Genomic DNA, 71568 nt, shown 5'->3' with positions numbered 1-71568 from the left:
TGACCATTTGATACAATTACTTACATAACTTGGAAGGGCAAGAATTTAAAAGTTCACTATTTTTTGGGCTCAAAAGAGAAAAACGCAAAAAAGAATTTGTTCTACTTTTTCTTTTGCTCACTTAAAAAAAAATTAAAAATAAAATAAAATAAAATAAAAAAGATATTAAATTATTTTTATGAAATTATGTAAACACTTATATTCTAAATTAAAATTTAAGTTTTTTTTTTTTCCCGAAATTAAATATTAAGTTCAAACTATCAAACTATTAAAATTGACTGGACTAGTCCAAAAAAAAATCCAAAATATAAATATAAATTTAAAACCGTGGTGGCATTTCCGTTATTTCCCTTGACGAGGAAGGGTTGTTAAACAACTCGGAACAATTGTTTATAACTTCCAATCGAAGTGAAAATGAAGTAAATTCAAATTCTCTCTCTCTCTCTGTCACAACACACACACAAACACAGACACAAACACCGACACGCACTTTTCTCTCTCTCTCAAAATAAATACTGCACTCTCTCTTTCTCCCTCTCCACAAAATAAAATTCTTTGGCTCATTGTCCCCCTTGTCGGCACGCCTCCTCTCCCTCTCTCTCCTCACATTCTGGTTTCTCTCTCTACTTTCTCTCAGTAGAAGAAGGGCTAGGGTTTGTGTGTGAGAGAGAGATGGGACAACAGTCGCTAATCTACAGCTTCGTGGCCAGAGGAACGGTGATTCTCGCTGAATACACGGAATTCAGCGGCAATTTCACCAGCATTGCTCATCAGTGCCTCCAGAAACTCCCTGCCACCGACAACAAGTTCACCTACAACTGCGATGGACACACCTTCAACTACTTCGTCGATGACGGCTTCAGTGAGTCCCTCCTCCGAAGATCAATTCATTCCTTTTTCATTTGCTCCAATCTATTTATCAATCGTAACTGTTTAGTAGCTCGATATGTTTGTTCCTGTGATTTACTTATGTTTTACCTTATTATTGTGTGCATCATTTGGTTACCTCTAACTTGGAAATGTGATGGAATGAAGTTTTAGATTCTAGTTTTGGTACTGTATAGTGAGTGCCGGCCTTGTGCCATTGGCACAAAGAAAAGGTTGCTCCATTGTGATTAGGAGGTCATGGGGTCGAAACTTCGAATGAGATCTCTAGATCCCGCAATGTGGGTGCCCGGGCTAGTCCCTTTTAGTACCGGGTAGCACTGAGGGTTTTGGTACTATGCTGACAGCATTTTCCAGTGTTTGGCTTCTTGTAAAATCTTTCACACAAGCCTTTAGGAAAACGATAATAGCTTAGGAAATTGGGGTATGACTTATGGATTTTTCTGTGTCTTGAAATTGCACTAAAAAAAATAATAATAAATAAACAGAAAGAAAAATACTTTAAGGACAGTCATGTCTATAGATGTAAGAACGTAAATACACAAACATGGTACTCTATGCATCTGTACACACATATACAAAGTTATATGTATATGTATATATAAGGTTGTCTATATATACTTTGTAAGTATTATTGTATATACTATATAGTCAGATTCATACTTGTTTCTGTGTCAATCCATATGTAAACTAATAGAAAATGTTTCTATTCTCATTTAAATACTTGCTTATATAAATGTGCACAATGCAATTTCTAAGAATTGGTAACTTATTTAACAAAACTTTACCAAACACCAGAAAATAAGCAAACAAAAAAAAAATCTTTTCATATAAAATATTTTCCAATTGTAAAACATTTTATGTTTCTTTCAGTACAACTTAATTCCTTTTTCTAGTTTTATGTACAATCGAAACGGTAGTGGTTTTCTTGCCTTTTTGTTTTGTTTTTAAATAATTTTTGGAGTGCCAATTCCTTGGATCGGTCCTGAGTAATTTTCTTGTATTTTCTGCTTCTAAATTTTGCATGATTAGTTCTCTAGATTACATTTTTGAGTTAGATGCTCAAATTTGATTCATATCAATGTGAATCTCTGATTAATTCTTCTGCTTATTGTAGCTTGTGCAAAAGATAGCAAGCATTTGTTAGTTGATTTGTTTTCTACTTCTTTTGAGATTGATAGGAGTCCAGGAGATGGCCAAAGAGAGTAATCAGAGCTTACTCTCTAAAAATAATATTTTAAACATTTTGTCAGTATGTTGTTTCAGGTATAGATATGGATATTTGAATTGTTGGTCTCATATTTTTGGTTAGCATGTAACTATGTTAGTTAATATTTTGAAAGTAGTCTTTGTGTGTGTGTGCATAAACATGGTTCCTTACATAATATCGATCTAGAATCTATTGTTTAAATATATAGCTATCAAATTTGTGGACAAATATCTTGATGATTTTAATGCAAAAGCCTGGTACAAGTTATCCAGGGGATATTTCCTGTTATAAGTTGTTCAATCAGTTAACGTGCATTTTATGTCCAGTATGGTGGTTGATATTTTGAGATTCTTTTTTGTTTGTTTGTTTGTTTGTTTGTTTGTTTAAGCTTCATTAGTTTTTTCGTGTTATATTTCTTAATACATGAATTGTTGCATGTTGCATTCGTGAGTTTTTATATGTAAGCTTCATTAGTTTTTTTCGTGTTATATTTCTTAATACATGAATTGTTGCATGTTGCATTTGTGAGTTTTTATATGTAAGCTTCATTAGTTTTTTTCGTGTTATATTTCTTAATACATGAATTGTTGCATGTTGCATTCGTGAGTTTTTATATGTATATGCTAATTTATTAGCTTTAGGAGTGGTGGTTGTGGAATCTTAATATGTAGTTGGCCATAAGGGGTCTTTTGGAGTTTGCTTATTTTGTTGTGGCCTAATTGTTCTTGAGCACACTTTTCGATTGACTTGGTTTACTCTTCGATTGGCTTGGTTCTTCAGTAGTTTTAGTTATTTTTTCCCCGATTGCATATCTTATTCATTTGCCTGATATCTGTTTTAACTGGGTGCAGTATTCTAGTTTAATCTCCTCCTCAAATCATAGGGTTTGATAATCTTCCTACTATAATGATAAAACAAGAACCTAATGTAATATTGCTATTTTTATTGATTTAGTCGAAGTTAATTTCTATTTTTTTTCAATTAATAAGCAGGCTGATGGCTTGAATAAGGATTTCACAATTAGGGATCATGTTTTTTGCTCAAGCCTCGTGATAAATATAAATTTTGTAGCTGTTTTACGGTTACCTCAGGCGATTTAGATGCATCATTCTCCATTTTGGATACATCTCAATTTTATTGTTGATCTGTGTTGTTATCTAGCCTAAAGATCAGTTCACAGGTGATTTAGCTGTTTATTTTTGATACCAGGATTGTGCAATATGAAGGTTTTAGGCAAATTTATAATCACTGCTCCTTGTACAGTTTTGAATTTTGTATCTATGAAAAAAAAATTAGGCTTTTGATACTAGTCTCAATTCTAATGTCAGAATCTCATGCTTCAAACGCTAAGTGAATAGAATGCTTTTTATGATACAATGTTTCTGACTCTTTAATTCAAAGGAAAGATTCAGTGCAATCCTGTCAAGTAGATTGACTCATGATGGAGTGCGTTCCAAATCTGATAAAATTGTGTCTCCATTAAATGATGGCATCTAGTTGGATTATATGTATGTGTAAATCACGTTTGTTTATATATATTTGTAAAGAGGTTTAAGAGTTTTGACACACACACACACACATCCATCCGATGATAGTTAATCGTTACACATTGTTTGGTTAGAGCAGAGAGGAGAGAAGAATAATTCTAAAAAGATCTTCCCCTTTTCACAAATGGTTCATTGAAGGAGGACCCAAAAACAGAAAAAAGGAAGAAGAAGAAAGGAAATTGGGTGGCTGGGGAGAGGATATCTCTATCCTGTCACACAGAAACTCTCACTTCAAAAGTGAGGTGATTGGGATTGGATAGAAGAATAACTTTTAGCATGGGGTAGAAGTAAAAAAAAGAACTCGAGTGAGCCCTTTTAATTCCCTTCTTTTCCTTCACATATTTCTAATGGCTTTATTATTTTTTCTTAATAAGGAACCTAACAAAATTTCTGCCTTTTGGCAATGGAAGTTCAACCCATTTGTCACCACTTTGTCCCACTCCTAATGGTACTGGTTTTTCGAGGGTTTGAATTCGGGTAGGGGTGCATTCAGGTTTGAAGTTGAAACCTAACCGCAGTAAAGGACAACCTGTTGGTTAGGTTTTTAGAGAAGCAGTAACCACAACTTTCATTTGAAAAATTAGTAAAAGAACAACATCGAAGTCCTGATGCTTTTGGTATGGTAAAGAAGGTGAAAATTTTGTTCTGGTGTTTCACCGAAACAACAGGAACTATGAATTGGGTTCATATGATTTGATGCTTTGGGTGCTTGGTTAATCACTTCATTTTGTTCTTTAGGACGATTTAGATAATCTTCTTTTTGGTCATTTTTGTAATTCTTATTTCTTTTCTTGAACTAGTTCATCTTTGAATGTTGCAGCTTATTGTATTGTTGCGGTGGAATCTGCTGGCAGACAGATTCCAATGGTGTTTCTAGAGCGAATTAAGGAGGATTTTACCAATAAATATGGTGGAGGAAAAGCTGCAACAGCTGTTGCTAATAGTTTGAACAAGGAGTTTGGGTAATTTCTCTGTCCATTCCCCACTATACATATTGCTTTTGGTGCATTTTGACGTAAGTCTGTTTTTTGTTTGGTTGAAATGTGTTAATAATATAGGCCTAAGCTGAAGGACCAAATGCAGTACTGTGTGGATCATCCGGAAGAGATTAGCAAGCTAGCAAAAGTGAAGGCTCAGGTTTCAGAAGTCAAAGGAGTGATGATGGAAAATATTGAGAAGGTAAGTCGAAACTATTATTTTTTGGTTGTCATATGCAATAACTAATCTAAGATCTTCTCTTGTGCCTCTTCTGTGTGAAGGTCTAGTTATTAGTGTACTTTACAGGATCATAAGAAATGTTAGATTTGTAAATGTTGTGTGGTGGTTTGGTATTAAGAAAGTTCTAACTTTGTAGGTTCTCGATCGTGGAGAGAAGATTGAGCTTCTTGTTGATAAAACAGATACTCTTCACTCTCAGGTGAGTTGCTGCAAATACCTATATTTTTTTAAGGCTGAAAATTGACCAGTGTCTCTTACATTTAGAGGATTGACAGATGAACATTAACTGGGACACGCACCTTATTGCATAAAGTGGCTGTTTCAAGACTCAAACTCATATCCCCATGCTTGCTAGCTCAGTAGCTCGAATTGTGCCATTTTCCCTAAGCAATGACCCGTAGTAATGTGTTAAAATTATGGAACTTCATTTGCCTTGTATCTTGTGTCATCATTAATGTAGTTATGTATTGATATGCATGCAGGCACAAGATTTCAGGTCACAGGGAACCCAAATGAGGAGGAAGATGTGGTTACAAAACATGAAGATAAAGCTGATAGTTCTTGGTATCCTCATTGCTTTGATTCTAATCATAATTTTATCGGTTTGTGGTGGCTCCAAATGTAATAACTAGTGTGTGATCCTAGCACATGCTTGCTTAGGATGGTTGAGAGCACATTGTTCCTTTCAGTCTAGTATTTTTTGCTTACTTGTTTGCTATGATTTTTTTATGTTTTTTTTTAAATCCGGGGACACATTTTGCCCTAGTGCTGTTCTCTGTTTTGTTGGTCTATACCTGTATAGTTTGTAATCTGGATTCCATCAATATTGGTATAAAAAAAGGTGGTATTGTTATGCTTCTTTTTCTTCTCTTTTGCTAGGAGGGTGTTTTTTCAAATGTTTTTTTAATTGAATTGGAATGGGAATAAGTGATTTTAGATTGTTCATCGTAGTGTAACTAGTGATTACTATATCAGCCTACTAGCTATATATATATATATATATATATATATATATATATATATATTCCGTAAAAATAAAAAACTATCGATCTTCAAATAATGTAGTCTTTTCTTATTAAAAGACTTGCAATGCATTCTTATTAAAATCTTTGATGAGGTTTGATGTAAATGGTTCTTTCAAGTTAAGTCTTTGATTTTGTCGTGAAATTGATTGGTCATGGAACGCTGCAATGAAATATTCAATAAAATAGAACATTCAGAAATTGGCTTCTACAGTTGGCCAAGTAAGAGCAACAGAATTGACTAGCTTGCCATTGATTCCATGATGAGAAAAACAAAAACTATTTCACGACCAAAAGATAACAAAAGCCAACAATTTTCACACTTTGAAATCAGACTATGCACATAATAACTGCTGGGATAACGCAATCGTTTAGCTAAAAGCAAAAAAGCACATCGACCTCCAGTTATGCCTGGTCGCCGCCACCCCTTGGCTGGTTGCCCATCCGTCCGCGGCCACGCCCACGTCCACGCTCGCGTCCGTAATCTCTGGCCTCTCCACCTCTGCCTCTTTCATATCTTGCGCCAAACTCGCGTCCATAATCTCTGGGCTCTCCACCTCTGCCTCTTTCATATCCACCACCAGGCTCACGTCCATAATCCCTGGCCTCTCCACCTCTGCCTCTTTCGTATCTAGCACCAGGCTCGCGTCCGTAATCTCTGGCCTCTCCACCTCTGCCTCTTTCGTATCTTGCACCAGGCTCGCCTCCGTAATCTCTGGCCTCTCCACCTCTGCCTCTTTCGTATCTTGCACCTGTTGAGAGAGAGAGAGAAGGAAAAAAAACAAGTGCTCAAAATGATCAAACTAAATAACAATCTAAACATGTATGCATGTGTGGAGGAACTAGCAATAATTAAGAATCGAATTATTTATTTTCGTGGCATATAAAGCAGGGATGTATGAGTTTGAGCCCTTTACATTAATATGTGTGCGTGCTAACGCACACCTCCATCAATTATTACCTACCAAAACACACATTTAAACAGAAGTGTAACCAAGAATCATCCTGAAATATGAGATTCCCAGTGCCAGTGTCACATAAGAAATTATGCACACAAATAACTGGAGAAAGCATACGAACCACGATAGCCCCAACCTCTGCCACGAGTGCCACCTCGGCCCCAATTTGAATACGGACCATTTTCTATCAGCAGAAGAAATGTAGCAAAAAATCAGGAATAATAATCAGGTAAAAATAAAATTACTAGATGATTTGCATGAAAAAAGTAGAGCTTAAAACTAATACCTTGATAGCTTCCATATCCACCCATACTCCGAGCATTTTCTATCAAAAAGAGGAATGCAGCAAAAATCAGGAATAAACATTGTAGTCATACAACACATTTGAAACAAGATTAATTGTTAATTTGCATGAAAAAAAAACAAAAAAAAAAATGCTTAATACTTATTACCATGGTAGTTTCCATAACCTCCACTATTCCGAACATCGTCTATCAGAGAAGAAGTGTAGCAAAAATCAGGGAAAATATTTGAATTTTGAAGTCATATGTTGATGATTTGCATAAGGAAAAAGTTAATGCTTACAACTTGTACCTTGATAGTTTCCATAACCACCCCTACTCTGAATATTGTCTATCAGAGAAGGAACATAGCAAAAATCAGGGAGAAAATTTGAAGTCGTATGCATTAAAAATAAAATTACTTGAACAAAAATCAGGGAAAAGATTTGTATTTTGAAGTCATATGTTGAAGATTTGCATTAAGAAAAAGTTAATGCTTACAACTTGTACCTTGATAGTTTCCATAACCACCCCTACTCTGAACATTGTCTAATAGAGAAGGGACATAGCAAAAATCAGGGAGAAAATTTTAAGTAATATGCATAAAAAATAAAAATTACTTGATAGTTTGAATTACATAATTAATGTTTAAAATTAATACCTTGATAGTTTCTATATCCACCTCTACTCGAACCCCAACCTCTCCCTCTACCACGGCCTCGTCCTCTCCCATACGAATCTAATAATCCGATGTACAATGTGTTAATATAAATAATAATGACATTTTAAAAGTAGCTTCCATTTTGAATCCTTGTTGCTGACATCACCTTCATTAGCAGCATTATTAGGTGCATGTGCTTGTCTAGGTTGTTGATGCTGATAATCATTCTGTGGCTTTGTTTGCTCCACAAAAGCTGGAGCTTGATACCTGTGCAGAAAATTCAGAAGCAGAAAGAACATGACAAAATGAGTTACAACAACAACAACTTGGCAATAAAATGTTAAAACACACTTTAGCATAACAGATCTATAACCATGAAACAGGCCAAGGGTTATCTATATTCCTGCAAGGCCAATAACAGGATAGCAAGTAGATGATTAGCAAAAAGCAGCAGTTTAAGCAGAAATTTCAGAATTTCTGAGCAGGGTTCAATTCTTGCTATCCTTACAGCCACCTAGTCACAATTTAGATGACCTAAAATTTACCCTGGAGAATTCTGGCTTAGCTCTTTAGTTGACAAGGTAATTGAAATCGCTGAGACATGGCGAGTCATCTCCACACTGCATCAGACATTAATTTCCAAGTATCAGAAGTATTGCTTCAGTGTACATTTATTTGGAAGTGGTAAAGAAGCTTAGAAACTTACGGCAAAAGACCCTCTTCAATGGGTTCCCACACATCAGTTATGCTAACTGAACTGATGGCTGTATCTTGATGCAACCGGGGGAGTCTCCTCTATTAGAATAATAGCACTTTTACTTTTGCATATGAACTGCTAAAAAAAATTGGGATGAAAGAAAGTGAAGATTGTCAATAAAGAAGATGAGCCAACCTTTATAATCTCTGCAATGGCTACTGTCTTGTTTATTGCCTGTCCCATTGCTTTCAAGACAATCTCTTTCCCACGGTTCTCCTGAATGAAGGACCATAATTTAACATGATATATAATAATAGCATATAATTCCATATACCAGAAACAAAAACAACATTTGAATAAACTCTATTATGCCTTACTCTCACTGCTAAACGAAATAGATCAGGCAATACAGCTAATGCAAAAGTGGAAAAAGAAAATCTAGAGCCCTGATTCCTTCAAGTAACAGACTCAAAATTGTCCCAGGCTCCTATACTATAGACCATGCCAGTTTGCCAGGAAATATATCACCAGTTTGACCTCAATTTCCGAGAAACATTACACAAATAAACTCAACACAGAAAATAAAATCTCCATCATAGCTAATTCAATTTTGATGAACCCGGGCCAGTGCGCAATGCCAATATTCTGCTGTTCAAATATGTTCAAACTTCCAACTGAAAAGAATATACAAAAACAAGTAATAAGATCTATCCCACCACAAAGGTTTCGGAACCAAACTGCAATTTTACTAGAGCAGAATCCAAAATCCCAGACTACAATTGATTTTATTGATGAACGTTAGGCTGTGAATATATCAAAGAAAATGAAGTTTGCCCGATAAAACGGCCAAATCAATCATCACTTGCTAATCCCAATCCACCTTGGCACCACAAGAAGTTATGAGACACTTATGGAGCTCCAATCTCAAACCAGATGAAGTTTCTAGCACAACGGCAGATTGCATTTTAATTTTTAATGTCGTTGCTTAAAATGAAACCTAAAACAGAGCAGTTTCACAGAAAATTATGCTATAAATGGAGCTGCTTGAACTTCACAGAGTTTGGGGCCCATAAAGGTCTAATCAGTTCCTCCAGCCAAGTCCGAGCAATTGGCAACTCAAGATGGTTTGTTTTGCTGTGCAAATTGCAAATCCGCCATTCAACCTTACAAACTCAATCAAATATAGGTGTAGCAACTGTTGCAGCATTGATAAACCAAGGAACAGGATTTAAACAAATTAAGTGCTATCTCAACTCTCAAGTGATTGTGTCTCAAGCAGTCAAGCTTGATAATGAACAAGTCAATCCAAATTCAGTTGGCTATCCTTAAAGTGTATAGCTTAAACTTGACTCTATTTCATGCTGTCCATTAGTAGCCTTTTCCTACCTTGGTTCGATTAAGTTTAGACAAGCTTGAGGTCCACTAACAGGAGATCATCCTGGTACTTTATTTAGCACTCGTTTCCTCCAGTCTTCCTTCCATCACCCCGCATAAGCAGGGACCGGAACTGGGTACATCTCATAATACTGAATCAACTATAAGGTTCTCTTCCGCCTTTATGATTCTAGAGACACGTAAAAAGGATTAAAATAATATGCCTTGTAACCTTCATTCTGATGGTGAAAGAAACCCATAGGTGATATTATTGGTGCTTACCTGATGCCACAATTTTAAAAAGTTAAATTAATTTAGATGCTTGAATCTTTCAGTTTATATTACTATGTATTTAATCTGCCATTAAAAATAATCTCCACTCAAGAAAACCTAGCAATTAATGCATCCCAGCAACTTCTTTAAACAATCATTTAAAAGACCAAATCAAAAGCTTCAAGGATGAGATCAATGAACTTGGAACTTTACTAGGGTTGGCAGGTGATCAAATGATTTAACAATATAAAAAAGACGTGTTCAGCTGTGAAATGATAACATGTTGAGACCATGAGGGTACGGCAATTTAGGCATTAAAAGAGGACTTGTATTAATATAGGAGAGAGGGGGGATTTTATATGTATAAATTTACATATTCAGGCTTATCGTGCTTCCAATCAAGCCCCAGCAGCCATAAGCTTGATGGGACTTGCTCCGAGCCTAGTGAACCCAAGTTCTATCCAACATGAACAATTATGATTCAGCCCCAAAAGAACCTAAGGTCAGTCGGCAGCCATTGCTTTAAGGGAAAATTATTGATAAATCCTACTTTTTCCTTTTAAAGACAAATAAGTCCCATCAAATTTTAATAAGGCGAGTAACTCCTAATTTTGATCGATGTTTCTTTATTAGTTCTAAATCTTTCAAATTTTTTAATTTACCCATTGTATTTCTGAATATAATTCTTCTAATTTTGGTTTTCAGTTCATCAATATTTTTTGTTCAAAATTTAAATTTATTTTTTAATATTCCTTTAAGTTTTAAGTTTCCTTCACAAGCACACTCATACTCCAATTTCCACTTGATACTTCATCGGCTTATTTGGTTTCAGACTTTGAGGACCAATTATGTCATTTTCATTTTAGAAAAACAACTGGAATAGGAAAGTAGTTTTGGGAAGTGTGCATAGCATTGCCCCTCCTTTTAATGCTCTCCATAAATGCTAAAATTTAGAACAACAACCATTCATGAAAAAATTAAATTAGAAAGCACATCCGTGCAAAGGGTATATATGACACCGCAAAATGCATTTTTATCATATTCTACTACCTCACAAAACTTCCACATATGCATATATGAAACATTGAAACCATAGAGCAATCAATATATTGGCAAATGCATCTCTTGAAAGACCAATATAGATGACGTGCAAAGTACAAAACAATAATGGGTAAAAAGAAATAAATCAGATGCCCAATCAAAAAAATAAAAAATAAAAAATGTAAATTGACTGGTGCCAAATGTGGCCACTGCAAGATTACTATAAGAAATGTAACACTTGAATGAAGCAAACAAAGAATATAATAGAAGAAAAGAAACTCGGGACTGGATCAACCCATAAACCCCTCAGTAATTCTATAACCACCACAAAGAACAACCATGTAATTTTATATAATGTAATTCATGACAAAATTAAATTAGAAAGCACATCTGTGCGAAGGGTAAATATGACACCGCAAAATGCATTTTATTATATTCTACTACCTCACAAAACTTCCACATATGCATATATGAAACATTGAAACCATAGAACAATCAATTTATTGGCAAATGCATCTCTTGAAAGACCAATATAGATGACGTGCAAAGTACAAAACAATAATGGCTAACAAGAACTAAATCAGATGCCCAATCAAAAAAATAAAAAATAAAAATGTAAATTGACTGGTGCCAAATGTGGCCACTGCAAGATTACTATAAGAAATGTAACACTTGAATGAAGCAAATAAAGAATTTAATAGAAGAAAAGAAACTCGGGACTGGATCAACCCATAAACCCCTCAGTAATTCTATAACCACCACAAAGAACAACCATGTAATTTAATATAATGTAAGTAAAAGGTACAGAATTCATAAAATATTTTTTTCTCCTCCCAATAAAATATTTCAAAGATGAACCTAAAATTATCATACATATGGGGTACAAAAAATCAACTTACCGAAGTGGGGAAATAGGGTGACTTACAGCCATAAATTAATTTCTATAAAGAACCATACAACCGCATGAAATAGAAACTTAACTACAGCCCAGAAACCAAGCAGAATACAGTAGGTCAATATATAGATGAAATTGCGATAGTATCAATCGGATAAGAAATAAATAGGTTGCCAAGGTAACAGAATCATCCAAGGATTCCAAACATTGAAAGAACCCTAGCAAAGCCCATGAAACAAAAATACGAACACAAACACTACCAAACAGAGTTCAACGTGAAAAACTTACATTACTAATTGAAGGAATTTCATACAATCGTGTTTTCAGATAATGAAAATCAAAGAAGAGAAAAACAACTTCAAACCCTAAAATCAAACCAAAACAAATACAGTATAATCAACTCAAACACCAGCATATATACATTTTTCATACAACAATCACCAAATCAAGGAATCCTCGAGTAAACAAGAACAATACAATCAATATATGCAAAGATTAAGCGAACATTTCGATGAAAAAGTACCTGAAGAAGACTAGTTGCATAGCTAACATAGTTCCTGACCAAACCTTGTGCGGTGATTCTGATCTCATTCTCGTTTCTTGCTAATACGGGCTTCGGTTTCTCGACTTTCTGGTATCTATCCATGGGTTTGGATTTTAGAGAGAGAGAGAGAATAAAATGAGGAGGAATAGGAAGATAGTGGAGAGAGAAAAACCCTAAAACCCTTTTTTCGCAGAGAGAGAAAAGGCTAAAACCTCAGCAAAATGTTATCGCCATATTGAGCTACTCTACTTTTTTTCCCGGGCTGTGAAGCCGTTTCTACAAAGGAATATTTGAGGAGAGAGAGGTCCACGCTCCAATAAAGTGCGTGAAATTGGACGATTTGTGTGCCGGGCAATAATATAATATAATCTTTATTATTTTTAGGATAAATTGCACCGCACTCCTAAGGTTTAGGTCAACGTCACTCAGCGGATGATCAACGTACTTGTTTACATTGACACTCCCAAGTTTCAAAAGTTTACATACACACCCCCTCTACCAAAGAAAATGACCATTTAAACATTTGACTTGGTCAACAAATAGTAAATTACTAATATAACCTTGAAAACTAAGTTTTGAAGGACCAAAATAACCTTCAATTTTCAATCTCTCTCTAACCATGTACCTTCTGTCACTACACCACCCACCATCGTTGCCCCCTTCATCCCATACCCTCTCTGTCACTATACACCACCCACCATAGCCAAGACAAACCCACCACAACCATCGCCATAGCTGCACCCACACACACCACCAAGCTGAACCCAAGACGAACCCATTCTCGCTCAAGGTAGGACTCGCCCAAATGCTTCGCGGCAGAGCAAATTGTCTAAGTCACCAACTCCAACCATGCCAAGATCATCGAATCTGTCGCCGCCACAACACCTTAACGTCACTAAGCAGCACCCCGACGCTATCGATTTTGGCAACTAGATTGAGTGAATCAGTCGTGACGGTGGCTCATCCAATGGCAACGGCTTCTCTTTAACGCGTTGGCGGTGTGTGGTTGTGGCACTGTGTGGTTGTGGCAGTGGGTGTGGCATTATGGGTGTGAATTGTTTGATGTTGCAGCGGTGGTTGTAGCAGTGTGTGGCGATCTATGGGTGTGGCAGGGTGTGGCAGTCTGTGGGTGTGGCAGTGTGTGGTGGTGGTGGGTGTGAGGGATTACAGGGTTAGGGTTAGGGTCAGGGTTATTTTTATCAATTAACAGATTCAGGGGTAAATATAACTTTTGAAATCTCAGGGGGTGTCAATGTAAACTAGTGCATTATCCACTTTGTAACATTGACCCAAATCTCAGGGTGTGTGAGTATAATTTACCCTTATTTTTATATTAATCTTGTTATACATAGTATGTTTTAAAATTGAATTAGAATTCCAAACATTTTAAAAATAAAATTAAAATTGCATAATATGTGAAGTTATGGAACACTTTTTTACATTCACATGAAGTCAAACTTTTCAAATTTTAAATGGGTGATTGTGGACATGAATAAACATGGTACATTATTTTGAATTATCTAATGTGTTCTTTTACATTATTATTATTATTATTTTTTTTATCTGAACAAAGATACAGGGAGGGCAGAAGCCCAAACAAAACAAACCACAAAACAGTAGCCTGGAAGAGGAGGAAGATCCTTCTCAATAGCATAGAGGAGCCATTCAGGCCAAATGTCCCATGACAAATCCGAAGAGTGAGAGCGAAGGGAAGACTTGCATATAGCATGAGCCACACCATTGCAAGAGCAAGGAGCCCAACACAGCGAGCAATCCACCAAAGAACCCATCAGAAAATGAATATCTTCCATCACAGTCAAAAGAGAAGAAGACAAAGGGGAAAGAGACACCACTGACAAACAATCACCTTCAATGTCCACATGCTGATACCCCCAGTCGCGCAAAAGAGAGAGGCCCTCCCTAAGGATAATGGCTTCAACCATTTCAGCAGAGCCAATGAAAACCTTAAAAATAGAAGCAATCTTAATAGGGTAGCCAGAGGAATCACAGAGGATAAAGCCCCCTCCACCCTCACCACAACCAGATGAAAATGAAGCATCACAGTTCAGTTTCAGACGCCCCACAATAGGAGGTAACCACTGAGAAGGAGCATGCGAGCGAGGAAGCGACGGAGGGGAAAGCAAAACCTGTTGAGACACAACCTCGACAAACTCTTGAAAAGAAGAAATGGCCTTTCGAACCACCTCTAAAACATCACGCTGAATATGCTTAAAATGAAGGTTATTCCTAGCCTTCCAAATATGCCAACAAATAAAGCTCCCCAGACCACACAAATCATGAAAAATGTGGCAATGTTTCCAACGAGTCACAAGAGAATCCCAAATAAGGGACCAAGGCCTGTTTTTCGAATCTGGTAAAACAACTCGAAGAGGAGAAGCTTTCCACACTAAGCAAGAAAATGGGCAAGTGAAAATAAGGTGAGAAACAGATTCCTAAAAAAGGCCACATCTGGGACAAGTTGAGTTAGCCACCACATTACGACAATAAAGCTTAGAAAGGGTAGGGATCCGTTCATGACAACATTGCCAAAGGAAGAAAAGAAATTTATGTGGAGCTTTGATTTTCCAAATGGCATTCCACAGGGACAACTTCACTTGAGAGTGACTGGAAGAGGGGAGGTGAGAGCTGTTAACCTCGTGTAGAAACCGGGCCAACCTATAAGCCGACTTAACAGAAAAATGTCCATCCGATGAGGGGACCAGAACTGACGATCTGGACTACCTGACAAATTACATTATTTTGAATTATCTAAAAAAAAATGATTGGTTGATGTAGGTTCGTGCCACTCTTGTTCTCTTCAATAGAATTTGTGTGCAATTACGTACTAGTTTTGTTCACTTAGGTACAATTTGCAATTAGGTACTACTTTTGTGTTATCAGTACCATTTTTTGTGCATATTATTACGAAATAATGCATTTAAAAGTAAAAAGGGCATATTTAATTCAAAATATTTTTTTTTTGAGTAATTTTGAAGAACTCATATATTTGAAATTTGACAAGTTTGACTTCATGTGACTAAAAAAAGAGTCTCTAACTTCATGTACTTGTGAATTTTTCCAAAAATAAAATTGTTTTCATATAAAAATTACTGTTCCCTAAAATAAGGCTTTTTTTTCTTCGTCAATCAAATAAAATTTTGAAAACTATTCTTAGAAAAAGTAAGAGCATTTTGTTTTTAGTCACAAGGAACAATTGTAAAAAACTCTAAAACAGAAAACCGTTTTTAAAATAATTACAAAAGACATCTCTGAATTATTTTAACTCAACTTTAAATTTCAAATTAATTATTGTTTAAAAAAAATAAATAAATAAATAAAAAATGACCTCCTAATTGTCCATTTAGGTTATATTATATGGCATCAACTGCTATTTATCTTATAAAATGAATTCAAATTTATTTAGATTTTCATTTTCTTATCTTTTCAAAATAAAATTAGACATCAGATAAAAATTTAATGTTTTAATATATTAAGAAACAAGACCTAAGTATTAAATGAAATTGGCATTTGTAAAATAAGAAAACAAAAAGAGTCATTAGGAACTCAATTTTGTACAGGCGATAAACTATCATACTCTGACTAAAATCTACTTTTAACATTGAATTTGTATTATATATTACAATGGATGTATAGATATTATCGTTCTGATCATATTATTAGCTTCTTGGAAAATTTTAAGAGGGCAAGTTTAACAACCTTTCAATTTCTTAATGTTGTGAAAATTCATTTTAAGCTTTTATAAAATTAATATGAATTTCTTTTTGATTTTCTGAATCACTTGTGAGCTTTGCATTTTTATATATGATATAAAAAAAATATACTACTAATAGAATGTGAAATTTTGAAATATGATCAAACTATTTGCAAGCCTTTGTTTGATCTTATAATATTGTGGAAAGATTCAAACTCTCCACAGACAGAAATTATTAGATGATTCAGTACCATCGGTCTTCCTTGGTTAATTATCAATTCATATAAATTTTATGTTAGTTGTATTTAGGGATGGCAATTTGATTTGCCCCCGCGGTTAGCCGTCCCACCCCGCCCCGTTTTTGACGGTTTTGGGGGACCGTTTAGCTTAGAATGGTTTGATGTAATAAAAACCCATGTGAATTTGGTGTGGGAACGCCCTGTCCCGTATAGATAGACATATTATTTACGTACCCTTATTTCATTAATATTAAGGACCATATATAACAATATTAAAGTAACAAATGAATTTAATTAGAAGGAAAGTTACAATGGTGAAGAATTGAAGATGAGGGAAAAAAAAAAAGAGCAAATTTATTTTAACAATAAATAAATTATAGTCTTAAACGGGGCGAGTTGATAAAAATGTTAAACGGTTGTGTGAATGGGGTGGAAAGTCCCCCTGTTTTTGCAATTTTGAACGAAGATGGGGACAAAATTTTTAAACGATTGCGGGAGCGGATACACCAGTCCAAACTCGCCCCTATTGCCATCCTTAGTTATATTTAGTTTTTTATTTACATGTCAATCAGTGATGAGACCATATAATAATTTCTTAAAAACGTATGCTATAACGTCCTGTCAATTTGTATGGAGATTTCGTTACACAGTCGTGAATTCTGTACGGCGTACGGAGAGGAGTTCTAGATTTGTGTAACGAAATGTGAAATATTGCAGCAAGAAGTGGAACATTATAGTCTTCGAATTTTGTAAAAGCTATTAGATTGTAGAATATTTTAGAAATGTGGAGAGTTTAGAAGAGGTAAATATGTAAGATACTTAAATACGTAATATCATAATTTTAGTTTTGGGTTATATATAGAGTGAGAGTTTAATTTAATTTTAGTTTTGGGTAAGCATTTTTCAAACTTGTAATGTTTGAAGTTGTTATGCATGTGTTAGTAATTAAATTCTATTTTGATTTAGTTTAGTTGATACCATTGATCTCAATGATATGCACAAGTGAATAAAAAAGTAAAGTGAAGTAAAATAAAAAATGATGAATAACATAAACGCTTAGATTCCTGGTTAATGATATAATATTTTTGAAATCTATGATAGATAGTGAAAATTTCAAACAATTTTTTCTTTTTTTGTATAAAATATTTTCCATAAACCAAGCACCTAATTTTTTATTTTTTTTTCCTTTAAAATATTTTTAAGATTGAAACCAAACCAGAAATAAGATGAAAAGTATCCTTTTACATGTAAAAAGTTTTTTTTTGTCATATTTTACCTCGAAAAGAAGAGAACCTAAAAAAAACTACCAACAAAGTGTCAAAAAGTTTCTTCTACTAAACAAGATTTGAGTTAATTAAAAAAAAAACAACAACAACTACAACAACCACCACCACCGTAGAACATCGTCACCAGGACTGGTCCTAGTACGCAGGATGCCAAGAGAGGTGGATGCATAGAGAGACCTAGAACTAGCCAAAACTTGGCATTGCTTTGCAGAGAGTGAACTCCAAAAAAAAAACACACACTCAAATACATGCACTAAGATTGTGGTCCATCAAATATTACATTGACAAATATCGTTCTTTTTTCCCAAACACTGAAGTGATTATATCAATTCTACACAAGAATGCACTTAAAAGCCCAAGCAAATAAGAGAACTACCATCTTTTACATTACAGTGTTCACTCAAATCAATAATAGTAAAAAGCACGCCTGAAGCAACGGAATATAAAGATACGTTTTGTCAAATATCACACGGACTACTAATCTTACAGTGAGAAATTTACATAGGGATGAAGTAAGGTTCTCTTACATCAGTGAAGATATAAAAATGTTCTCATTATCATTAGAAGTAATAGACTCATAAAAATTTATAGAAACCAAGGTTCACCTCTCTACACGTCTTTATATAATAACTGGAATTTCGGTATTCTCTCAGGAGGCAGGGGGCAACTCACTATCAGCTTGCCTTTCATGGCCCCTCTAAATATTGTCTGCAAAAAAGCGAAGTAACTTTTACCGATCTGTGTAACATAGCACATATCAAGAATAATGTTTGTTAAACAAGGAAAATAACACCCATCAAAAGATAAGCGAAAGAAATTGATTAAGATGGTTTCGTCACATTCAGTGATGGCCAATAATTGCAGCACTAAGGGAAAATAAAATGGTTCACATTAAAGGTAGTGGCCGAGTAGCAGAAAATCAAAATTAACATGAGTTCAAATCAGCAAGGAAATATTTAGTAATGAAACAGGATTCATGTAGCCAATTTCAAGTAGTGGGAATAAACTTTCTATGTTGACTGGCATCTTTTCCACCTCCTGACTTAGTGCAGCATCACCGATCCCATCAAGTCCATTCATATATTTCCTTACACAAATATTCCTCGTACATATTACATTTTTTTCACAATACAAATAGAAGCCACAAGAATTTTTTTGCATTCTGAAGTTGTATAAAATTTGGCAAATTTTGCTACAATTGGGTAACAAAATTTAGTAAATGGTGACTATCCAATGCCAAGATCAATGATCTATATCAGGAACAACAAACCTCTACGACATCAACGAAATCTTGCTTTCTGTAAAATGCACCCACCCACTTCGTATGATCTGCACTCCTGAATAACAAGGTGATTGACAGAAAAATGTGAACTTGCAGTTCCTCACAAAATATCTATATACGAGTATATAAATGAAATAAAGTTCGAATAAAAAACTTCCATGTTTGACATTTATAAAAAATACAACAAATTCGGCAAAAAGGAGAGTCAGACCTGATCTTTTGCAGTATGTGATTTAAGGTTCCAAAACTCAATTAGAAGACAATGTTAGAAGATAGAAAACTCATGCGAAGATGTGGAGATTGAAAGCTATCATAAAGATGCGTTCAATTTTTTTGCACTCTCAGTATTAGTTCAGTATAGGTAGGATACTAGGATGTACATATAGAAATTGAGGTCAAGAAAGATTTTCATTTTGGATTCTGTTTAGAGGTCACATTAATTTCTATCTAGTTCCCATGAATTTCTCATATAGATTTAGTTTCTCGTAAGGTTGCTCTATTGTGACCTAGAGGTCACATATTCGAAAAAAGAAAACATCTTCTCCGCATGCGGAGGTAAGGTTGTATAAATTAAACCCTCTCCAGACTCCGCAATGGCAGAAGCCTCGTCCACTAGGTTTGCCCTTTTATATTCTCATAAAATTAGTTGCTATAAACTCAACTAAAAATTAGTGTGAACAAGTTTATGGAAAGAAATGTCAAGCGGATCTCAACTGTTATAATCTATGAACATTGTTGCTTTTCCTTTCATTAGTCACTATGGTAGCACATTCATCTCTGTTAGTTAGGTATAAAGGCAAGAAAATGTTCCCAATTGTGCCATATTCTAAATCTCAAATTCTGGTGAAATACATACAAAAGCCCAGGCTAGCTCTGTGGCCTTTATGATTCAAAGCCTCATATTTTCAGTAAATTAAGATATAACAAACAATCAAAAAATAATATTCTTTAAAATTTATAGATTAAAATAAAACGCATACAAAAACAAAACATCATCAGATGGCAGCTTCATTTTTGGGTCAAATGAGAATAACTAGACTCTTACCACAACTCTTCCGGTACTAACAAATTCAAATTCATAGCAATATTGAACAATTTAATGTTGATTGAAGAAAACACAATAACAAATTATTAAAAGAAGAAAATAATAACAGTCATTAGTGACAAGAAACAGTACCCTGAATCCATCTTCATGTGATGAGCATTGAAGAAAAACGCTGTTGATGGTATCAAAGTGATGTCAAAATACTTGACATAAACTTGAATCTCCTCCGAATCAATGTCGACTAACGCTACAGTTGCAAACTTGGACACCTCCCTTGCTGATTTAGAAAGCTACATTTAAAGAGAAGATTATTACAACACTATTAAGCTTGAACTGTGTGAAAAATTATTTTATATTAAGAGCAATTAAAACAAAACAATAATCAAATTTCTGTGCATTGAAACGAACTTGGACACGTTCAATTGGGCGTTTAATCAAATATTAGGAGTGCTTATCAAGATGAAAGTAACAAAATTGATGTTCTTCGAACAATTGAAGATCATTCCATTGATTTCAATTAGATTTTCACAATTTTAATCAAAGAAAATAAAATAAACATTCATTACTAGAGAATTTAAGATCTCTGAAAAAGTTTGAGAGAGAGAGAGGGGGGGAAGCGTACGATGTCATCGAGTTGGAGGCAGACGGCGTCGGAGGGTCTGCCGAAGCGGAGGACAAGGACTTTGTCGATGGTGTCTCTGATGATCGAATCCACTTCTTGCTTCTTCGTCAGTGTCGTCAATAGATAGCTCATCTTCTCTCTCTCTTCCCCTTCCCCTGGTGGTGGAGGAATCACAGAACGTTTCCGTTCTCTTCTCCTCTTCGGCGACTAATTTGTGAATTTTATCCTCCTTTTTAATTTTCAATTTTTACTTTTTATTTATTTATTTTAGGAAAAATAAAATGTAATTATTTCAAGGGCAAAAATAAATTAAATAATGGTTCTAGTATTTTCCCTATTAAAATGATCATATATTTTTTTATTGAAAATGATGAATGATCCTATATTTTTTTTAAAATAAATAATAATACCTTAAAATAACCATACTATATTTATATATACAATTCAATTTCAAAATCATGTAAAATGATAAAAGTTTGACAAAAAATGTGAATGAATTTTGGCTTGTGGCAGCTGACATTCTTAACATTTGTCGGATCACTTTTGCCTATTTTTACCGATCTTTTTACCAAATTTGGTGTCGTTGCTGCATTACTTGACGGAGTAGATGGGTTCAAGTAACCAATAAGCTCTCTATCTTCAATGCGGATTCCATTCCTCTTATCCAGGTTTTGACAATTAGATGTTCATTCTTTTTGAAAATGTAAATGCCATTTATTGTTGTTCTTCAAAATGTTTTAACAGCTATCAAACTTAAATTTGGTATTATTTTGATGAGCAAACAACTCTTTGGCTACTATCATCTAAAAAAATAAAAATAAATAATTATTAAAAGACAAATATTTAAAATATTTGTTACTTAAATTTAATATAGTAAATAACTTGCCTTGTACTCATTGTCTTGCTCACTGATGATTCCTTTCAATCTGGATCATGCATCCAGAAAAGTTAATAATCATTTTGTTGCATGAAGGACCAACGATTCAAGCAGACATTACTAACTCTTTTAAGTATATCAGCACCACTAATGTGTAGCTCAAAACTTTCACGAATTCAGCTCCATAACGCTGTCTTTTGTTGGTTTGAACCAATGACCGTATCAAAGCTAATGGTCATCCATGCATAACATAAAGCCTCATCTTCAGCCGTGGATCAATTGGGAAGCCGACTAACCTTTTGCTTACTGGGAGGTTGAGAGTTACTAGATTGTGACACTTCAGTAAAAATATTGAAAACTAAAAAAGGTTGATGAGACGGAAATTGAGATTCTTATCCAACAAATTGTAAAAAGTGATCAAAATTATCATTTGATTGGTTGAATTGGGAGTTATAGTTATAATATGGTAGTGGAGGATCCATAGAATTGAACTTGAATAAAAATACATATCTAAAAGATTGAGAAAATGACTTAGTAGTTGTAGTTGTAGTTGTAGGTTGAGGAGTAGAGAAAATAAATGGGTTGGATATGAGTTGAATGATAATAGGGGTTGAAGTATTTATAGGGGAAAAATGAAAGGTTTTTTTTCAATATATATATATATATATATATATATATATATATATAATTATTTTTTTAAAAAAAATTCAAAAAATATGTTTTTGTGTCAATATAATCGTTAAAACGGCTATAATGTCAGTAGGAATATGAAGGGAAAAAAAAAATCATTTTTCTCCATTTTTTAAAACTTTATTTTGCCCAAAAAAGCCTTTCAGACACTGTTTGTGTCAGCCAAACGGTGCCTTAACGACTCTTTGGATCAATTATGTTGAGAGAGAAAAAAAAAGGCCAAAAAATGTAAATAAACTGATATTTGGAAGAAAAAAAATTTACAGTCAAACACGCCCTTAAATTTATTATGAACTACAATATTGCTAGGCCATAAAAGTTAAAAAACAAAAAAATGGGCGGGCCTACACAAGACAGCCGCAATCACTAACTGGGCTGCCCTTTTTGGCAACCCATTTCACAACCCAAAAAATGGGACCCATATTTTGGAGACTCCGTTGAGCTGACCCAATTACTAGAGAATGCTCAAAATCTCTAAAACGAGCATGTTAGAATTGCTCTAAGCATTCTATTTCATTTAATTCATGCACACCAAATGTAATAACATAATATAGTATAAGAGGATTGATGCTAAATTTATTTATTTCAATTTTCTTTTCCTTTTCCGAACACTTGATGTTTTGTCTTATAAAGCCTTCAACCATGGAATTTTTTATTTTTTTTAAGGGAAAGAAAGTCGCAGCTTGGGAATAAATTAACAAAAAAGGAACAATTACACACCCATAAATTAACAAAAAAGGTTGGGTCATAACCAACCTTTAGTCTTGTCATAACCAACTTATAGGTGTGAAATGGGTGTCACAACAATGACACTGTTCAATCCACTCAGTATTCAGTATATGCAAGTAGAAGCCAAACACACTTAACTCTCACCCTCAATTCCCATCCCGTGTTTGTTAATTAAATTTTTAACCAGCATCAAGCAATAATACTTGATACATCATTTATCACCAAATCGGTGTTTTAAATTTGGAATAGGAAGAATTTTAGTACAAAATTTGAACTAAATTTTTTCCAATTTTAAATTTGAGCTGCCGATTCAATACTCCGAAACATAGCATAATATAGATTTAAGGACCACATTATGAATAAAAGAAAAATATAAAAAGTTCAATCCAAATAAATATGGAAAGCAATTTTAATCTGAATGCTTTCCCCAAAGCCTAGTTGTTCTACAAACAGTTCTCTATTATATTGCCCATAACTGTTTTCATGTCTTGCCTTCAGAAAATATAAATAAATATAGGGCACAACAGAGAGTTAATGATATCTAAATTTAAGTAAAAACAATACTACTTTAATTGGAACAATCTCAAATAGACATATAACATAATATCGAAATAGCATTTCCATCCTCGAAAACCATAACCTATCTAAAGTTAGAAGGCAGAAATTTCATTAGAATTGAGATTGTAATCAGCCCTTTTGACAGGATAAACAAAGGCAGCAAGAAGAGCCCTTCTCCTCCATGCTTATTCTGGATCAGGGGAACCACCCGGGACAAGCTGCATTAAGCACAAAATGTTAGAACGGTAAACCAGTTGAATGCCTTTGACTGCTACTTAAGGCATGTCGAAAACAGCTTCAAGCATATAGCTCGAAGTGTTGGTTAAACTCTATCCATGGAACTTGCATGGTGTTTGAGCTACAGAAGAATGATATAGGAATTGCAATCTGTCAACTTCTTGAACAGATCTAAAAGCCACAAGCACAATAAATTGTTAACAATTAATTTCATTAAGACTTGGTCGTTTGGAAGAGATTGTTTCTCAAATTTTTTGGCCTTGCCAAAAGAAAGAGGGGTACGATGTTAGTCTAAACCGAAAGCTTATAAGCTGCTCTTGGTCAGGACACTAAATACAACTAAAGGCTTCAATAAATTCAGATTACTATGAAAAGCAGTTATATTTTTACTTACAATGGCAATGTTGTTCCCATTAAGCAAAATCTGATCGAGCTTTGTTATTCGTCGCCCTTCAGCAGTGATTTCACTGGAAAATAGAAGCATAAAGAAAACAGTATAGGAGTCAGAACAGGAAACCTTTCAACACAAACAGTTTCACAGGAACAAAGAGAACACATTGTGCTGTAGAGATTGCAAGGTTTGTGCAAATGGAAATTACATGCACACATGAGCAAACGAAGAGTTCTAAAAAATGTCTTTGAAGAGCAGATATTTGTTCCATGTTTCTAGCAGATCAATTATATGTTCGATCATCTACATGGAATTGGAACAAAATCCTGATGGTTGGACAATAAAATTTAACTTTTCAATACCAGTTGAGGAGGCCCAGGACGACATGGGCCGGATCTGACTGGCAAGCACTACATCCGGTCCGTACAGCTGGGTCAGCCCATAAAAAGACACTGCCATATGGGCCGAACGCAAATAAGCCCATCAAAGGCGACCAGGACTTATGGAGGAACAGGCCCAGATCCAACAATCAGTAAATATCTTGTAAATATCTTGTAAATATCTATAAATAAGGGAAGGAATAAAAAAGAGGGAGGATCTTTTTGGGTTGAAGTGTAAGAATTCTAGAGAAAGAAGGAGGGAATGAATTTCTTGCATCTTCAATTGGCGCCGTCTGTGGGAATCGTATGGAGGTTTGGATGATCAATGAGGAATATCGAGTGGATTCAGACCAATTCGGTTGATCGAGACTCGATCTTTGGGATTTGGATCCAGATCTGAGCGATTGTGACCTACTCTGGAGGAATTACAATTCTTGAAGCTTTGGCAGAAGTGGCTTCAGATCTACGCAACAACGAGTTGTTCGATTGTGGCAGGATCTGACGGATTTAGAGTTCAGACAATTCAGATCTCGTAAACAGTGAGCATAATTCGGAGAATTCGAAGCCAGATCTGAAAAATTCCCACTCACGAAGCTCGGATCTACTCGCGAACTTGAGATTAATGCCTTTACTCCGTTCAGGAATAATGATAGGTGAAAGCTCCAATCCGATGGAGGCTGTCCAGCAAACAAAGCTTGAGGAGTTGATGAACTTGATTGAAGCTCTCAAAAAAGAGAATGCAGAATTGAAAGCTGGAATGCAACATCGGCAAATACCTGCGGTTTCGCATCCACTTCCGGTCGGTGAAGGAGGTGTTCAATCTAATATCGCGCGTCAAGGCGAGCACGACGAGAACAATCAGTCAGCTCACCATCGTGATGAAAGGATGATGGACAATTTGCCGCCAAATGTTCGTCGAATTGAGGATCACGAAGGATCGACTCACGTTGATCCGCGACATGAGCAGATTAGACGGAATGAAGCCATAACCTTCGATCCGCATCGGGAAAGGTTCGACCGAGAGGAAGTGATAGAGATTGATCGCCGTCGAGTAGCGTCGCCTTGGCAAAGAGAGGTCATGGAGGAACGGTCGTTCGATCCGTCTTACCGGCCCTCCATGGCTACTATCACTCATCGCGGATCGGAGGGCAGAACCGTAACTCACAGAGCTACCGCTGGACTCCAGAGAGAGAATGAAGCTCTCCGATCCGCAGCTCGGACGGTTGATTCACCATTCACCGACGAGATCTTGAATGCCCCGCATCCAAGGAAGTTTGCTATGCCAGTCTTTATTCTGTTTGACGGAACAACCGATCCGATCGATCATGTGTACCATATCCAGTTGAAAATGGCCCTGAATACGGAAAACGACTCTTTAATGTGCAAATGTTTCCCTACAAGCCTAGCCGGACCGGCGCTCAGCTGGTTCAAAAACTTGCCTAGGAGCTCCATTGGTAGCTTCAGAAACCTGTGCGATCGGTTCATAAGCCAGTACTATGGGAACAAGCGCCCGCCGAAGGACATCTCGAGCCTATTCACGATGAGGCAGCACAAGGATGAACGTCTCCAGGCTTTTCTTACCAGGTTTAATCTCACTAAGAGTATGGTGATCGAATGCCACCCCTCTACGGCAGTTCAAGCCTTCAAGTTAGCCATGACACGCGGAACTCCGTTTCACACCAGTCTGGTAGTGAACACGCCGACTACTATGGATGAACTCAATGAAAGAGCTGATGGCTTTGTGCGCCTAGAAGAAGAGGAGGCAGCTAATGCTCGGACAACGTCGCTCGTGTCGACCGAGGAAAAGTCCAAGGCAAAGATCAGGCAGAAGCAGGCTCAGCCGCAACGTCAGACCTCTTGGAAGGCAGAAAAAAGGTCTAGGGAGGAAGAGCTGGTTACTCCGCTGAAGGTCACTCTGGCGAGGCTGTATCAGGAGAACAAAGATAAGTTTCATCCACCACTGCCAATTAGGCAACCCCTCGAACAGAGGGATCAAACTAAATATTGTGCTTTTCATTCTGATTTCGGTCATCAGACTAACGAATGCAGGAACCTGAGGAGGCAAGTGGAGATGTTGATAGCTAGAGGGGAGTTCGCGAGTTATGTTCAAGGTTCGGCGATAGAGCAGAATCGACCGGTGGAACAAATAAAAAGGAGTCATAAACAAAGCTCCCACAATTCACAACCAGTTCGTATAATCAATGCTATCCATGGTCGACCCGAGCCTAGTGAAGAGTCAGATGAGCTGCTCCGGGCGCGCCTGCGGCAGGCGCAGATGAAGAAAAGGGTCGGCAGTGTGAATACTCTACACCAGCAGAGCCCGTCGATGCAGATAAAGTTCGACTGGACAGACCTGCAGCGTGTTCAACTGCCTCATGAAGACCCGTTGGTAGTCAGTTTGACAGTGGCAGACTGCTTGGTGCGCAGAGTTCTGATCGATCCTGGGAGCAGTGCGAATGTCATGCCGAGGGACACATTCGACAGGCTCGAGATTAAACCAGAGAGGCTCAAGCCCACTGGAAATCCCTTGTTAGGGTTCGATGGGAAGAGGGTGGAGCCCGTCGGGATGGTGGAAGTGGAAGTTCAAGCTGCAGAACGAGCTCTTATGGAAACTTTTGTGGTTGTGGAAATTCACCCCTCGTATAATCTCCTGATGGGAAGAGGATGGATTCACAGAGTCCAAGGTGTACCCTCAACTCTGCATCAGGTCATGAGGTGCCTCGGACCCGATGGAGATAAAGTGATAGACATTCGGGGGGATCAGGTTGCAGCCAAAGAGTGTTATTCCGTCACACTAAAGCATGCTGGGAAAGGAAAGGCGCCCGTCCGTTCGGCAAGCCCCAGATAGCAATTACAGGAACCTCCGCCCGAGCAGAACAGGGTGGAGGAGTCAGTCGACTTGACCGAGGAGCCCCTTCTGGATGTGCAGATCGATCAGTCCAGGCCAGAACGAACTACCAGAGTAGGTATAAGACTGACCAGAGAAGAGCAGCAAGAGCTAGTGGATTTCTTGTCCCACAATGCCGACGTATTTGCATGGAGTCACCTAGACATGCCTGGAATTAGTCCCTCCGTATCCTGTCATTCCCTGAATGTCAATCCCAATTTCAAACCAGTGAAACAGAAGCAGCGAAGATTTGCTCCAGAACGTAATCAGATCATAGCGGAAGAAGTCGATAGGCTGCTTGATGCGGGATTTATCAGAGAAGTGCACTACCCTGATTGGTTGTCCAACGTCGTTGTTGTGCAGAAGAAGAATGGGAAATGGCGAGTATGCATTGATTTCACCAATTTGAACAAAGCCTGTCCGAAGGACAGCTTCCCGCTGCCTAAGATTGATCAAATGGTGGATGCCACCACCGGGTATGAGCGTTTAACCTTTTTGGACGCTTACTCAGGTTATAATCAGATCCCTATGGACCCCGTAGATGAAGAAAAAACTTCTTTTGTCACCGAGCGAGGAACATACTGCTACAAAGTTATGCCTTTCGGACTAAAGAATGCTGGAGCAACTTATCAAAGACTTGTTAGCAAAATTTTTAAGAATCAAATGGGAAAGATTGTGGAAGCCTATATTGATGATATGGTGGTAAAGAGTAGGAAGAAGGATGATCATCTGAAGCATCTGCAAGATGTATTTGATGTACTGAAGCGATATGGGATGAGGCTCAATCCAACCAAGTGCTCGTTCGGTGTGAGTTCCGGACAATTTCTGGGACACGTGGTCAACCGCAGAGGCATCGAAATGTTAGCCCCGCTCAAGCAGAGGCTTTGATTAAGAATGCCGAGCCAAAGACGATCAGAGAGGTGCAAGCCCTCACAGGACGAATAGCTGCATTAAGTCGATTTATCTCGAAATTGTCAGATCACTGCAAGCCGTTCTTTGACACGATTCGGAGCCATGGAAGGCAGGTCTGGGGGGATGAGCAACGACAAGCATTGACTCATTTGAAGGAATATATGCAGAATCCACCAGTCCTGTCAGCCCCAGATCCGGAAGAAAAGTTATTTCTATATCTTGGAGTATCTGGTGTCGCGACAAGTGCCGTTCTGATTCGTTGCAAGGAGGGGGTGCAATACCCGGTATTTTATGTAAGCAAAACAATGACAGAGGCAGAACAAAGATACTCAAAGGCCGAACGAGTGGTACTTGCACTTGTGAATGCAAAAAGAAAGTTGAGGCATTATTTCGAATCCCACCCCATAGCTGTTCTAACAACTTTTCCAATCAGAACGCTTATGCACAAGCCAGAGCTCTCGGGCAGAATGACAAAGTGGGCCATAGAGTTGAGTTCATTTGACATAACGTACGAGCCGAGAACAGCTGTTAAAGGGCAAGCGGTGGCCGATTTCCTGCTAGAATGTGATGCCGAGGATACGGAAGAAGACCTTCGATGCGGCTCTTGGAAACTTTTTGTGGATGGCTCCTCCAACCAGATGGGGGCTGGAATTGGGATCAAACTGCAAACCCCAGAGGGTACTTCCTTGAGTCAAGCACTCAGACTTGAGTTCCGAGCCACCAATAATGAAGCGGAATACGAGGCGTTGCTGAATGGATTAAAGTTGGCCAGAGAGCTGCAAATCAAAAGTTTGACTGTGTATAGTGACTCGCAGTTGATTGTTCGGCAGGTAAATGGTGAGTACGCGACCAAGGATGACACGATGGGGGTATATCGTTCTGCCGTTCTGCATAAAGCCAAGGACTTTGCAAAGATTGAATTCATACAGCTGCCGAGGGAACAGAATGCAGATGCGGACCGGTTAGCATGTAATGCTTCGAGTTGCGGTGAAACATTGGCGAGGGTGATTCCAGTAGGAATACTAACCCAGCCATCTATTTTCGAAGAACCCTCGGACTCTGGCCCTTGGCAAGTCAACGTCATACCGTATGAACCGAGTTGGATTGACCCCATCATCACCTATATTCGAGATGGCGTTTTGCCTATGCAGAAGGATGAAGCTAGGAGACTCAGAAAGAACGCTGCAAAGTACGCCATCGTGCGTAGCCAGCTGTACAGAAGGTCCTACTCTGGCCCATACTTGAAGTGTGTCACCCCCGCGGAGGCGCAGCAGGTATTGCGAGCTATTCATGAGGGTGTGTGTGGCAATCATTCTGGGGGGCGATCGTTAGCGCATAAAGCAATGACACAAGGGTATTTCTGGCCAAACATGTCAAGAGATGCGGAGGAGTTCTCTCGAAGGTGCGATAAATGCCAACGATATGGACCATTGATCCACCAACCACCTGAGGAATTGCACGTAATGGCCTCGCCATGGCCTTTCGCGCAATGGGGGATGGATGTGGTCGGTCCTCTGCCAACTGCAAGAGCTCAGAACAAGTATGTGTTACTGGCCACGGATTACTTCACTAAATGGGTGGAAGCAGAACCATATCCTAGCGTGACTCAGACTCATGTAAGACGATTTATTTGGAACAATATTATCTGCCGTTTCGATGTTCCCAGAGCAATAGTCATGGACAATGGCACAAACCTCAACAGCAGGCAAGTAAGAAAGCTGCTGGAGGAGTATGGAATCAACCAGAAGTTGGCTGCAGTAAGTCATCCTCAGGCCAACGGACAAGCAGAAATCACAAACAGAACCATTTTCGCCTGCATTAAGAAGAAGCTGGAAGATCATAAAGGGAAGTGGTTGGATGAACTCCCGAACGTTCTATGGGCTTACAGAACCACCCCAAGGCGGCCGACTGGGGAGAGCCCGTTTGCAATGGCGTATGGTACCAAGGCAGTTATACCGGTTGAGCATTTGGTCCCCACTATCAGAAGCTTAGCATGGAGTCGAGATCAGAACGACAAGATGTTAAGATTGAACCTCGATATGATAGACGAAAGGAGGGACGCAGCGGCTATAAGGTTAGCATCGTATCAGCAAGTATTGGCGAATAGTCACAACAAAAGAGTAAAACACAGGGATTTTGCCCCTGGCGATCTGGTTCTGAAAAGAAAGGTGGGGATGGTCAAAAAAATGATGCCACCCTGGGAAGGCCCATACAGAATTGCAGAAGTCATAGGCAAGGGGGCATATACGTTGGAAACCATGGCGGGAAGGTTGGTCAGCAAGCCCTGGAACGCCACGTCTCTGAAGAGGTACTACCAATAAAAGCTAAGTTTCGGCTTTAATTGGATGTTGTTTGTTGTCAATCAAATACGTATGAATGAGCAAGTTACTGAAATTTACAAAAAAAAAATAAATAACTTTCTTTTCCAACGGCTTGCTAAAAATTTAAAGCCAAGTGGCAAGTGGCATTCTAGCCGAGCGCCAGGCACTTAAGCAAGATAAGTGGCAGCTGGCACCATAAGCCGAACGCCAGACACTTGCTAAAAATTTAAAGCCAAGTGGCAAGTGGCATTCTAGCCGAGCGCCAGGCACTTAAGCAAGACAAGTGGCAGCTGGCACCATGAGCCGAACGCCAGACACTTGCTAAAAATTTAAAGCCAAGTGGCAAGTGGCATTCTAGCCGAGCGCCAGGCACTTAAGCAAGACAAGTGGCAGCTGGCACCATGAGCCGAACGCCAGACACTTGCTAAAAATTTAAAGCCAAGTGGCAAGTGGCATTCTAGCCGAGCGCCAGGCACTTAAGCAAGACAAGTGGCAGCTGGCACCATGAGCCGAACGCCAGACACTTGCTAAAAATTTAAAGCCAAGTGGCAAGTGGCATTCTAGCCGAGCACCAGGCACTTGCCATAAACAAACACACGGCAAAGCTAATATAAAAGAAAAAGAGAGAAAAGATATGTATGTATTGAAAATAAGTTGAATAGAGCACAACACATAGGGAAAAAGAGTTCTGTCGTTTCATTGATATTGAGCATTGAGTTTACAAAAGAGAGATGTCCATCATTACAAAAAGATATGGAATGGAAGAGTCTAAAGGAGCCCTAGCTAGACGCCTCAGTACCAACAGCATCCTGGTCGTGCCGACTCGCCTCCTCGGCCCCATCAGCCGTCTCACCTTCACGAGGTGGGGAATCAAGATGAATGACTGAATCGTTCGGCTGGGGCTCAGCGTCAGCAGTGGCTATGGAAGGTACCACGGTTGACGATTGAGGAGCGGTCAGAGGCAGAGCGGTCAGAGGAGCTGTGATGATCCTTGAGGAAGCAATGTCCTGGCACTCATCGAATATGCGCTCCGCTTCGGTGGGTTCTGGGTCGACATAGACCCCCAGAGGTTCGATCCCCAGATCCTTGTCGACCTCATCCGGAGTGGACCTGGTCTGTCCCTCATCCGGAACCCGATCGGCGAAACCTTCCCGGAATCCTTGAGCATACCTAAGAGCACCGACCCTTGAGAACCGAGCGTGAAGAGCCAGCATCCCACCACTCACTCTGCTGATCGCATCGATCAGAGCGGTACGCTCGTCCAGAGCTCTTTTTTCAAAAGCCATCCGAGCAGACTGTTCATCAGCCAGAAGGCGCTGGAGTTCTGCCTTTTCTTCTCTAATTGAGTCACGCTCAGTCTGCCAGACGCTCTTTTCAAGCTGGAGGGCGTCCTTCTCATCCTGAAGGGAGTCATTCTCCTTCTTTAGGACATCTCTCTCTTGTTCAACTTTGTCAAGCCGAGCCAGTACCTCGGTATTCTTCATGGCGAGGAGGTCGTTTTCTTTATTAGCCACCTCCAGGCTATCAGAAAACTTACGAGCCCTGGCGTTCCCCATCTCCACCTGTTTCTGCATGGCCATCATTCCGAACAATGTCTGCATAGGTGCACATTAAAAACGGTTAAGCCAATAGTCAGGTCAGGCGAAGACAAGACCAAATAATATGAGAGAATTCATGAGTTGGAAAATAAAAGTCACCTCCATAGCAGATTGGGGAAAGCGGCTAAACACATCCTTCTAGGATAGGCCCTTTGCCGCCTCGAGGTCTTTCGGAGTCCACATGCTCCTATAGTAGGCCATGGCGGTCTGGCCATCCTTCAGCATGGTCTCGTTCGGTTTCACGAACGTCCCATCCGTTCGGGTGTACCGAGGGGCCCATGGCGGTAGGGTGGGGATAGAAGGGGGGCCTGAAGCAGAAGCGGAGCCACCAGCTGCAGTAGGCCCAGAGGGAGCAGGAGCTCTGATCGCACGGTGCAAGAGAGCACCCGGCCCGGAGACCCGGGTCCTTCTTATGAGAGGCTCCTCCTCAGGATCGACTTCACTGTCAGGATGAGGCCTTTTGCCTCGTTCTTTGTCCCGAACACCCCCCGCAGCAGCAGGAGCTGTGGTAGTCTGGGGAGACGCGCTCTGGTTGGCAGCAGGGGTGCTGACAACAGAGTTAATAGCCACTGTGCTCGGGACAGTGTCAGAGATGGTGGCTGAGGAAGAGGCAGACGCTGGAGAGGAGGTCGCCCCAGCAGCAGGTGTGGCTGGGGGAGTATTTTTCTTCCTGCCAAAAGAAGGAATCTGAAGCCTGCTCATGTTGTAGCCGAGTGATGAGAGCGCTAAGAGGTTGTCTGAAGTGAGGAGGTCTGAGCAGGAAGGAATATCGTTCAGAACGTATTTCTTCAAGTAATTACTCCTATCCCTGCAAACACTGTAGCTCAAGTCATCACAAGGTATTCCTAAGGAACGGCATAAGAAAGTACAAAAACGGGGAACGCATGTTTCGCAGGGGCAATCATGTTTATGGGATTTGAATTTCTTATAGGAGGAGACAGAACAGACACCAAAGGCGCTCGGGATTGGGTAACCCTCTGCAGCCGGCGAAGACCAAGCCCCACTAATGCCCACGATGCTATCCCTCCAACCCTTTTCAGATTTTATTGTGTCCGTACATATGGACATCTTCTCGAACGGGTAGAGGTGGTAGAAGGGCTCGTTAGTACGGATCTTACTGACCTTATAGCACAGAAGAAGGTCTATGAGGTCAAGGTCCAGATTTCTGTCACGCATCAACAGGAGCATAACGGATATGATTCTAAAGAAGTTGGGGTTGACCTGCAGGGGGGATATCCCCAATCTATTGAAGACATAACTAAAGAAAGGGTGCAGAGGGAACCTAACAACATTCAATTGAAGGTTCGTGAATAAGACTTCGCCGGGCAGGAGGCCGGCACCGGTCATAATGTTAACGTCCTGGGGGCAAACCCTAACCTCGATGTTGTCAGGAAGTCTAAGTCTCATACGAAGAACATCCAGATCTACAACCATGGTGGAAGTGCTTGAAGGATCTAAAAGGGGGTAAATAGAAGCCTGCCGAAAGTAAAAAGGAACAAAACTAACCTCAGAGGACTGCAAGATCGCTGGAAGAATGACTCTTGAAGGATTTCACCAGAAAAAGCTTAGCACTGTTCTAGAAAGAGAGAGATGTGACTAATGATGGAGACGGTAAAGGGACGTGAAGTGGTGTTCTAGAGCCTTATAAAGGCGAGGGGGGCCCGAGGGCCGAAGCGTCGGGAATGCGAGAAATTCCTCGAGCCCCGGAACATTGATTCTGGATCTGACCGTCCGTTCCCCCACATGGTTTTCTCGAGCCGTCAACGTCATGATGAGACGCCATCAATAATTACCCCTTATTAAATAAGGAGCAATTATGGGGGCAGTTGAGGAGGCCCAGGACGACATGGGCCGGATCTGACTGGCAAGCACTACATCCGGTCCGTACAGCTGGGTCAGCCCATAAAAAGATACTGCCATATGGGCCGAACGCAAATAAGCCCATCAAAGGCGACCAGGACTTATGGAGGAACAGGCCCAGATCCAACAATCAGTAAATATCTTGTAAATATCTTGTAAATATCTATAAATAAGGGAAGGAATAAAAAAGAGGGAGGATCTTTTTGGGTTGAAGTGTAAGAATTCTAGAGAGAGAAGGAGGGAATGAATTTCTTGCATCTTCACCAGTATAGAGTATTACCTTAATAAATACATATACGGTAAGTTTCCATTTGTTTTATTAAGTAATGATATAAAGTATGGCATTTGGGAATAAATTTCATCTGGTTTCCTCAAAGAGGTATGTTTTCGAATGAAGGATTTCAAAATTTCAAGGCCTTGAGATGAAATTTATCTCTAACTTTTTGTTGGTGGTGTGACACCATATGAAGGAGCAGATACTTGATATTCTACTTCTTCATTTACATTCTTCCTCATATTCTATTCCTAATATTTGTATTCTAATTTTCTATTATAAGTCCACCGGGAAATGTTGCTCCCTGAGATATATGGCATCAGTGAAGATGTGTACATACAACCACATTCCAGTCCTGGAATGCATAGAACCAGTGGCACAGATGCTCAGAATAATATCTGTCCTGAAATTAGTTAAACTATAATATGCGTCAGCACAAGTAAAATTCAGGCTTGTGCTGGATCAGCAAGAGACAAGGTTTCAACTTTCAAGAAAGATAAAATAAAGAAGACTTTGTAAGGATATGTGATGAACTGGCAAAAATACGTTGAAGGGCAAAGCTGTATAACAACCGGAACACTCTAATTTTCTTTTGTAAAATTATTATTCAATAGTTCCAACTCAAATTGAGTTTTACTTGTTGAACTCAAAGCATAAATATAGGGCATCTAGAGTGAAAAAAGGTTGATTTATCAAGTTTTCAGGAGAGTTAGAAATATCAAATAACTAATTGAGTACTCTCCTATCAAAGAAAACTAATGCAAGTACTCTTTCGTAAAATGAAGTTGAAAACAATATAGAAGACTTTGGTGAGAAAAGTAAAAGTTCTATGGGACAATCAGGAAAGAGTAACATCTAGGTGAGACCTAAGATTGTTGATGGATCTAACAGATTTTGAACAGCTGAAGTCCAAGTTTATCAAGCACACTCCTTAGGAACTTATATGTAGCATCCAACCAGAACAAGCAACGCTAAAATGCTCAAAATCTAAAACACAGATCCCCAAGAGACCAAAGAAAATAAATTATACTTGAAGTTTAGCTCAATCGAGCTTGGGCCACCCAACTTTAGACAGCCAAGTCAACATTGGTGACTAATATTCAGCTCATGAACATTTTTATGTGCTCATCAGTGATAGCTTACAAATAGCTTACTACACCTTAAATCAGACAATACACTAAGCAATCAAAACTTCGCATGTTAAAGACTTGAGGCATGCATCCGAAGAAAGTAATAAATTGCCTGCCCTCCCAGATTGGAGATATGATTTCACAGGTCATGAAAAAAGAATTTTCTTTAACAAAAAAAAAAAAAATTCATTGTGGTCCCCATAGTCAATGATGCAGGGACTGGGTACAAACCTACTTTAGCACTATACATACAGAAGTAAGTGGTTACCCTCATTCTCGTCCAGCATTCTCACTCATGAAAAACCTTAAAATTTACCACCACACCAAGTAATGGCCCCCTGTAAGCCATGAAAAATGATACTGCAGAAATCTTCTTAAATCTAAAATTAATTACTTTATAATCAACGAAGGATTGGATTTCTTAACTGAGATCATTCAAGTGATCATAAACAAAATATAGTATAAATTATACAACATAGTAGGCCAGTAAAATATAAAAGCAATATGATAAACTGATACTGAATTTATAGAGCGCAAAGCAACTTCAGCCCTATATAATGTAGATGCACGTATTCCTGTGCTATCCTAAAAGCCTTTATAGCCTCCATACTTTGTGTAGGTTTTGACTGACTATGAAAGGCTCTAAGATACCAACTCCTTGACAGAAAGAAAATGTTGCCCAAAAATTCAATAGGTATAATTGATAATATAGAAGATCATATTTTGGGTTGCGTGAAAGGAGTAAGGAAAATTAATGAAAATAACACTAGCTTTAGATTAGGAATAGGAAGACAGAACAAACATTTTAAAAATGTATCTAGATCCTGATAAGTACTTGGTATATATAGGCTTCTTCACACCTATAGCCAAAAGAGACCCTAATTAAAAGGTACTTATTCAGAAAGAATTTTTAGCTATGGATTATTATTAAACTCTTTTATGCATATTGTATTTCTATCTAGTCAAGTAGTCATACATATTTCACTTCATGCTTATTTTATCCATGAATTGTTGTTATTATATTCTGTACATTTTTATTCTGCAGTTTTGGGAGTCTGATACATGAATATACTTCTTGTTTAGTAAAGATAGAAATTAAAATACTGTATGGTTTTCTTGAGGGTGGTCAGTGGTGCTATTGGCGCTCCAAAATAGTACTCTAGCGCTACAGAGCTATTGTCAATAAAGTAAAATTCCCAAAAAGCCCTTGTTCAGGTATTAATCGATTTTTTTTTTTTTTTTTTTTGCAAGACCTTTCACGGCTCTCTTTTCCTCTCTCTTCTTCTCTCCATCCTTCATTTCAAATCTCTGGAAAATAAATTTTTGGATCAACAATCTGATTCCTGTCTAAGTCTCTAATCTTTTCTAGTTTTAAAGAGCATACCAAAGATTTTGCAACCTTTTGCCTCGTTGAAAATATTCAACGGTTCAAATCTTGTAACTTTATTTTCATTGATTTTTTTTTTTTTTTTTGAAATTTTGTTAAATAAATGGAATTCTAAACCATTTTTTCTGCTTTTCAGTTCTATGATGATAGATTAATATTAGGCTACAGAAAAGATTTTTAAAAAAATTCTAAAATTTTGCACTTGCATCTTTGTCAAGTTTAGTCTTTCCACCACTTCACACTAACAAACCAGTCATTGATAAGTAAAATTTCACATTCCTTTTATTTATTTATTTAAAAAAAAAAAAAAAAAGATAGAGAGAAACAGGGATCGATACAAGAGAAACCAGACGTTGATCGAAGGACAAAAAAAATAAAAGTTACAGAGGTTTCTGACGAAGGATGAGGATAGGAAAGAGGAAGAGACAAGTGACAAATCTTGGTAGAATTCTATTAAAGCTTAAACAAGGAGGTTTTTTACATTTTACTTTATTGAGAATGGTAATGGAGCGCTAGAGTACTATTTTGGAGCACCAATATCACTACCCTTATCTCAAAAGTGGTATTTTATTAGTGTTATCATAGAACTGTTCCTTGAATGAACAGTTATCAATATATATAATTAAGAACTAAAAGGAATCAAAAGTTATTTTAAAAGATAACCATTGAGAATACTAATGATAATAAAGGGGGAAACATTTGTGGAAGAGAAATATAATCCATTTCCAACCACAACTAATGATAATTCTCTCAAGGGAAAAACTTCCTAACTTAAACTTGTGCAAATTGAAGTAAAATATGAGACACTCACAACAATATTAATATATATATATATATATATATATATATATATATATATATATATATATATATATATATAAAAAATAAAGAAAGAGCCTTGGTTATGGATGAGTTGACAACACACATCCAAGATGAGATTCCATGGTGTATGTTATTTGCCGATGATATTGTTTTACTCGATGAGACTAGAGAAGTAGTTAATGCCAAACTGGAGGTCTAGAGAGAAGCTTTAGAACTAAAAGGGTTTAAGATAAATCGAAATAAAACTGAATATATGAAGTGTAACTTTAGTAAATCTAGAAATACAAATGAGGATGTAGCAAGGATTGGGTACAAAAAAAAAAAAAATTTGAACATTTTCGCCATTCAGGCTCAATTATTTATGGTGAAGGAGAAGTTGGGGATGACATTAATCATAAAATCAAGACAAGATGGGTTAAGTGGAGGAGCGCATCTAATATATTGTGTGATAGGTGTAACCCTTTACGATTGATAGGAAAGTTCTATCGAACAGCTATACGACCAGCCATACTTTATGGCATGGAATGTTCGGCAGGTAGGAAACAACATGTGCATAAATTGAGCGTGGCTAAAATGCGAACGTTGAGATGGATGTGCGGTAAGACTAGGAAGGACAGAATTAGAAATGATCACATTCGGGAGATTGTTGGAGTAGCACAAATTGGAGATAAAATGAGATAAAATCAGTTAAGATGGTTTGGACATGTGCAAAGAAGACCCTTAAGGTCGCCAGTTAGGAAAAGTGACATAATCCACGTTGAGGTAATACTAGAGCAACGAGAAGACCAAAGTGGGTAGAATTAGTAAGGAATGATGTGATAGCATGTGGATTGACTGAGATTATGGCCTTGAATAAATTGGAATTGAAACATAGGATTCATTCAGCCGACCCCAAATAGTTTTTTTTTTTTTCCGACCCCAAATAGTTGGTAAGAAGGCTTGGTTGTTGTTTTATGTGTGTGTGAATATATATGAAGAGAGAGAGAGAGATGTAACTTTCTCTTGACAAGGATAAAAACAATATTCTTGAGGAGAAAAACAAAATTACAAGAGAAGAGGAAGAGGATCCTCATAAAAGGATGAACACATAGAAAGGGAAAAGAAAATAATGGGGAATAAATCGACCAAAGAATGTCAAGTAGGAATTAATATACAAACAAAAAATTGCAACCACTAGAAATTTCTTTTAACACACCATATTGCTCCCAAGTAGAAACGTTGCAAAAAATGTGCACCAAACTTTTGAAACATTGCCGCTACATCTAATGAGTTAGCCAGATCCAAGATTAGTACATGCATCAGTTCCAAGATAGAGAGACACAGAAAAAAACATGCTTTGAGAAGTTTTATAGATACAAAAGATAGGTGGAAATGTTGTCCTGAATAATCTAACATCACTCTACACCCAAAAAGTCATCAACAACCATCTCAGAACAGGTGAACAATACTGAAGCAAAGGGATCTAGACCACATAACAAAGCTAATGAGGGGGAACTACCAGAAACTCCAGTGGAGCCGTCAACAATGAGCCACTAGACAATTAATGAGAAGAGAGCAAAGCATTTTACCCATGTCCCCAGCGCCTCCACACATACAAACAGGATAGATGGCCTTGCTCTTGGTGTTCCTAGTGCATTAAAGAACTAATGCAATTTTCAGTGCAACAACCCAAAAGAAGGGTAATAAGGAGGGACATCAGTCACATCACGAGACTAATACATTAATGATGAAAAGAGAAAGGAAAAAAAATTGGACAAAGAACAGACCAAATATAAAAGAGATATGAGCACAAAGAATTGTTACACTCAAGAGCTCATCAACTAGAATAATAAGAACTTTGAAATATATATTTATCCATGATATGACAATAGGAGGTATGATCATCAAGCTAATTAATCATCGTTACTTTGGAAATTAAAATGTGTAGTCTTGAAACTGTGGTAATACTTTGAAGAGTTCCAAAATCAATTTTATTCAATCATTTGTTTCCTATAAACATGGCATTTGCTTAATGTAATTCCTGACACCCAAATACATGTATAAAGTCAAGCCACCAAGTGATGGATAAGAAAACCAGTTTATCTTAGAACATTGGCACCAAGAGTGAAGTAAGCATCAACAATTCACCCAATGTGCCGGTAGTTGTGATATTCTGGCCCTCAAAGGGAGATGCAAACAGATCAATTTCAACATACAACTATCAAACTAACAGCAAATCCTTTAACAATTCCAGCTAAAAATTATACTTCAACTAGAAACACACCCAACAAAATTTACGACTAAAGATGATGTTCCTGTACCATACATGAAGCAGCCAATACAAAGAAATAAAATGTCAGGCACATGATGCTAACAAACTGTCTACGTTATTGAATGCTTTGGTGGTCAAACCTTTGTGGGTTAGGACCCCTGTAAGGGTACGAGCTATGATAACTTAATTCTCGAGCTATGATAACTTAATTCTCTCTAATAGATTGTTCAGGTCAAGAGTTCCATCCTTGTGGGAATGTGCAAAAATCATTCAATCGCAAGCTTGATGAAATATTAATGAACAAGCTTTTCTGCTAGTTAAACTCTACCCAGGTTCAATTCAAATTCAATCAAGTCAAGCCTAAATAGCCCAATACATTCCAGATTTGTTGCTGAATTCTTTTTTCCAAGTTTTATCTGATTTGGTTTAATTGATCAAAGGAATCCAAACTTCACCGAATTGCACAAACCTTCATCCAATTTAAAATCATGTTATCACCCAAATAGACACAATTCCATACAAATTCAAACCTAAACCGACCAATGTTAAACTAAACTCATTGTTAGTAAAATAAATAAAAGGGAATACATATTCTGCAAAACATGTTGACATAATTATATAATCAATTATTAACCCTATTGTCCGAAATAAAATAATATATGATTATATGAAGGTCTAGAGAGAGACATATAGAGAGAGGTACGAACTATTCAGTGACATCCTCGAGGACCATGTTGACGTAGACGTCGAAACCCCGGAGTGTACCAACGAGTTCCTTGTCGCCTTTCATTATCACCCATATCTTCGACCCTATGCACCGATCTATCAACTCTGCAATCCCCAAACTACCACTTGTTAAATTCGTCGATTAAGTTTGTTTTTTTTTTCTTGATCATGGAGTTAGATATAGAGAGAGACAGTAGAGAGAGAGAGATTGTACCTGAGGGAAGGAGCTGTGAAGGATTGTTAGCCATCTCTGTGTCTCTATGTAAGCAGAGCTCAAGCAAAGCAGTGATTGCTTCTCTTCTCTCTGCGAAGTTAGCGACAGCGTACGGCGGTACGCAGAGGAGTTTAAAGTAGGAAGAGTTTAAATGACTAATTACTCCTTTTTGACCTGCTGAATTTACATTGTTACCCAAATGCTTTGTGTCCAGGGTGAAAAAAAACTGGTTCACCAAACCAAACCCGTAAATTCGGTTCGGTTTTTTCGCAGTTTGGTTCAATCCGGTTCCAAGAAACCGTTTATCAGTTATGATTTGAAGTTCTGCAATATTAAATCAAATTGAATCGAACCATTTTATAAATTGTATATATATTTGTATATTTTGTATTTTATATATCATAATATATTATAAAAGATTATAATATATATAATATATTTTTTTAATTATATATATATGTATATATTAAATTGAATTATAAAAAAGTTTAAAATCATGGGATCGAACCAAACCAAATAGCTTTCTCACGGTTTGGTTTGATTCAGTTCCATTAGTTTTACGATTCAGTTCGGTTCAATTTTTTATGAAATCGTAAAACTTGGTTTGATTCCAAAATAATTCCAAACCAGTCTAATTTGAATTGTGTGTACCCTATTTGTGTCTTCTCTTTTGCACTCCTTTTTTTACCTGCTGAATTTACATTGTTACCGAAATGCTTTGTCTTCTCTTTTGCTAGGTTTGGTTAAATGGAAATAACCAAAAATAAATAAAGAAATGAACATTTTAGATGTTTCGTTGTTGTCCAAAATGGTCTAAGTGTACTATATACTATAGTATTACTATTTAAATATTATGTAAAAATATATTGTATATATTATTATTATTACTCGGTCCAAATTCTTCATTTATTGTTTTATTACTTTAATTTGAATGTTTAATTAAATATCTAGTTGCATATATTATTAATTATTTTTAGCATATTATTAATTATCTCATGGTATATTAGTATAAGGTTAGTTATATCTTAAATGTCATATGAAGCAAATAATTTTCAACATCAGTTACCAAGAATAAAATTTTTATGCTATGATAGATACAAATAAAATTAAATGAGAAGGAAAGAAGAAGAGATTGATGAAATATCCATCCTTGAGGAAAAAGGTTGGTTCAATTTGCTAACGGTTTGGTTCGATAAAGGTTTCAAATTTGCGAAACCGTAAAGATACGGTTTGGTCACAGTTTGAGATGACCAAACTAAACTAAACTACACCGTCTAGTTATCTATATATATGTTAAATTATAATTCTACAATCCAAATCATTTAGAAGTTTGTAGTAACTATCAATCATATAGTCCACTCTTAATTCTCTTAGATCTTGTCAATTTATTAGATGATTTTTATTTTTTATTGATTTACAATTGTTGAATTTTGTTGATTTTCTGAATTGTGTGTAAATGTTTGTTGTTGAATTAGTAATTAAGAAAATTATTAAGTTATTAGCAATTCTGAATTTATTCACTTAAGTTCCAGAAGTAATAAAAAAGAATGAATTAAAAGTTCTAAATATATTAGCAGTTCTGAATGTGTTGGTTAACTTGATTTATTGTTGTATATTTGGATTTTGAAATATGAATATTTCTGTAGCAAGAAAGAAAAAAAAAAAAAAGAAAAAAAAGAAAGAAGAAGAACCGTGGAACCGAACCGAACAAAACTAGTTTATCATGATTTGGTTTAATTTATTTGGTCAAATAGTTCGGTTTGGTTCTAGATTTTCTGGAACAGTTATGATCGATAGTTAAAAAAAAAAAAAACACTAAAAAATTGGTCCAAGCCAAATCGTGTACACCCCAATATTTTTTATCGTTTTTGTTTGGTTTTATAAAAGAGCTAGAATGAGACGAGGCACCACCTTATCTTGTTTAAGAGATGAGGAAGGAGGGAGATTGTTTATATTGAGTTTTATCTAATAATTGTGAAGGGTAATATTGTAATTTAAAATTTGTTTAAGAAGTCTTACTTCTCTTCCTTCGTTCTTGCATCCAAATTTGGAAGAATAATGACTCCTCTATCCTCTATTTTCTTCCCTTGGTGTCTTCTCAATAAAGTTTGTTTTTCCCTTCCCATATCTTCCTGGCCTCCACCCCTTCCCACCAAACGGACCATTAAAGAAAAAATTCTTTTAAGAACCTAATTTTTCCATAAATATTTTTTATAAAAAGCATAAGAAAATTTTAATTTCTTGAGAATTTTTTTTTTTTAAATTTATAATAATAACCTTTCTTTTATGGTAAGTTTCGTACTATTATAATCATAAAATAGTACCATATTCCTATAATTTTATTGAAAAAAAAAATCATGCTAATCAAATATCCCATTAAAAATTTATTTTACTTTCATTCACTTCACTATTTTTTATTTTTATTTTTTTAATTTTTACGTTCACTTCCTACTATCATTTTCCATCTAATTAAAGAACCTTTTTATTTTCTTCCAAATTCATGTCTTACAATTGTTACCCAACTACCAACACCATTGGATTACTCTCCTTTTTTCCTATCAAACAAAATTGGTGTAATTTCGATTGATAGCTAGAAGAATACTTCAATTATGTTTCAAACTCATAAAATTTTTAGGTGAATTTATTTTATTTTATTTTTAATTTTTATCATCAAATAATCATACATTATTAATAAAATAATACATAAATCATGGAAAATTTTATTGTTAATTAATCTTAGCATTGAACATACTTACCTATCTGTGTTCGCCCACTACTGTGACGATAATATAAAAAAATGTGTATTTAAATATTATTAAATGGTCATATCTATCTTTAAAATAAGTACGATAATTTAATGCTATATAAAAACCCACAATAACCTCGTGACTACCCTCACCATCTTCTCCCTTATACGATTATTAAAATAACCTCCTTACAGTATACTGTGTCTGTATTTTTATTTTTCTATTCGTAAAATTATATATATTGTGTTCATATAATTTCACCTACTTGTACAAGAGGTCATTTATTAATTATATTATTTCAAAATAGAAGTTTTATTGATAGCATTATACTCGTAATATCCATCTTTTTCTCTTACTGTATTTTTACTAACTATTCTTACATTGTTGTTTTTTCAATCGTATCACAAATTAGAAGTGTGATGAAATGAACTCATGTTTGAAAAAAATATCATAAAATATTTTTAAAGTTGCATATTTATTTGTTTCGATCAGGACATTTAATAAAATAATTATTTATAAAGTATAATATGATACAGTTATGACATGCCATTTACAAAACCATTAATTTTGTTACTAACTGAAAAAATGAATAGTAAGTTAGTTAACATATATGTTAATTGCACATCATTTCAAAATTAATTATTTCTTCTAATATAATGTTAAAAGCAATGTAAGCATATATACGTGCATATATATATATATATATATATATATATATATATAGGGTAATGATTTTTACTTGAAGACCATTAAATATGATTACCATTAATGTAAGACACTTAACACACTTATTATATAATTAAGTTTAAAATTTGTAAGAAAAATTGAAGGTTCTTTTATTAACATATATTTTTTTCTTTCACCAAACACATTTTAATAAAACATATGCATGTGTATATACATGTTAAACTACGTACCTTAACCTAATTTTTTTTTTTTTTTTTTAATTTTTGTTATATTTATATATAATGCAAATCACGAATTTTTGTTGAATGGATTTTGAAAAATGTCTTATTTTCCATATAATTTTTTTTTTATAATTGTTATATGTGCTCGGTGGTAAATTATGAATCTTACAAACATTCTAACACCACCGTCCACGAAAAGGGCAAAAAACAATAATAATAAAAAAAATGTTTCATGGTTTCTTTCTTCCTCCCACCCTTCCACTTTCCATTTCCTTTTCTTTTCGCTTGCTTTCCAAACACAGTACAAACGACTGCACCCCAATTGTCCAAAAACTCTCTCCCCTATTTTAATTTTTTTCATTTTCTTAATTTATTTTTATTGGTCGTCGGTTATAAATAAAACGAGTCCCACCCCCTAATTTTTCAACCCGATTTCCTTGTATCCGTCTCTAAATTTCGTCAAAAGTTTCAGTAATTATTCAATATATATAGTTTGATATTTTCAGAGAATTCTTAATCTCGTAGGGACAAAGCGTGACGAACTCAAATTCTTCCAAAGCTATTGTAATTCCCCACTTTCATGTCTTAATTTTCATCTAGGGTTTTGATTAATTTTTGTTGCCTCCGATCTAATTTCATATTTTTTTGATTCAATTGTTGTGGATGTTGACGCACATATCTATGTTATATGCATATATTCCTTTAATCCAAAATAAAGGAACGATCTTTTCAGTGTCTCTAGGTGGGTTAGGGTTTGAGTTCAAAACTGGTATGATATTTTTTTTAGGATGCCATGTTTTGCTTTCAGAATTTATTTTCTGAAATTGAATGTGCATTTGAAATGAAAAATAAGTTGAATCTCAAAAAACCCACTTCAATTTAGTCATGTATCAGTTTCCGTTTTTCTCAAATATAAATATGATCAGATATCAAATTAAGGAGCGTGAATAATCATCTTGACATGGTGTGTGTTTTATACTTTTTTATAATTTGATCTCTGATTATATATATATATATATATATATATATATATATATATATATAATCATTACAATCTAATAGACAAGGATGACTATATGGCAGTTTGTAAAGCATTTTACTCACTCTATCCCTATTTTTACCATTATTAAAGATCAGGTGGATTTATTGCCGATTAGTACTGGATTTTGCGTTAGGTTTAAAAAATTTTGGGGTTTATATTTTGGAGATCCTGTACCCTTTGATCCCCCATTTGTGATTTTTATCAGGGGATGATGATCAATGTTTAATTTGTTTTTCTCCATGCATATATTTTTAGTTGGAGGTTTTTTGGTTCAATTACATGAAATTTAATTTAGATTTGTTTATGGTTATAGTGTTATACTTTATCGAATTAGAGCTACAACGTTTTTCTCATGCTCTTGTTAAGTTCTAGATTGAGATGGTTTGCAGTTTGAACATGACCATCACTTGTATTCTGCGGATAGAACTGCAGGTTTTGGGTCTCATCGAGATAAAATTGACTATTTTTTAATAAAATATATGTTGTACCCTCTTTTTCAATTTGTAAATATAGATTTGAGATATTGTGCAGATGATCATCACTTCTGTTCTGCGGTATAACTGCAGGTTTTAGGACTCATTGGTGATTGAGGCCAAGTACGGTCCATAGTTATTTTTTCAAGGATGTATTTCTTGAAGATCCGTAGGACTGTGCATTACTGAATTATCTATAGATGCTCTGGAGCATTGCGTGAAGGCTTGCTTTCCAGTATACTACAAATATCATGTGTTAACTCTTATCAGTGTCATAAAGAATCAGAGCTTCCAGTAGGAAAATATTTTCACTGCCTTCACTTGGTGAGTATTCATGAAGTGAATGATATTTTGTTGATTCCATATTTTTTATTTCGACCCTATGAATTATGCATCAACATTATCTGATCTGCTCTGTTTGAAGATTAATCCCAATTTTTATGACTTCATTTCTATATCACAACTGAGTAATTTGGCAGTTCACCTGTTTTTTCTTTTAAATGTTCGTGGTTTACATTTATGTTCATTTAGTACATGGATCATAGTTGTTATGAATTCTACTTGGGTGATGAACTGCGATGGGCAGAGGAATGGTTAGGTGATATGTATTATGTAAAGTAAACCTTTGGGGTTTGCTGTTTGTGATAGTGGCAAGTTAGTTTCAAGATCATGGTTGATTTGCTATCTCTTATAGAAGGGCGTGAAGGACTTAACTTTAAATGCAGCTCTCTATCTCATTAGGTTTTAAACAACAGAATATATATATTAGGAATATATATATTATTAAATTTGATACCTTGGAATTGAGATGTAAACATGTAATGTTCCAGATTTGTGTGATATGAGGTGCAGATTGCTTTGATTAATAGTATGCTATGGCAAGCTTGTTTTTTATATTACGTGATGAGGTTGGACAATGAAGTTGTTGGAAAATGAAGAAAGAGTAGGTGACACAGATGGATGGTTGTTATTTGTGGAACATTATAAAAATAAAAAATGTAAGGGAATTTCTAAAAGTTGGGTCCAAATACAAATAGTGAATTTTTTTTTTTTTTTTTGGGGAAAATTATTTTCTGGCCACATTCTACTTAGTTTCTTACGGGATTAAAACTTTAGGTGGATCTGTTTTGTGGTTATTTGCTTATATAAGTTCTGTTAATGGAAGCATATGACTGCCTTCACCACTCAGGTGGATTCAGAAGCACATGCACTAGTAGTGCTTTCCACTTACCTATTTTGGGGAAGGAAAAGTGGTTGTGGTGATTTGGCGTCAAGAACGTTATGATTAATTTATCAATATAGATTCAAGAAATGTTGTAATTTAAATCTGAAAAGTTAGGGCAAAACCTGAATTTTAGTAATTAAAATCTGAATGCAGAGGGAGTTGGCAAGGTTCTGATATGGATATGTGGGGCACTTAACTTTTAAGGCATACCTATATCATATATGGGTTACTTTTTATTGTATGCATATTGATAATTGAATTACTTAAGCTAACTTAACAAATCCTTTTTACATCTAGAAATTTTGTTACCAGTGTTTTACTTTGCAACAATTTCTGACAACAATAGTTTGTATGATTGCAAAAGTTTTTTTCTTTTTTATCTTTTGTCTTTTCTCCTTAACAAATAGAATTCAGTGTTAAATTTTTTTATTTAGCAGTAATTCTAAGAAGTGATAGATGTTAAATTGGCTCCTTTTGTGGTAAGGAATTTTTTCCTTTGCTTCATGGTGATAAGGGCTCACATGATCATTATTAATCTTTGAGTGGATGATAATGATTATTTGTCAGAAGGAGGTCTTCAATACTTTGGGGAAGCATAGAGGACAAAAAGGGTAGAGAAGGATCAAGTTTGGAGGTTGACTAGGCTTTTATATTTTTTTATTTATTTTCTAAGAGTTTGAGTTTGTATAGTCTTTTAATTAAATTTTATTTGATTTTAAGATAGAAAATAATTTCACTGAGTTTCAAAAGGGAAATTTTTTTTCTGGTTAAGTCATGTGGAATGTTGAGTAGATTTCCTTTTCTTCCCTATGTGTTCTGGTATATATTAATCTTGAGCCATAAATTCTACATTGAATTAGCTTTCTACAATTTGGAAACACTATAGATACCCTTTACATGCCCTATAATAATCTTTCTAACCATACGGTGTTGCTAGTGCTGTGTTACTGATAAGGAATTTCTTCTGAGTTTGGAATGTTAGGGCTTAGAAGAGAAAGAAGTGCTCTCTAAATCTGCTCTTTATTTTTTGAACAAAATTATTTCTTGGAGTTTAGCCTCAACAATGTGTTGGAATCAAATTCTTTTGGGAATTTGGATTTCAAAAATAAAGGAAATGAAATCTCATTAATGTGTTTTCAACAAACCGCAATTCAGAATATTAGAATAGGGGTAGAGTTGAGTAAACTTCTAAGGATACTTTATTTATTTCCAGATACCATGAGATCTGACCATTTTTTCATGGTATTTTTTAAAAAGACTCAACTGCTAAGGATACTTAAGTTATTTCAAGATCTGATAGAATCCCGACCATTTTTTAATGGTATTTAAAAATACCTTCTTTTTTTTTTTTTTTAATCATTTTAAATTCCTTTAAATACAATCCCATTTGAAATCCATGCCATTTTAAACAATAGAAAACGCAGCATTTCAAATGGTCCATGCCATTTGTTTCATTTGCTTTGCACAATATAAGTCAAGAGCTGGTGTACTGATCATTTAATGTTTTGAGTAACATACTACAGTGCACGTAGATGGCTAGTAGAAAAAGAAGCATTTCAAATGGTTCGGATATCCATGCTCTCCACAAGGAATGGGATGAAGCTTCATGCCCCATATGCATGGACCACCCGCATAATGCTGTTCTCCTCAAATGCAGTTCACATGCAAAGGGTTGCAGATCTTACATTTGTGACACAAGCTACCGGCATTCAAATTGTCTGGACCGATTTAAAAAACTCAGAGCTGATAACAGGAACAGTCTGTTGACACCTAATTTATTACCTTCAAATCAACAGAGTTCTATTGATATTTCTGATAGTGGTAGTTTGGGTTTGAGAACTACAAGTGCTTTGATTGAAGCTAATGGAGATCACAATCTAAGGGAGAACCACACTGTAGCATCTGTTGGTTTGCCTGGAGGAACTGGTGAAAGTGGAATCGATGATGCAGATAGGCGTTTGGAAATGCAAGAAGGCATGTTTGAAACTCGGAATTCTGAGTCTTCACTGGGAAGGCTTGAACTTGAAGAGAACAATGGGGAGAGTTTGCCAGACTCTAGATTGAGTTTGAGGTGCCCCTTGTGCCGTGGAACTGTTTTGGGCTATGAAATTGTAGAAGAGGCCAGAAAGTACCTCAACTTGAAGCCCCGAAGCTGTTCTCGCGAATCATGTTCATTCTCTGGTAACTACAGGGAATTGTGTCGGCACGCTAGGAGAGCTCACCCAACGGCCCGACCTGCTGACATTGACCAATCGAGACTACGAAGTTGGCGACGCCTTGAGCATCAGAGAGAATATGGTGATCTTGTCAGTGCCATTCGGTCAGCAATGCCAGGTGCCGTTGTGCTTGGGGACTATGTTATTGAAAATGGAGATAGACCACCTGGTGAAAGAGAAAGAGGTTCAGGTGAAGCTAATGGGCCATGGTGGACTACTTTTTTCTTGTTTCAGATGATTGGCTCTATGGATTCTGCCGCTGAGCGAAGGGGAAGCAGGTCAAGAGCTTGGACAAGACACCGACGCTCAACAGGAGCTTTATCTGGACGCAGGTTTCTATGGGGTGAAAATCTGTTGGGTCTACAAGACGATGACGACGACGATGAAGATGATGATGACCTCGACTTGAATATATTAAGTGACATGGGCGAAGATGTGTCTCCAATCCCAAGAAGGCGTCGGCGGTTGACACGTTCTAGGTCAGATGAAGACGAGTCGTAAGATTGTCAGCACTTCCTGGTATTTTAGTGTCCTTGGACATAAATTTGGTTTTACTTGAGGAACTCTTATTCAGATTGCCTTTATCTGACCTTCTTGGTATTTCACAGCGTTATGCAGACTGCCCTTTAACAGCCAGGACTCTTTATGTGAGTTGGGAGCCCTGATGCCGAAATCCATTAGCTCAACCAGCGAAGGGTGAACAGAGAAAGGTACGGATGTAGATCAGTTCATTTGAATGGGGGTTTCTTGTCTGTTGTGCGAGGGCTACTTCATTCCTGGAAAAGGGTACAGAGAATACAAGAAAAGTGGATTTGTCACCTAGAACTGGGATTAGATGGCAGTCTTAAGAGTCTTAACTTCAGAACTATATGAATTTCTATTCAGATTTGATGTCTAATAGTCATTGTTGAACTCATGTTATTTGCACCTCTCTCCCTCCCTCCCCTAAGTGGGTGAAAGAGGTGGTGTTTGTCTTTGCAGCACAATCATGCAGTTGTATTTATGGCTTTGAGAATAAAATTTAAATAATGTGCTAGTTGTTGCTTGAGAACATTGGCATAGTCCTTTATGAATGAATCTTTTCATGGCTTTGGAGTGGTATTCTAAGATGGATCATCCCTCCTCCTCCTTGTGTGTGTGTTGTGTTTGAAGTGTTGTGGTTGCTCATTTATTGATAACACAGATTGTGGGAGGAAAAGAACTGAGGCAAGTGCCTTGGCTTTCTCATTCTCTTTTCTGAAGGAGAACATTAGAATTCCCCAATTATCTACATATGTTTTGGTGTCTCTTCTCACTTCTCTTGTAGTGCTTGGTTCCATGCAATGGCAGTAGTGAAAATTTGGAGAAGGAAATGATTGGATCGATAGAAGAAGTATTCATTATATCAGGACGATGGTGATCATGGACTTGGTAGTCTCTGATTACTTTTTGTCTATATAGGTTCAAAGTATAATTTAGGGTCATTGCAATATGTGAAGCACTCACCATATGCTGCCATCCAAGCAGTTGTTATGTTACTAGTGGGACAATACAACCCATATTTTCTTGGCTGAATGCATTCATTAAACAGGGTGTATCTCGTGTCACTGCCTCTGAATTTGGCCTCACTAGATGGATAAGTAGAATATGCCATCCTCTGTGTGTGTGTGTGTGTGTGTGTTGGGGGCTTCTACTCCTTTATACGCACGCAACACATAAATTTGCCTTAGCCTCCCATTCCCTGATTGCTTCGGGGAGTGCCAATATAGTAGGATCATATGCAGCCCTCATTGAGGCCAACCCACAGTGCAGTGAATGCAGTCAGCCAGCTGAGACCGATGAGGCTTGTCGCCTGTGGTTTGTCAAGCACGTTACTGCCGGTAGTTCCACTCATTGGCTTGTCGTGGCCATGGGTGAGAATGCAGAGGATGTGGTGCGAGAGATTGAATGAATGGACGAGTTTTGGAGGTGAAGTCGTGCATTCTTGTGACTATAGGTTGGTGATAAGTTCTCTAGAAAGGATGTTCTTGTTGTGGGTTATGGTAATTAGGGCATAAAAGTCTCTTGATCTTTGCAACCACGTCAAGTCATCAATGGTGATTCTAAGCTTTGTTAAGTTATCGATATAGAGTTTGGTCAATTTTCCTTTCAATGAAACTAAAGCCATGAAGTTTAATGATAATAGGATTTGTTATTGGCTTTGATCTACAGGTTAATTTACTAACCATGAAATTTAACTCACATTTGAATTGTTTGCTATGATGATAAAATGTCTGTGTTTACTCTATCCCTCCGTACATATGATATTAATAGAAACATTTGTGAGGGCTTAACCTTCTTTTGAAGAAAATAAAAAAAGAAAAGGAAATATTCTTCTTTTCAATAAAAAAGAGGGAAAAAGAAAAGAAAAGAGAGAGCTTCATTATTACATACTTTTCCAATTAACCTGTTTCTGATGCATTCTTGCATATTATACCTGTTTAAAATAAACACATTTTGAGATGACACACGACACATATTGATTTCATTATGAAAAATAACAGTATACAAACATTACAACAAAATGCATAGGGTAACTGCAGAATTATTGCTGTTTACTCGAACTTCGGTTGAAATGTTGAAAATGTACCAATCTTGAAGAGAGCTACATTAATTCCAAGGCCGGAAGCAAAGGGATTGATTATATCCATCACAAGAATGTGTTTTTATTGGCAATCCTTTGATAAAAGATTGTTACTTCTGACCATTCGAGCGTTACACAGGTCATCAACAGAGTCCCCTCTTTCAAAAACAGCTGCAGCCCCCATGCCTGAGCCTGCAGAAGTAGATGCGCGTTAATGTTCAATTTTGAACATGTCACTAAAAAGAAAAGATGGCAATACTTTTGTGTAGAGAGAGAGAGAGATGTACCTATGCACATGGAAATCACACCAAAACGACAGTCCTTGCCACGGCGCTTCATCTCATGCAGTAAAGTTGCAACACATCGGGCACCTGAAACAGGCAGATAACAGGTGGTTCTAACTCAAGAATTTTCTTTTCACTCTGCTCTCAAGTGTATAACTAAATGACACAAGAAAAGTTTCCAGATGAGAATAATCTTCAAAAGATCGACATTACATCAACTAAATGACACCTGACTTAATAGAAGACAGAATTCTGTCTCATTTCGGAGTTGTCATGTTTTCAGAAATTTATCTGGAAATATTTAAAAACCCGACATTGCTTTTCTAACTTGATTAGTTTATTTATTTATTTTGTTGGGTGGGATGAAAACTAAACAATTCAAAGAACATTGGCAATGACATTTATGAATGTGTACGCCCCAAATTTACAATCTTAAAATAACAAGAGCCTACATCTGCTCAACATCTGAACAAATGAAGAACATCAAACTTATTACATCGAATCAAGCATGGGCCATTTGTTCTTGGCTTCATCCAAAATTGGTTCAAGTTTCATTCATGAATGCAAACAGCTCCAGCCCAAATAAAATTAGGTGCAGGGTTAGGCATATGAAATTTATATGTTTTATAGCTAAAGTTAGAGCAACTGTCTACCCATGAACTAATAATTAATCTTATGCTGGATTTTTATGTGTGTCGTTACATATCAAGCAAGTAAATGCAGTCAAATCAGCTATAAAGGTGCTGAACCCAAGCCTAGATTAGTTTCGTGGACCTTGAGAATAAGATATGTCGATGAGATTCTGGTAAACTAGTGAATCATTATCAACCATAGAATAGCCTGTGATACTCCTCAAAAATGTGAGACTCACCTTTTGCAACTTGTACAAATCATTTTTCTATTCAAATCTATTTTTTTGTCTTGGAAGAGGAATCAATGCTATTAGGTGTAATTCCAAACTCTTGACATAGGATGAAGTAGAGTCTATCTACATGATTCAGACAGAGTCAGCATATGCAAGTAAGAGGTGGAAGAACGAGATTCAAGCGTTAGGTATCACGTAATTGCTTGCCCAAGGATAACAAACATTAATGTACAACGAAATTGTAAAAGGTGAACATACAATGGAAACATACTTGTATAGTTACAAGTGTCAACATGCAGATACACATAAAAGTTGCCTGAGTTTTGGTGGAATGTGGAAACATAAATAGTTCTACAAGTGCTTTTCAAACCACAAGCTCTCATATCTCTACAAGATGTAATTAAACATACCTGTAGCGCCCAAAGGATGCCCAAGAGCCATTGCACCTCCATTAACATTGACTTTTTCTGGATCAAGCTCCAGTTTTTTACAGCTATATACAAATTGGGATGCAAATGCCTGCACAAAGAAAACATTGTATACCGCACATTTCTTATGTTTTACTATAACATAAAAGTTATAGTCACGAAATTAACAAAGTACCTCATTTATTTCAAACAAGTCAATATCATCAAGCTCCAGACTAGCGGCCTTCACCGCAGCTGGAATTGCAACAGCTGGACCAATACCCATAACAGCTGGATCCACCCCAACAGCAGCAAAACTCCTGCACGAGTAGCACAAATTGGCATTCTAAACACCACCAAATCAAATTTAAAACTATTAAAAATGTGGATATCTTCCTTTCTCAAGAAAATTTAAGCAAGTTCAATTTTTCTCTTAATAATCATTCAGGCCTCTGAAATGACGTAAAAACTTTTATATAATATTATCAAAAGAAGTTCCGTAATTCACTCTGCGCTTTTCCTATCACCATCCCTGTGGCAGTATATCCTTAATTTACCTTACCTTTTTTAACCCTTCGATTCCTAAGTTTACCTACTGAATTGTTTATTTGAGATGGTAGGCATTGCATTTCCCTTTCCAATTGATGCAGCATTACAAGCTCTATATAAAATTGCCCATTATTTTTTTAATTGTTGATCAAGGAGGTTGATCCTTTGCGATGTAAAGGCATCCTGAAGAGATACCGCAAGTAAGGCTCGCATCCGAGCATTTTGAGCATTCAGAATGTTGACATAGGAACAAATTATTCACAAAGAAAGTGTTCTTCAGTTCTATTGTGTGCCTTTAGTTCCAAGCAGTTTTTACTTAATTATGAGATTCGGTTCTTTTTTTTAAAGGTTTTCACAAAATTATCTTGCATCAGCCCAAAACACGTTACTGTTTTCTGTTAAACACTTAAACTATTACATAAGATAAAACTCCAACATTATTCTTTTTTAATATGTAAGACACACTCAGACACCCACTCTATCCCAATCAGGACTTGAACCCTCAACCTCCTTTTTGACATGCGGAGAGGTACCACTTATGCTAATGCTTGGCAATAGCTCCAACATATTTCTCTACACGGGAAACAGTTTTCTGTAAAAGAAACCACAGCTGATATTGTGAAGCCAACATAAGTATCAATTGAAGTTGAGAGCTGCCACTGACATCTCCAGAATGAATTTTCTTTCAACAAATACTTCGATACAAGGAAGACTGCCAATTTTTTGTGTCTAAGCAGAGTATATTGTTTGGATTTTTAAATTGCTACTCCAGCCACCACACTCAGTTCTTTGATCCTGCTTCAACAGATTTTACAACCGTTCCACTGAAAGCATCCCTAGTGAAGTCAATACTGAAACTGATGTTATACCATGGAAATTCTGTGGTGGTGCAGTAGATCACCTCCAAGTCGAAGACTCCAAATCATTAGAAAGACATTGACCTAGATTGACAAAATTGGAGACCAAGATATTATGGAAGAAAGTCCAAATCTTATTTTTGAAATGTGGAACGTCTAATAAAATGAAGGTCGCAGTTCGTGATGTAACAGCAATGGAGGTTTCAGGATAATATAACTGTACCGGAAAGAACTCCAGGGATTAAAGGCAACAGGGGAAAATTCCTAGCAGATGTTCAAACTCGGAAATGACCTTGAATTTGACATGTTCCTGCAAGTTTCTTTAACTAAAACTGGTAAATGGAGACTAGTTCTTTGTGCTTTTCTTTTTCTTTTTCTTCCTTTTCATTTGAATACTTTTTGACGATTCAAACAGAACACCAGATGAATTCAAGCCAAGCAATATATAATGACATAGAATATATAATTGAGCTAAAAAAAAAAGAAAAAGAAACGCATTTACACACAACAAGGACTAGATTAATTATAGTTCATGAAATCCTTTAACCAGCCCAATCCATTTAATTCATGGTTTGATTACTTCAAAACAAGTAATATTGTATGAGTGGGTGTCAAGAGCCACATATTATTTTATTAATTCTAAATTCAGGTCATATATCCCTTTTGAGGAAATAACATACCTGAACACACCAAGGATTGGAAGTCCCTTCCGCATAGCCAGACTTCTCTTCATGAGGAGGACTGCACCAGCACCATCACTCACCTGACTAGCATTCCCTAGAAAATCAACCAGGAATTACTCAGCTAAAAAATTAAATGCATGGTATCAAGTAATGTTCTCTAAAACAATTAATTTTGAAGTATGCCATTATTGCATACCGGCAGTGGTGGTCCCGTCCTTTTTGAATGCAGGCTTCAACTTCGCCAGAGCTGCCATAGTTGTATTTGGCCTAATGCCATCATCCACAGAAATAGTAACAGGCTTCTCCTCTCCAGTTTTTGGGTCCACAATCTTTGAGAAATGTTCATGAGTTAGAAACTATTAAGGAAAAATTAAAGAAATCTTTTAAATGAAAGAATTCAGCTTCAATCAACCTTTGTATAAACTGGGACAATTTCATCTTTGAATTTTCCAGATGCAGTTGCTGCAGCAGCACGCTGATGAGATATAACCTATAGATACAAATCTGAGGGGTTAAAATTTTCCTAGGAAAATTCTGCGTCGGGAAATAAAATTACATAAATAGATATCTGGAACTCACAGCAGCCTGGTCTTGCTCTTGCCTTGTCACACCATAGCGTTGTGCAACATTTTCAGAAGTAATCCCCATAGGAAGAAGACAATCTCGAGCTTGTACAAAACTCTCCACCTGTTAACAACATAATATCCGGTTGAAGAAACCTTTTTTTTTTTCCTTAACCAAACAGATTTACAATAAAATCAGAGATCAAACATACTCTTGGGTTGGGTTTGAGAGACCTGCCAATCTGATCTAATGTCATGCACTCTATTCCGGCCCCAATGCCTGTATTCAAATAATGAAAATCGAAGACAAAGATGAAGTAATCACATATAATAAATGTATTCACTGGTTTTACTCTCAAGTCTTACCTATATCATAAAATCCAGCTTTTATGGAGGCAACTACATCAGCAACTGCCTGGAGGCCAGATGAACATTGCCTGTTGACGGTTCTGATGGGCACCGTTTCTGGACAAAACAGATAAATCATACATCCATAAACAAAAATTACAAAACTAGAAGGGGCTTTTTAGACACAGCATGTAACAAAATTATGTCAAATTGTTTTTCATTTTTTGAATAAATCAATTTTTTAAACATATTTGTTTTTCACTTTTTTGTTTTAAAAATTGTAATATCAAATCAGTGGTTGGTCCAGTTTAAAGACCAGTTAGTGTGCAAGGCTTCATATACTATGCAAATGCAATTGAATCAATCATTTCTATGTGGATTACAAAGGCCTATAAGAATTTTCATGGATGCATGCACCATGCAGAAATAGAAAGGGTCGGAGAACACAACATTAAAGTACCAGGAAAACCAGCATAGAATGCTGCCATTCTGCATTCAGTTGCTCTTTGCGAACCTGGTGCCAAAACTGTACCAACTACTATATCCCCCACCTCACTTGGGCTCACATTTGTTTTCTCTATCAATGCCTACAGTGACAAATAATCACATGAGAAAGGTACAAGTGCATAAAATGATAAAACCCCAACACTACACTTCTAATTTTCGAACCCAATTAAACTCTGAGAAACTCTTTTCGGCTCATCAACAAAAATCACATACTCATCTTAGCAAGAGTATAAGTCAGGGCATCTAACCTTCAAAACAGGAGCAAGTAGATCATCAGGAAGGGTGTCCTTGAAACCCCCACGTTTAGATTTGCAAATGGCAGTCCGATATGCACTGTTAAACAGGAGTTATGCAAAAAAGTATTCAGAAAAAAGTCAAATAAATCAAATACAGAGATTTTTGGAAAGGACAGTGTGATTGGATGTCCATATGTTGCAAATGAAATTATCTTACGCCACAATGACAACATCATCTCCAAAAGCAGCTGTCCGATTATAAGCAGCACTATCCCCAGCCAAACAAATTGAAGCCTGATAAAAATAAAAAAGTAAAAATAATAAAATAATTGATGTTAGAGAATGAGATCCGAACCAAGAGTCTTAATCAACACAAAGAAACGAATATCATTACAGTTTGGTAAACCAGTTGAAACCGTATTAGTTTCTGAATGAAGCCTTTGTAGTGCAGAGTGACGGTTTAGGCAAATCCTGGAACTTGGATTTGGTAACAACTTGGTAACAATAACTTAAGAATTCAGTGGAGTACATCTATAGAGATTTTTATATTAACAATTTACATATGATAGATCATATTGTTGCTTACAAAAAAAATCTAATATACCACAGTTTTTTTTCCCTTTCAAAAACGACAAATTCTAACATATCACATTCTATTTTTTGTATGCAAACAACTGAATGAATTCAATTTAGTTATGTTATTCCGAAAAACACCTCATAGAGATAAATATAGTACAACTCCGTGAATTCAAATTAGCAAGAAATTAGTGCACATCCTATTCCTGAATTCAAAATGGACCCCTTTGGCTTCTTGGAGTACAACAATTAAAACTTTTTGAAGATGAAAAATGGGGGAAGATTGCACTGTGTGTATCTTCACCAGCTTCTGGTCGTCAACAATTTTTTTCCCCTATAGGTTCCGGGTCCTCACACTGGCTTCAAATGGGAAAATCAACATCCCCCAACCAGTTGGTTGAGCGATAAATTCACCATATACAAAGCTAAAAGATACTATTGGTATAGAAAATAAATTTACAAGCAAATTAGAAATAAAAAATTCATAATTAATGCCATCCATTATATCATTGTACCAGTAAAACCTTGATTCCCATAATAAACATAAGCATAATTTGTATCTATAGTTCATCTAGAATTTACACACATATAAAAACTAAAACAAAGTAGAGAAGTACAAGTAGCCAAAAGATAACATAATATTTTAATCATTCAACACACACACATATAGATATATATAATGAGAATTTCGACATAAATCAGAAAAATCAAACATAGCTAAGAAAACCCCATTAGAAAACAATCATTATTTGGCCATAACACAATCCAATTAATCCATCAGAAAGTCTATAGGATTGACAATTAATATGCTAAGTGAACATCATTAACATAGCAATCTATGGGTTGATGAATAGATAGATAGATACAAGTAGAGGGACTTACAGAGAGGGAAGATTCACGGGTTTGATGAGAAAAAGAAGAAGTGGGTCGAAGGTGTTCCAGCAGAACTCTCTGTCTGTTTATAGCTTTCTCCATTCCTCCCTTTCAATTTTCTCTCTCTAAAACACACACTCTCTCTCTCTAAAAAATATATATCTTTTAGGTGCCTGATTTGGAAGCGAGAAGAATATAAATAGAAGAGAATGGCAGACCCTGAACTAACTAAGAAAGTTATATCCCCGAAATTGAATGGAAAATGATAGTAGCAAGGACCAGACATTGAGTAATTACTATGAAAGTTGGGAGAAGACATGTCCACGATTTCCACGTTATTGGACTGACAAACGTGAGGCAAGTGTGAATTCACATGGACTCCGCTCACACTTGGGTTGATCACATGCCAGACAAACACAACAAAACATTAAAATTAATTAATTAATTACTTCTAAAACTTCCCATTATTATTTATTTATTATTATTATTATTTTTTTTGTCAAACTCTCATTATCGTTATCATTAAAAAAAAATTTGTATAGTGTTATACTTTTTAGAATGTTTTATAATTCAACAGAGACATATATAGTTCCACAATCATATACACCAAATAAGTATTAAAAAAAATTACTAAGAATGATTTAAGGATGTGTTCGACTGTATGGAATTGAAGTTTTGAAGTTAAAATTTATAAAATTTGAGAAAAATAATTAAAAAAGTTGTTAAAAAAATTACTAAGAATGATCTAAGATGTGTTTGGCGGTATGAAATTAAAAATTTGAAAAATTTGAAAAAAATAATTAAAAAAATTGAACTAATTTTTTTAGAATTTTACTAATTATAATTTTAAAATTTCAATTTCATATAATCAAACATACCTAAAAGAATTTGAAATCCCGACCTTTACAATGATAAGACGATAGACTTTTGCCATTAGTCTTTCAAATTCTTTTTGAAAGAATTTCTTTCTACTTCTTTTTAATTGTCATTGTGGGGTCTTGTTGGCACTAAGAGATGGCTTATAAAAGATTAGGTCTCTTTGTTTCCAAGAAATTCTAGATTTGATTAAACAATTTTTTAGTCCCAAAGCACCCATTAGAAAGTTGTTTAAAGTAAACTTGGTCAACCTCATGTGGAATTTTTTCTGGTTAGGTAATTACTTATACCAAAAATTATTTTATGATCCGAAAATTTATGGTCTGATTAATTTTTTATTTGTGTATTAAATTGTGATCCACCTTATTCATAAATATTTGCAAATTTATATGTACGATTAGTTATTAAATATTTACAAATTGCAAAAAAAGTGACTCACAACCATTTCTTCCTGAACCTTTTTTTTTTTTTTTTGTAACGTTGTAGTAGCATCCTAACCAGAACATGCAATATATGTAAAATATAAGATTAAAGTTGTATAAAAGAATAATAAATGTTAGTTTGGTTTCTCATCTCTCTTTTTCAATACCCGCCTAACCAAAACATGCAACATATGTTTAATGAAGTTAAATCTGTGTCCAATTGTTTTCCTTTGAACATCCGCCTATATGATAGCATACAATATATGTCTGTCTGATTCGATTATGATGAGATTATTTATTGATTCGAATTGTTCAAATATGAGATTATTTATTGATTCGATCCGATAATCTATCGGGTTGTCTATGAATACATTTATATTTGACTTGTTATTAATTGAATATGTAATTCAATAATTTGAAGCATTAGGAATATAATTTTTGTTAAAACATAATATTAAAAGAGATTGGTAAACAATAATTAAAAAAGAGACATAAGTGGAGAAGTCAAATAAGTTAGATTTTCGACTCTTCGTTAACGGAAGAAAACACTAACAAGTTGAAAAAAAAAAAAAACAGCCCGGAAGGAAAAAAATGATAATTGTAAATATGTTTATATCCTGTTATATACTGTATTATATTATGTTACATGAGATTATTATAAAAAAAAATTTTAAAAAGTAAAACATATGACTTTTTAGCTAACACAAAATGAAATTTAGATAGTTAATAGTTATCGAATTAAATTTTCAATATATATTCAAATTATTACATTGGATTCAAATTAAAATATAGTTTCATTGATTGGCCAAGTTGTGAATGATATGTCAAATGTTAAAGTTTTTTACAATTTTTTTCTTTTTTCTTTGAAGATGGTTTGATCCCACCAAAAAATAAACATAAAAAATATATTACACAGTCACACTTATTGTTTTCTGGTTGGTTTGTAACTTTTTTTCAAGGATCCGACATCATTACACGTCTTTACGAATCGATCGGTTTACATTCATATTAACCCGAGTCCGTTATATCGTACTGCAATCGCAACGGATACCCGCCACTGACAACCATCGTCTCACCATACAACAAATAATTGCTCGATGTGTTAAGACAGACCACAAGCTATTCTGGACCATTGTTTCAATGCTATTCTTGGTGACACAACAAGAGCCAAAACAAGAATTCTATCTAGTAGGTATATGTGCCCTTTTATTGAAAAAATCCTACTCCAACTTGGAGTTCCACACGCATATATCATAGAATGGCTACTTCAACCTCCTAACTTCGAGAAAATAGTTAGGTTACTATTTAAGGTCGACCAAATAATAACAGCCAAATTGTGTTTTTGGCCTTTAGAATCCACGCGCAACCAAAAACATTACTCGTTTTGATCAGGTGACCATAAGAATAATTTTTCATTAGGTACCATAACTAAAATGTTCATGTGAAGCCAAAACCAAATAATAAATAATGAGTACTGATATACTAGACCATCGAATTTTTCTCTATTCTGATCACAGTGTCTAACGAAAATTCTTAATTAATGATGGATAATGACATGTCTCTCTTCCTTTAAAGAGTTTGAATCAATAATTTTCTGAGAATATATGTTCCTTGAACTTAGGTCTTTTTCAAAAACTTTGTTTTCAAATATAAAATTTTAGAAATTTGTCAACAAAATAATTTTCTGGACAATTTTTTTTCTTCTGAAATCTTAAAATATAAATTTATTCTAAAAAGAAAAAAGTGAACGAAGCAGGCCTTTATATGAACACTTGGCGCCATTGGCTCAAGTCTATCAAGAGTTAAGATTGCTAGATTTGACCCAATTGTTTAGTACCAAAAGTTACGAGGAACCCCAATTTCATAAAGGGTCGAATATTTCCGGGCTAATGGCCCATTAGTCCAGTGACAACTTCACATACATACATACAAATATGTAGGGTTAAGTGAAAAAAACAAACCCTCTATTATCGATACAGTGCAAAATAATCCCTGTGTGATATAATACTCCTCTATACTATCAAAAAGACATTAATACCATCTCTAATATAAATTTCTGGGTTAAATGCAAAAAAACCCCTGATATATAGGGTTTATGTAGAAATAGTCCCTACTTTTTGAAAATGTGCATTTCAGTCCATAAAGTGAGCAAATGCATCCAATTTTGAAATTACAGTGATTGAAATTTCCAAAAATAAAGAATAGTTATCATCCTTGAAATTTATCATAATTACTGTATAAACCAAATGCATTATTTGTTGAAAAATTATCAGTTAGTTTAACTTTACAATGGGTTAAAAAAAAAAAAAATCCATTTTACTGTAATAATAAAGAGGAATAAAGTTTTTTATTTTTAATATATCTTTAATTTAGTTCAGAATTCATTAGCAATTAATTTTGTACAGTTTTGTCATTACTTATTGAATATCTTAAATATATTTATTTTAAGGTTAATGATCTTAATTGGATAACATTGAATTTTGTAACTATTAGTATAAAATTTATGTGGAAAAAAAAATCAAAAAATAAAAGTTAATGGTCTTAAATTAATCGAAATTTTTAAAATTTTTAGGCTCTGTCTGGTTAGATGAAAATTGGTAGTGGTTATATTCTATATTTGTTTAGCATGAATTTTTTACATTGTCTAATTGGATAATATTGAATTTTGTAACTATTAGTATAAAATTTATGTGGAAAAAAAAAATCAAAAATAAAAGTTAATGGTCTTAAATTAATCAAATTTTTTGAAATTTTTAGGTCGGTCTGGTTAGATGAAAATTGGTGGTGGTTATATTCTATATTTGTTTAGCATGAATTTTTGACATTGCCTATTTTTTTTTAAATATTATTTCATTTATATTAGAGAGTGTATTAATGTCTTTTTATGTGAACGGGGGGTAATTGTACCAAATTAATAGTATGGGGGGGGGGGGGGGGTTTATACCATACAGGGACTGTTTTGCACTATGTTGATAGTAGATGGGTTTTTCTTGCACTTAACCCAAGGGCAAAATAGGGTTTTAAAATTTATTTTATGTCAATCTTGACCAAAATGTGGTCAGGGGCTTATTTGCACCTTTTTTGAATTTTATGGACTGAAATGCACATTTTCAAAAAGTAAGGACTATTTATGCACAAACCCTATATATCAGGGGATTTTTTGCACTTAACCCCTAATATGTATATATATTTTTTGTTTTAACAAACACCAATTTTATATTTTTGCTCGGGACTACAACACTAAGTCTATTTTAGAATAGTGATATTCACACCGAACACTTATAGTGAATTTTTATTAGTTATTTATCTAAATATAAGTAAGTGGATGATCATATTGCTTTATTTGTTACATAAATGACAAATTATAAACAATTAGTCTAACAATTCATACAAATAGTCGATACAAAAATCATTTTCCTTTATATATATATTCTTGCTCAAGAAAAATACAGAATACTCTCTCTCTCTATCATTTATGTTTCTCTTTACATTTTCCTCTCTTGCCATTCCCTCATTAGCTCATTTCTTTACTCTCTTCTAAAGCAATCCACCACTATTCTCTACTTTCCCTCATCTTCAATTTTCTCTCCAATTTTTCTCTGAAAAAAACTAAAGGGTAAAGTACACTAACACCCCCTGAGGTTTGACATAAGGACACTCAGATAAAAGTTATTTATTTTTGGGATAATGACACCCCTTAAAGATTGAAAAGTAGACAAAGACACCCCTTGAACTCAACTGCTATGAAAAATTGATCAAATTGCCCTTTGACTATTTAGTTGACCTTTTTAACTTTACAAATTAATAAATTGGACAAAACTACCCTTCTGAGACAGATGTATATATATATATATATATATATATATATATATATATATATATATAATAGGTTAATAAATTGGAAAACAGGTTAATAAATTGGAGAATAAAATTTATGCGTACCAACATTGACCCCCTTAAACAGATGAAGAGTATAGACTATATATATATATATACACATCCTGAAATAGATTAATAAATTGGAGAATAATGCATTGCACCAAAAATTACATAACTTTTAAACCGCATAAAGAAATATGAACAAAGATTTATTTACCCAAAAAAAAAAAAATATTTAGAAAACAGGAACAAAGATTTCGTTAAAAAAAAAAAATCCCATATATAGAAACAAGAACAAAGATTTCTTTACAGAAAAAAACCCATATTTAGAAAATCCGATTTTAGTAAAGAAAATAAAGAAAACCAAAACCGCATAAAGAAAACACCATATTTTCTTTACAATATTTTTTTTGTAAAGGAAACACCATTTTAGTAAACAAATTAGGAACAAAATTTTTGTAAAAAAAAAACCCCATAGTGTTTTTTTGTAAATTAACAAAAAGATTTCAAGAAAGATCAAGGTTTCAATGGAAGCAGAATAAAGATATATATATCGATATATAGATATATATATACACACGAATAGATTAATATAATTTAGGAAAAAAAGAATAGATTAATATAAAGGGAAAAGTGTGTTGAGAGAACCTGAGATGTGTGGAGATCAAAGCAGAACAAAGATACTGGTTGGTCTTGATGAGATCACGAAATCAACCTCCAGAACTAGGGTTTTAAAATGATCATGGTGACTAAGGTTTCAGGTAGAGATGGTGATACGAAAAGGAAAAGAAATGAAAGATTCGCACAGAGAGAGAGAGAGAGAGGGGTAGACAGTATATGGTGTGTAGTTCAATGGTTAGAAGATTAGGTACTAAATTTTGAGGAGTAATTGTGTCATTTTGACATGTAATGATATTTTGTAATAAATCTGAATTTAATATTAAGGGATAATTTTGTCTTTTTATATGATTTAAGGCCTTATTTGGATGGAATTTTTTCAAGGTAGTGTCATTGTCCCAAAAATAAGTAACTTTCACCCGATTGTCCTTATACCAAATTTTAGGGGTGTTAGTGTACTTTACCCAAAACTAAATTAGTGAAAAATATATAACACATGTTTGTTATATTTAATTTAAACGAGTGGATAACTAAATAAGAGATCCATGTAAAAAAACAAAAAACTTAGAACCTTTTTTGATACACATATATATAAAGGGAAGTTTAAAGTTAACTTCATTACAAAAAGAGAAAGGCAACAAAACCCACATTTTGAAAAGAAAAAAAAAATCAAAATCAAAATCAAAATTCACTTTTACATTTTTTTTTTCAAAGCGTAAGGCTCCTAAGAGGACCTTTTCATACGAAGAGTCATGAGCTTTTCTTCTTTAATCATTAGATAAAACAATTTTTTTAAAATGTGTAAAAAATCAAACCAGTTATTTAAAAATAAAATAAAAATAAGCGAGCTAGTAATTTTCTCGTGAGAAGAACCTCCTAAGAGCATTATTATTTTTTTAATTATATATAAACATAATTGGAAAAACGTGTTGGGTTACTTAGAAGTTTAGATTATATACCAGAACTATTGATTGATGATTGGAACCATCAAATTAACTTAATTAAATTAAGTAATCTCTACACTAGATAATACTCCCATGTTGACATTGAGTGTTACTTATTAAAAGCCCACCACATGGGGTTACTTCTGAATTATAGTGACTTAAGTGATGAGACAAGCCCATGTGAGATCAGGGTCCTTGTCAAGAACAAATTAACAAACACTCTTAGCTCATTACTAATCATCACCAAATTGTGTGTCCTTTCGTACTTCTGGCCGAACAAGTCTGTACTCTATAGTCTATAACCTACTCTTAGGATTACATATTAAGTCAGACAATTGTGTGTCCTTTCGTTCTGGCCGAATTCACTTGGACTCCAGCCCCTACTCTATGTATATATATATTTTTACCCTTGCAAACATAAACAAAAGCAGCACAGATCAATACAAGCAATCCTCACAATAGGAATATGAAGAAGAGCAAGAACCTTAGTAATATGATTTCAAAAAAGCTTTGCAAGAGCAAGCCCCAACTCTATATGACTGGGGTTACATGTTAGGAAATGGAGGCTCGATCCCGCTTACAAAGAAACGCTCTAATACGAAATGCTCTTACACTCTGACTCAGCCAATGGGTGGGTCCGTTGACCATTTGTGATTGTTTTTCACTAGCACAAAGAAAATCTTAATTCCATCAATGGACACAGGGTCTAGTGACTACTGACTCGAGGTTTTCCACAAATCACAGTTGGCTCGGTTTGTTTTGATATAATATATATATATATTGATGTTTTATAAAGGTGTATGTAAAAATTGAAATCGAGTCAATCGAATAGAACGTATAAAATAACTTCTCGAAAATTGATGAATTATTTTTATTAAATTTTAATAGTTTTTTTTTTCTTTATAAATATTTTACGACAACTAAATACTAAAAAATAAAAATAAAAAATATTTTTTAAAAATATTTTATATCTTTGTTGTTACATATTCTCAGAATTAATAAATAAATTTCTATACAACATTGTGCAAGTACACAGGAAAGAAGGCCAGTTTAATTACCAGTGGTATGACATGAAGTGTAACACTGTTACAACTATTTAGTTGAATGAAATGAATATTCCTTTGAGAATTTCGTCATACAATAGATTCGAGTGCAGCTAATGTCATTAAAATTCTTTAGGTTTGACATCAATCTCTTTTTGTAAAATGATATAATCGACTACGATAGTGTCCCGACTTACATAAAAATTTGATGGGACTATTCTAAAATTTTAACTTAAATACAATTCTTTTCATATTTGACTATTCTAAAATCTTTCAAACTTAAGAACGATTCAAACCTTGCTATCATAAAATCCCAACTCATACACAATTCTTTTTATCTCTTTTTCTTTCTTTTCTTTTTCCCCACTACTTAGAGTAATAGAAAAACAATCTCTTTTCATATTTTTTTTTGTTTTCACATACTGAGTTTGCATATCTCTTGAATATGTTGGAATGCTTCTATAAGAAATTGATTTTTACAAAATCTAGAGTAGAAATTTCATTTAAAGTTTTTGAAAATTAACTAGAATCTAATTTTATTTTATTGATTTATTCGTGTTTTCTTCTTTGAGAGTTTTTGTTTTGTTGAATATTTCTTACAAATTTCTTGTTTTGTTAAATTTTCAGTTGTTACTTTCTATAATAGTTATTTTTGTTCATCTATTTTTGGATAGTTTTTGTTTTGGAAGGCATCTTATATTTTGATTTTAAATGACCTACTCTGTCAAGTGAAGTCGATGAAGTATTATTTTTGTATTTGTATGTCGTCGGTGAAGTATCAGTTTTGTATTTATTGGGCCAAATAACAATTCTTACATAAAATCAGTCGAATTTGTTTGTGTGATGACCCAGTGGGTGGGTGTGCCGTAGGCGGGTGCGAAACACTGACAGCAACTTCAATACCCAAGAAATACCTAAGTTTACCCAAGTCTTTAGTGTGGAATCGATATTGTAGAAACAACTTCAACTTAGCAATGCCTTTAGAATCATCTCCTGTAATCACAATATCATCTACATATACCACAAGAAAGATGAAGCCAGCTTTAGTGCGCTGGTGAAATACCGAATGGTTGGTCTGACATCTGTTAAGACCAAATTTTAATGCCGCCTCAGAGAATTTTCCAAACCAAGCCCGTGGAGATTGTTTCAATCCATATAGGGCTTCTTTAAGGCGACAAACAGTTTGAAGATACTCCCCCTGAGCAACAAACCCAGGTGGTTGCTCCATATAAACCTCTTCTGCTAAGTCACCATGCAAAAAAACATTTTTAACGTCTAACTGAAACAGAGGCCAATGTCTATTAGCAGCAAGAGAAATCAAAATATGAATAGAAGAAATCTTAGCAACAGGGGCAAACGTCTCATTATAGTCAATACCATAAGTCTGGGTATAACCTTTGGCAACAAGACGAACTTTTAAATGCTCAACGGACCCATTTGGAAGATACTTCACGGTGTATACCCAGCAACAACCAACCGGTTTGACACCTGGAGGTAATGGAACAAGATTCCACGGGCCATTCTGATGCAAAGCATCCATTTCATCTTGCATTACTTTCCTCCAGCCCGAATCAGACAAATCATCCTACACAGTTTTAGAAACAAATGTAGTAGACAATTGAGAGGAAAAACATGAGAAGGATGGCGATAAGGAATTATAAGAAACATAATGAGCAATGGGATGAGTAGTGACACACGAGCGAGTACCTTTACGAAGTGCGATAGGCAAGGAATCAGACACAGTGGACTGTGTTGGATCCAAAGACTCTGAAGACGATGGAGGAAGCACGACAGCAGATAGCTTTGGTCTTTGAGTGTACACTTGTAACAGGGTAGGCAAAGGAGATCTAGGTTGAAGAGGAAGTAAAGGAAGTGGAACCGCAGGAAGAGGCGACTCAGGAGTAATATCAAGAATTGAATTGCTATGTGAAAAATATGGGACGGACTCACAAAAGGTCACATCCGCGCTAATAAAGTACCGTTGAGAAACAGAACTATAACAGCGATAACCTTTATGAGAACGAGAGTATCCAAGAAATACACACTTTATGACATGTGGGTCAAGTTTATCAAAACCATGACCAAGATTGTGGACATAACATACACATCCAAAAACTCTAAGAGTAAGAGAAAACAAATTAGAATCAGGAAATAAAATAGAGTGTGGAGATTTGCCATCTAATACAAATGACGACATACGGTTAATAAGATGACAGGCAGTAAGAATAGTATCACCCCAAAACCGTTTAGGCATGCGCATATGAAACAAAAGAGCACGGGTTACTTCTAAGAGGTGTCGATTCTTACGTTCTGCAACTCCATTTTGTTGAGGAGTATAAACACATGAATTTTGATAAATAATTCCTTTATCACTAAGATATGTATCAAAGGGGGGTGAAGAATATTCCTTAGCATTATCAAAACGTAAAATACGAATTGTGCAGCCAAACTGAGTTTTGATTTCTTTTCGAAATTTTTGAAAAATAAAAAATAACTCAGAACGATCTTTCATAAGAAACAACCAAGTCAGGCCAGAATAATCATCCACAAATGTCACAAAATAATGAAATTTATTGATTGAAGAATGCTTTATTGGACCCCATACATCTAAATGAACCAAATGAAAAGGACTAGAGACACGATTATTAACCCTAGACTTGAAAGACACGTGATGGTGCTTACTAAGTTGACAAACTTCACATGACAAGAATTTCAAATTACTAAGACTAGGAACTTGATGCTGCAAAACTTGAAGTGACGGGTGACCAAGACGACAGTGCCACTGGAATGGAGATAGAGAAGACTGAAGAGCCACAGGATAAGGTGCCAAATCAAAGTAATATAAGCCACCAGCTTCATACCCCGTACCAATCTTCTTCTTCGTCTTGAGATCCTGAAACACACAAAAAGTAGGATAAAATATAACAGAGCACTGAAGAGATTTAGTAAGCTTACTGATAGACATTAAATTAAAGGGAAACTGAGGAACATATTAAACAGACAACAGAGACAAGGAATCACTAAGTTGAGTTGTTCCCAAACCTGAGACCTTAGTGGAGGAACCATTAGCAAGGGTAACTCTTTGAGAAGGAGGTACAAAATTAAAATCAGATAGAAGAGAAGAATATCTAGTCATATGATCGGATGCTCCAGTGTCTTTGATCCAAGGACTACGAGTGGAAGACAATAGACATGTGTGTGCAGTACCTGACTGGGCAAAAGTAGCCGTGGAAGATGAATTAGATGCTTGCTTATAAGACAAAAACTGAGTATACTTATCACGTGGGACAGGGGTCGTATCTGATTCTGCTACATTGTGAGATCCAGAAGCAACATCATTCAGAGAGGAGGAAACTTGATTTGTATAACTAGATGGGTTGCCATGAAGGTCCCAACAAAAATTCACAGTATGATTAGAAAGGTCACAATGAGTACATTTTCGTGATTCCCTGCCACGGCCACGTCCTCACCGTGAATCACGACCGCCACGTGTGGAGCGTCCCCCACGACCTCCACGGAAAGCAGTATTTTCAACCTTTGAAACAATTAATGCGGAACGCTCACCACTTTGCCCAGTATTCAAAGTCTAGGTATCACTGACAATTGTAGTGTGCTGAAGTCTAGAAAACACATCAGCAAGAGATGGAAGTGTGGGACTACCCATAATCTGTGAACGAAAAGACTCATGAGCTGATGACAAACCAATAAGAAAACGGACAATATTAAAGTCCTCACGTTGTTGTTGCATACTTCGAACATCAACAGTAATGGGCTAATACATATTCAGCTCCTCACAAACTCCCATAACTTTGGAATAATACTTTTTTATACTGTGATTACCTTGTTTAAGATTGAAATACTGCTTATAAAGCTCATAAACATGAGTGATATTACCTGTCCCAGAATACAGTTGCTGCAATTTGTCCTATATCTCCTTGGCAGTATCCAAATAAAGTAAAGTTGAACTGATTTGGGGTTCAATACTGTTTATCATCACAGAGATGATCTGAGCATCTTCCTTTTCCCATGCATCAAAAGAAGCATCGGTTTCCTTGAGTTTCTCTTTAGTCAGATAAGTACCAAGGCCTCTACCTTTGAGAAATTTTTTAACAGATTTAGCCCATAGTATGTAATTCTTCCTATTGAGTTTAACGAAAGTCATGGGAGAATGAAGACCAGATGTGGGAGAAAACGAATCTGAATTGGATGCCATGTTGAACCCAGCAAAACAGAGAAGAAAAAGAAACAGAATTGGTATTCTGGCCGAACCTGGCAAACGGGTTGGATCTGGGTGAACGGACTGGATCTGGGCAAATGGTCCGGATCGGGCCAGATCTGGTCAAACGGGTCGGATCTGGGTTATCAAGCCGTATATGGGCTATCTTAGGTTTAGTAAACCAGGGTTGGAATAGCTATTCCAGGTTTAGTAAACCAAGATTGGAATAACATAACCGTGTAGCCAAATAAGGGTCTTCTTCTTCACACCTTCACAAACGCCGGTGAAAAAAGCAGCGGAGACAATGGCAACCCAGCCACAAGTAACGGCCGAATCAAGAGGCAGCTACCTCTGCAACTTTCGACCAAAAAAAAAAAACAATTCGATGAACCTCACCTCTGTAAATCTAGACGGCAGATCTAATGACGAGCTCGCTGACAACCAAAAAGAAGCTGCCGGCAACGACGATGACGAACGATGCAGATCTGACGACGACGAATGACGATGCAGATCTGATGAGGGTGAACGAGGAGCTGTCGGCGACGAACGAAGAAAGCTAGAACACCAACACC

General features: G+C 35.8%; 6 protein-coding genes across 12 annotated transcripts; 2 read left to right on the top strand and 4 right to left on the bottom strand.

The window, feature by feature from the left end:
* The first annotated feature begins 441 nt into the window (after positions 1-441).
* LOC132306735 (vesicle-associated membrane protein 721-like) lies at positions 442-5719 on the top strand. The gene is made up of 5 exons (XM_059804272.1): positions 442-862; positions 4463-4604; positions 4701-4821; positions 4997-5059; positions 5343-5719. Exons 1-5 carry the CDS (start codon positions 673-675, stop codon positions 5490-5492), a joined length of 666 nt encoding a protein of 221 aa, XP_059660255.1. The 5' UTR covers positions 442-672; the 3' UTR covers positions 5493-5719.
* Positions 5720-6031: 312 nt separating this feature from the next.
* On the bottom strand, positions 6032-12894 carry LOC132306733 (protein argonaute 18-like). 7 transcript variants are annotated; one of them, XM_059804260.1, is made up of 12 exons: positions 12587-12894; positions 8676-8756; positions 8490-8578; positions 8329-8403; positions 7950-8050; positions 7784-7861; positions 7624-7671; positions 7427-7474; positions 7294-7332; positions 7128-7166; positions 6963-7025; positions 6032-6634 (listed from the first exon to the last, which is right to left on the bottom strand). In XM_059804260.1, the coding sequence occupies exons 1-12, from the start codon at positions 12707-12709 to the stop codon at positions 6288-6290; spliced, it is 1131 nt and encodes a 376-aa protein (XP_059660243.1). In that variant the 5' UTR covers positions 12710-12894; the 3' UTR covers positions 6032-6287. The 7 variants fall into 7 exon arrangements, with proteins under 7 accessions (XP_059660243.1, XP_059660245.1, XP_059660244.1 ...); XM_059804262.1 differs by having other exon boundaries at positions 7633-7671; XM_059804261.1 differs by having other exon boundaries at positions 7436-7474; positions 12587-12893.
* Positions 12895-18208: 5314 nt separating this feature from the next.
* Positions 18209-21012, bottom strand: LOC132306732 (uncharacterized). The gene is made up of 4 exons (XM_059804259.1): positions 20794-21012; positions 20304-20461; positions 19115-19181; positions 18209-18552 (listed from the first exon to the last, which is right to left on the bottom strand). Exons 1-4 carry the CDS (start codon positions 20923-20925, stop codon positions 18454-18456), a joined length of 456 nt encoding a protein of 151 aa, XP_059660242.1. The 5' UTR covers positions 20926-21012; the 3' UTR covers positions 18209-18453.
* Positions 21013-23460: 2448 nt separating this feature from the next.
* Positions 23461-41180, bottom strand: LOC132306731 (sm-like protein LSM5). Its single transcript, XM_059804258.1, has 4 exons — positions 41038-41180; positions 40805-40928; positions 24279-24351; positions 23461-23865 (listed from the first exon to the last, which is right to left on the bottom strand). The coding sequence occupies exons 1-4, from the start codon at positions 41069-41071 to the stop codon at positions 23833-23835; spliced, it is 264 nt and encodes an 87-aa protein (XP_059660241.1). The 5' UTR covers positions 41072-41180; the 3' UTR covers positions 23461-23832.
* A 3748-nt stretch (positions 41181-44928) lies between these two features.
* Positions 44929-50693, top strand: LOC132306730 (uncharacterized). The gene is made up of 4 exons (XM_059804257.1): positions 44929-45256; positions 46301-46531; positions 48956-50167; positions 50257-50693. Exon 3 carries the CDS (start codon positions 48965-48967, stop codon positions 50147-50149), a length of 1185 nt encoding a protein of 394 aa, XP_059660240.1. The 5' UTR covers positions 44929-45256; positions 46301-46531; positions 48956-48964; the 3' UTR covers positions 50150-50167; positions 50257-50693.
* Positions 50694-52027: 1334 nt separating this feature from the next.
* On the bottom strand, positions 52028-59306 carry LOC132306729 (3-ketoacyl CoA thiolase 1, peroxisomal-like). Its single transcript, XM_059804255.1, has 14 exons — positions 59008-59306; positions 57767-57843; positions 57562-57646; positions 57267-57393; positions 56825-56923; positions 56671-56738; positions 56475-56582; positions 56308-56385; positions 56092-56224; positions 55893-55989; positions 54003-54126; positions 53810-53918; positions 52538-52621; positions 52028-52442 (listed from the first exon to the last, which is right to left on the bottom strand). Exons 1-14 carry the CDS (start codon positions 59098-59100, stop codon positions 52333-52335), a joined length of 1392 nt encoding a protein of 463 aa, XP_059660238.1. The 5' UTR covers positions 59101-59306; the 3' UTR covers positions 52028-52332.
* Positions 59307-71568: the final 12262 nt, after the last annotated feature.

This window comes from Cornus florida, unplaced genomic scaffold (genome assembly GCF_030987335.1).
Source record: "Cornus florida cultivar Cherokee Brave unplaced genomic scaffold, ASM3098733v1 CherokeeBrave_3.0.0_Hap2_Chr05, whole genome shotgun sequence".
Lineage (NCBI taxonomy): Eukaryota > Viridiplantae > Streptophyta > Magnoliopsida > Cornales > Cornaceae > Cornus > Cornus florida.
Note: the sequence above shows the minus strand (reverse complement) of the source record. Positions and strands in the feature narration are given on the sequence as shown.

Bases quoted from the DNA above. Each gene is read 5' to 3' on its own strand.
- LOC132306735 (XM_059804272.1), top strand. From the start codon at position 673: ATGGGACAACAGTCGCTAATCTACAGCTTCGTGGCCAGAGGAACGGTG. The intron at 4,605-4,700 runs GTAATTTCTCTG...TTAATAATATAG, and splicing joins AGTTTGAACAAGGAGTTTGG to GCCTAAGCTGAAGGACCAAA. The intron at 5,060-5,342 runs GTGAGTTGCTGC...ATATGCATGCAG, and splicing joins CAGATACTCTTCACTCTCAG to GCACAAGATTTCAGGTCACA.
- LOC132306730 (XM_059804257.1), top strand. From the start codon at position 48,965: ATGGCTAGTAGAAAAAGAAGCATTTCAAATGGTTCGGATATCCATGCT.
- LOC132306732 (XM_059804259.1), bottom strand. From the start codon at position 20,925: ATGAGCTATCTATTGACGACACTGACGAAGAAGCAAGAAGTGGATTCG. The intron at 20,462-20,793 runs GTACGCTTCCCC...CTTTAAATGTAG, and splicing joins GCCTCCAACTCGATGACATC to CTTTCTAAATCAGCAAGGGA. The intron at 18,553-19,114 runs GTTTGTTGTTCC...GCTTTTTTGCAG, and splicing joins ATTTCGTTGATGTCGTAGAG to ACAATATTTAGAGGGGCCAT.
- LOC132306729 (XM_059804255.1), bottom strand. From the start codon at position 59,100: ATGGAGAAAGCTATAAACAGACAGAGAGTTCTGCTGGAACACCTTCGA. The intron at 56,583-56,670 runs GTATGTTTGATC...TGTTGTTAACAG, and splicing joins CTCTCAAACCCAACCCAAGA to GTGGAGAGTTTTGTACAAGC. The intron at 56,386-56,474 runs GTGAGTTCCAGA...TTGTATCTATAG, and splicing joins AAGAGCAAGACCAGGCTGCT to GTTATATCTCATCAGCGTGC.
- LOC132306731 (XM_059804258.1), bottom strand. From the start codon at position 41,071: ATGGCTAACAATCCTTCACAGCTCCTTCCCTCAG. The intron at 40,929-41,037 runs GTACAATCTCTC...TGGGGATTGCAG, and splicing joins TTCACAGCTCCTTCCCTCAG to AGTTGATAGATCGGTGCATA. The intron at 23,866-24,278 runs GTAAGTAAAAAT...TGCTTAATGCAG, and splicing joins ATGGGAACAACATTGCCATT to CTTGTCCCGGGTGGTTCCCC.
- LOC132306733 (XM_059804260.1), bottom strand. From the start codon at position 12,709: ATGGATAGATACCAGAAAGTCGAGAAACCGAAGCCCGTATTAGCAAGA. The intron at 7,475-7,623 runs GTAAGCATTAAC...CTTCTCTGATAG, and splicing joins AAACTATCAAGGTACAAGTT to ACAATATTCAGAGTAGGGGT. The intron at 6,635-6,962 runs GTTCGTATGCTT...CTCTCTCAACAG, and splicing joins CAGAGGTTGGGGCTATCGTG to GTGCAAGATACGAAAGAGGC.